The sequence below is a fragment of the Glycine max genome, chromosome 4 (assembly GCF_000004515.6).
Source record: "Glycine max cultivar Williams 82 chromosome 4, Glycine_max_v4.0, whole genome shotgun sequence".
NCBI classification, from domain to species: Eukaryota; Viridiplantae; Streptophyta; class Magnoliopsida; order Fabales; family Fabaceae; genus Glycine; species Glycine max.
The window spans coordinates 4,937,077-5,004,422 of record NC_016091.4 but is presented as its reverse complement, the minus strand read 5'-3'; the positions used below and the strand labels follow the sequence as shown (position 1 = coordinate 5,004,422).

Genomic DNA, 67,346 nt, shown 5'->3' with positions numbered 1-67,346 from the left:
TTTATGAATACTTGTGGCGTTTGGGCGTAGGGAAAAAAGTTTTTTTCCTTTTTTTCTTCATTTCCCGTTTTTTTTTTTTTTTCTTTTTTTTAAAGCAGAAAACCTGACTTTTGGGAAGGGTTAAAGAAGGGAAATTTTGGAATTTTGGGGCCTCCTAAATTTTGGGAAAATTGGGGCAAATTTTCAATTTTTAATTTTCCCCAGCTACTTTTTTTTCCAGGGCCTTTAAATTTGGAGCCCCCCGGATCCCAAACTTTTGGAAACCGGAAAAAACCCTCCCTTTAATAGCCGGGTTTTGATTTTCCAGCATTGAATAAGATCTTGGGCCCATCTGTAAATGGAAAATTACCATTAGTAGGAAATATAAAGCTGAAAACATCTCCCAAATTGAGTTTTCAAACTATTTGGTAAAGCAGTCATACTTCCTTCGCCTAACTGAGATTGACTTATTTGCTCCTTTTTGAACTTTGGTTGTTTTGTTTGCTGATTAAATTTAGTCTCTTTATATTTTGTCTTGTGATTAGATTTTAAAAATGAAAAAATTTAATTTTTTTATCCAAAGACAGAATTTTAAAAATAAAAAAATTTAAATTAAAGCATTTAAAATTCTCAAAATTTAAAATTCTTTAGAATTTTAAATTTCTTCATTTAAACATCCTCTTAATTAAAGCAATTGATGTCTAGATTTTACTTTTGATGTTATCATTTACGAATAGTAATGACTTTTAACAATCATTATATTTATTATATTACTCCACTTTATTTAAAGGATTGATTTTAAATTAAAATATATAATGGAGTAAATCTACTTTAAAAATTATTTTTTAAAAAAATAATAAGGATTAAAAGCTGCCACTTTATTTGCTATTGTTTTTAAAAAAACAGTCTTCAATCATCCGAAGAACAAACTCTCAATAATCTGAAGAACAAACTCAAGTCCAGAATTTATGCAAGATCAAATACTAACATTTTCCAGAATTTTGAAGAACAAGATTTGACGGGAAAAAAAACATGGAGCGTGACGTTCTGGAGGGGCTCTATGGAAGGAGAATACGTAGGGTTTGGTCCTAGTTGGCTTTAGTTTCATCGTCTTCGTCGACGCGCGTTGAGCACTTGTTCTTGGACAACAGATATGGACACGCGCTAGATTTCTGCAACGAAGGTCATGGAGATCATATATTGACACCGTCTTCCTTAATCCTATTTCGTTACTCAAGATGAAACAGAGAGGGAAGGGTGAGATGGCATGTACCACACTTTCTATTGGTTTCATTTATTTAAAAAATAATAAATAAGGTGGGGATTAAAAACTGACACTTTCTGTTAACTTTTTAAAAAATCATATTAATTATATTTTCTTTAATTAGATATAATAATAAATGTAGCAGCTGTTTAAAGCCGCCACTAATAATAAATCAAAACTATCAGAATTTATAAATTAATAATGAATAAATTTTGAAAAAAAAACCCTAATTGTATAGTAAAAAAAGTAAGAGACTTAATTGAATATTTTAAATAAATTAAGGGACTGAATTGGGTATTAAGCCTAATTATTATTATCACCTTGTTTCACATAATTTTTTTAAAATACTTCTATTTTCTTGTTTAGAATTATTTTCCCGGCTGCTAACACTATTATTTCTGTTGTTGGTACTTACATAATTGACTAGGTTGTTTAAACACCCACAAAAACGAGTTGTAATGCGAATATGAAAGTCTTTGAATTAATAAGTCACTACAGATACCCATCGATGTAAGCAAATATGAAATATGTATACTCTGTATTGAAAAATTCAATAGGAAGTTGGAACACGCCACACGAGAACAACCTACTCTAACACTTGGAAACAAGACATATACTCTATACCGCACGGAACAAACTCCTACCTCTCGCAATTTCTGCTTTTTCAGCAGCAAATAGAAATAGAACAACAACACCTCACTTTCTTATATATTAGTGTATTACTATATGTTAAGCGATTATGTACATCATTGACTCCATTATTAAAAGGATCATAAGACGAAAGGACCTTTTGTTTTTTGCTATAATGAAATTGCTGATTATGAAAGTGATCAATCTTCCTTGCTTTCTTACTTTCTAGCAAGAGCTTTTCTGCTTTCTAGTGTGTGTCACTATTTCTTCTGTTACATTTTTCTTTTGTTTAGTTTTTTTTTTTTTTTTTTTTATCTGTCATGTTAGATGCATACCGGGTTCAGGGGATTGGTCTCCAACTATCAATTATATATGTATCAAGTGGTTTTATAGTATTCATTCATTGCATTTGTATTTCTCTCTCACAAGCTATGTTTGTGTCTGTATGTCAAACAAGAAACATTTGACTTTATCTTCTCTTTATAAGAAGATTAATGTTCATTAAAATATTTTAGACTTAAAATATGTTTTATAGGAGTAGTTATACCATGAAAGTCGCATAAAACAAGATATAAGTTTTTTCGGATGAGTATAACATTTTATATTAGTAGTTTAGTGTTGATACGACTATGTATCTGATAGAGTACTACAACTAGACTACTGTAAAACTACAGTAACTATCATTGAAGTTGAAGTTAAGGAGAAGATAAAATCATAAACTTTCATAATTTTCATTGATTGATTTTTTTAAAGAGTTTAATGTTTATACATGCATAATATAATATAAAACAAACTTTTAATAAATAAAATGATAATTAATTAAAGTTTGACGTGAGTTTTATATTATTATTTAATTATAAATAAGTGTTTAAATTATTTTAAAATAATCATTTTAAAAGTTAATAAATTTATCCTGATAGATTATAATTGAATGATTATAAATTATTTTACACTATCATTATATAACATTTTTTTCTCTTTTTTAAAAGAGGAATATATTTCTATAACCCTAATTGATATCAATCAACGAATAACAATTATTCAGGTGTCTTAATGAAAAAACATTATTCATGTATCAAAATCATATTATTTGAAGAGGATAAAATAAAAATTAATATAAGTATCTTAGACCATTCAACATAGTCTCTTAATCATTTATGCTTCACAATTTTTTTGGGCTTTCCAGCGTAACATTATTGATGGGCCCACTTCGGACCTTGTCCTAAGGATCTTAAGGATACTTGGACTGTTGCTACACGCACCTAGCAATATTGCCAGTCCACCTAACACAACAGTGTGATTCCTATTTTGTCCTTCCATAAAACTGATACAAATTGAAAAAATCATATGAAGCTTACAGACTGTCCAATCCGTAAGTGGTCCAAACATTTTTTTAATTTTTTTTCAAAAATATGTTTTACGAATTAATTTAAAATTAATGGCTCATGTAGGAATTGAAGCGGTGACTTTCACGTTATTAATGCGATTCTCTAACCAACTGAGTTAATAAGTCAATTATATTATAAAATAATTAAAGTCGCTATATGTAACACTAAAATTTCTGTATATTTAACGCGAATGTAAATTTAGATGATAGATTTTGTGACAATTAATTTTGATATAATAGTTAATTTGTTTACATATATAAAATATAAATAAAAACCATAGGTTTATTAGCATAAATCTACTAATGTGTTTTATGACCTTATTACTAATAATTTTGATATAATAATGCATTTTTTACATATATAAATTTTAAATAAAAATCATAGATTTCATAAAAATTCATATATGTAAACAAGTTAATTATTAGATCAAAATTAACTTTCATAAAATTTATTATCTAAACTTAATGCTCATTAAATATATATTAGAAATTTTAGTGTTACATATAGCGACATTAATTATTTTATAAGATAATTAGTTTATTAGATCAGTTGGTTAGAGTGTCGTGTTAAAAACATATTTTTGAAAAAAAAATAAAAAAATGTTTGGGCCACTTATGGATTGGGCAATTCGTAACAGTTTTATGAAAGGGCAAAACGAAAATTACATTGTTGTGCTAGGTGTACCAAAAATTATGTTGGGTGCGCATGACAACAGCCAAGACACCTGTGTAACCTATGGATTAAGCTATTGATCGAGGGGCTTATGCTTTGTGCACCCAACATTCTTCTTGTGCACATAACATTTTTTTGAAATTTCGAAAATATCCATGGTTACTTCTTCTTTTTCCTTTTGCCTTCTTTAGTCATTCATTTTGTTGCTTTCTTTGCATTCATTCTCATGAAAGGAAAGGTCCTTCGTTGTTTGTGTCCGCTTTAATTGAGGTGCAAGTGTTATGGTGGTTCGTCGGCAGGTGATTGGTGTGATTGTTAACGATGGAGGTAAGTTACTATAACTTCTCTTTGATCTAGTTTTTTTTTCCTATATAAAACTTACATATTGATAATTCGTAAGTTATATAAAATTTATAGATTAACAATTTGTAAGTTTTATATAACTTACGGATTACCAATCCGTAAGTTATCTTACGAATTGACAATCTGTATGTTACTTAGAGATTGATAATTTGTAAGTTCTATTTTATTAAACTTTTTTTTATAAATTTGTTTTATTATTTTTTTAAAACTAATTAGTATTATTATTTAAAATATTTTTAAATACGTATAGTTTTATAATTGATTCGTATTTTTTAGTTTTTATAGTTTGAAGGTGTTATTCATTTTTAAATAATTTAGACTTTTATTTTATTTGACATTTATTTTAAATCTATTTTTTTAGTCCTTATAATTTGATGCATTACAATTAAGTAAAAAAAATATTAACAACACATTCATAATCTGTTTATCATAATATAATTTGTAATAAAAAGAGATAATATTTATAACTAATTTATAAGTAGTTACTTTTGTATAATTTTTTTTGTAACAAGGAGCAAATGGTAAGTCCATAAAAAAGTTGATAATTTGTTTGATAGCTAATACTCGATAAGGTGTAAATATTATTAAGTTGATTATTTTATGGAAGTCAAAAAATAATTATATTGTGTCATATATTAGTTTATGAATATATATATATATATATATATATATATATATATATATATATATGAATATATATGATTATCAATTTGAATGTATTATGTTATCAAATGTAATAAAAAAATTAAAAATTATGTGATAATATATATGGTATAATTAGAGATCATTTATTTGTTATTGAATTTTTTCCAATATTTTATTAAAATAAACAAAGATTAGTAGATCCATATAATGTTAGTGGATGCATGACATCCTTTTATCAAGATGAGTGAATTATAATGAATTATGCGGATTCACAATTGGTGTATGGATCCAAATTTACATTATCATTTTAAAAAAAAATTCAAAATCACGATGAGAGTTGGGGTTGGGACCCAGAATTATCAACTGTTTCAGAGAAAAATAATTTGCAAAACCTTGCTCTTTTTCATGCCCTAACTCATTTTCTTCTCCGTTATCTTCTCTATGTTCCTCGCATTTATTCACAAGGACCAAGCAACAAGCTAATTGGTCTCCATATGTTAACAATGGAGGGAAAGTTTACCCCCCCTCTCTCTAAAAGAGTATTTTTCATTCATTTTTTTTTGTAGATCATGTGTTGCAATTGCTGGAGCGGATACGAGGATGTCCACTGGTTACAATATCCTCACTCGCGATTACTCCAAAATCTCCCAACTGTATGTTTTCCCCCTAAAATTATTGATTCTCGCCCTAAATTTTCAATTCTTTCGAATTTGAGGAATTGGGAGCCGTTGATTTGATTTACTTGATCTAAGCATTGCACAAAGGGATGCTGTTTGTTTGGCCTGTGTTGCTCAAGGATGTAAACTTAGGATTTTTTATTGTTTGCATGGCCTGACAGGGCAGAGAAGTGTGTTATGGCCTATTCTGATTTTGTAATTTTTTTTTCTTAAAAAAACCAGTTGAGAATTCGGGTTTGGGGACCGAAATCTCAAGTGATTTTGCAATTTTTTTTAATTACAATGTAAATTTACATTTGGATCTCTTAAACTCGAATTTACTAGTAAAATCGAATTTACTAGTAAAATTGTATGCATGTGTAAGTAATAAAAAAACATGTATGTTTATATATATATATATATATATATATATATATATATATATTATGTTTCTGGAAAAATTTCGCCCATATGCTAGGTAAGTACGCATGTTTATTTATTTATTTTATTAAAGTTTCTCATTCTCTAAAGTTGTAAATTATTTATCTAGTCAGTAAGGATTGAATTTAATTCATATTTTATATTGATATGAATTTAAATTTTGCTCTCAATATGATGATTTGTTTATAAATAATTTATAAGTACTTTTGTTAGTACTTTTTCAAATTTAAGGTGTGTCTGAATTCTAATAAACTTTTAAGATATAACTCACGTAAATTTTTGTACACATTTTTTTAAACAATTATATCAAAGTTGCTCTTAGCTCTATAGTGTGAACTTATTCTAAAAAAAGGAAGGTACTATTATCTATTAACAATCATTAATGATTGTATTATTTTCAATCGCAAGCAATATAGTAATGAATATGATTAGATTTAACGATGCTTAATGTTATCCTAGATCTTGATTGTTATTAAATTATTATAAAAAAATAAATTATGTATGAAAAAATTAAGAAATATATTTGAAAGGAATAAAAAAAACTAATATTTATGTATAAGGTTATGATAAAATATGTGACTAGCTAAATGAAATTGAGAACAACTCTTAAAAAAATTATTAATTTTTTTTTCTAAAAAGTGTTCTTGTTCAAAAAATAACTTCCAAAAATAGTCTATTTTAAGAACGATGAGTTGAATTTGTAATATAAGAGTATATTAACATTAGTGTGTTTGTTTAAGATTATTCCTACCGCTAGCGTGTTATAACACATCTTCTAAAACATTTTTATGGTTCCCGAGTGTTTTTGTAGAGGGAATTTTGTGATCTCTTTCATCAAATATTGATCAGTAAGATTATTCCCATTAACAAGCGGTTAACTGATTATTATTTCTTTATTTTAATTCCACATATGATCTTTAGTTTACAAACATATCTGTATGTAAGAAAAATGTTTCACCCAAAATTCTAAAATAAGTATTAAAATCCTTCCTAATGGATTTTGGAAGACATGCAATACCTTATCTCCACAAGGAATTAGGGATGGTACCTACAACATGGGGACGAATTCCCATTGATCTTTTTCATCACACTACATTATTATTTTTTTATAATTAGTATTTTGGCAGGTGCAATTCACATGATTAATGTTTATTTTTATATAGTTAAAATTTATAATAAATAAATATTTTTTAAATATATAAACTATTGAGTAATATAAATATAAAAACTTGATATTTAATGTCAATTGATCCTATCTCTCAAGATATTAAGACAACGTTTGTGAATGCGATGAATTAATATTACTTCAAAACTTAAACTATTAAGAGGAGATTATGACTTTTTTAAATAATCCCGTTATTAAATACCGCTCAACCTAACAAGGTACGTAGTTTCAACTTTCAACGTGTCTCTTGCGAAATACCTAAACAACGTACATGTGATGTTCCCGTTCACATTTACATTTAAAAGGCATGCATCATAATCATATATCCATGAGCTAGTGGTTCAATAAAATTTCCCTTTTAAATGAAGAAAATTAAATATTTTAATTATCTTAGAAGACTGCTTTAAGTCCCATAAGAAAATGACATAGAATATTAAATGAAAAAAGGATAATATTCTCTTAATCATACTTTACCCAAGAAGGAACGGTAGAAAAGAAAAATTGTAATAATGTGATCTATATTGATATGGGATATTGCTGAATTAAATAAAAAGAGATATGATTAAAAATAAAAGACGATGATAGAGACGAAAACCTAAAAGCGTGTAGAGTGTATGATAAACTTAGAAATGGAATAGTTCACCAACTTAAGCCTTACGTCTTAATTAACTAGTGAGACGAAAAGTTTGAGTTTTGGGGCTTCCAAATTGGCCAATTTGTGGGGAAGAAAGTTCCAATCCAAGTTCTGAATTTTGATGTATGGACGTTCATTCAAGTCAAGGTCAGTTTTTGTTCAAATAATTCCCTTTAAAATTGAAAACAAGATGAAGCTATTTTCCTTCAATTTGCGCGTATTTTCCTTCTTTTTCTTCACAGCCGACAGCTACACGCTATCGTTTCTGGAAGTTTGTCATATAGAAATATTTTGGCCCACTTCATTTGATCGTTAGTGCCGTTTGTGTGAGTTGTAGCTGTCACATTCACAAGTTTTAACTTGGTGCAACTCAGATCGGAATCAATTCAGCTTTCACATTGACTCTTTGCTGGTTTGCATTTCATTTTGAAGATAATTTATTTATTTATTTTTTATCAATAAATACTAGTTATTAATTATTATTTTTTATCAATAGGAAATTTGAGTATACCACATCTTTTTTCTTTTACCAACGCGTCAATTTCATAATTCCTACTTCTAAAAATAAGTTAAATAATAAAATTTAGCATAAATATCTTATCCAACACTTAATTCTTTAAAATTACTTTAGCTCAAAATTACTTTTAGACTCCAAATTAATTTGTTAAACATGTATAGCATGTTGGGTTTTGCATAGGAGGAAATTCACGTCTATATTCACATCAAAGGAAAAACTTTAAACATTAATTTGCTTCTGATTTTCCACATTTTTTATCCACATTATGAATTTTAACTAGGGATGCCAACAAAATGGGATAGGATCAGGTGAGCATGAATAGTAGCTACTCATTCCATCGGATAAAAATTTCGTCCCGTTATCTATCCGATAGACGGTTATAAAACTACCAGCAATTTTATTTTTTTTATATCCAATGATATTCACATATATCCACAGATGCTTCTTAAAAATTATAAATAATCACTTAAACCAATTTTTGTGCTCTTTTTCTCCCGTAATATGAGTATATAAGATTTGTCATATTTTTAAGAAAAAAATGTATTCAAATTGTCTAAATATTATTTTTTTCTGAAGTATAAATTCAAATACAACTACACTCTAAAGCATAAATTCTCTAAAAGTATATCTTATATTAATAAAAGGGCATTTAAGTAAATATACATTAGTGTGTGGCATGTAGCAAATTGAAATAGAAATAATTCCTCATCACTGGTTATTGATAAACTAATATTTGCTATAATAGTAGTATTAGTTAGTAAAGTACTCTTATTTTAATTGAGTCACTATATTGTTGATACAAAATATTCAATAACTTAATCTCTATTAAGATACTTGTTGATCATTTGAGATGAAAAATTTCACTAAAAACTTGCTGAAATTGAATTCACTTGTACTATCAATGTAATATTCTTACACTATCAACTAATTAAAAATCATTTTTAATATAAATTTTAAAAAGTTATTATAAACCTTAATAAATATAATATTTATAATTGAATAATAGTGCACACAATGCATATCCTTTTTTCTTATTATTTATTCTATTTATAATCTCTTTAACTGTTATGAAGTATTTTTGAAACGAACATATATAAATAATAAATAAATAAATATAAATATTTTCAAATACGATATATTTAAAATTTGTTGTACAATTCATATAATAGAAATGGCCAAATAGTAAGAGTACGAAAGATGATTAAGATACTAGGATAGCACAAAAAGAAAAGCAATAACAAAAAGTGGAAGATAAGCCATAGACTTGGCACTTAATTGGGTTCGCAAAAACGAAGAAAGCGTTTAAAGGGAAGGTCAACAATGAAGAAGACCAAGACTCTATATTTGTATTTGTGTTTTCTTTTGCATTAAAAAACACCTGTTGAGTTAGAGAAAGCTGACACGGTAACACGACTACTGTTTCAGATTGACCACTCGATGAAATTCTTGTTCATGCACTTCTTCAAGTAAAGCTTTGTCTCTCTCTTTCTTTTTTATTTTTACTTTGAGGACGTTGATATTTATATCAGAAGTATTTCATCCACGTATTAGACACAGAAGAATTATATTATTTTCAAAATATTTAAAATGTACTATTTTTAAGACTTTACAGATTTGTGATCCAATCGATAATAGATATAGCCAACACTGTTTTAAAAGGAAAAAAAAGAAGAAGAAGAACGAGTTATACAATTTATCTATACTGATATAAAATCTCTCGGGCCACTTTCACTACTATTTTAAACTTTAGTCTCTCTTTTTATTCTCTCCATGTTTCACTGTGCATAATACGGCCTCTCTCTAGTATAATAAATTTCTCTATTTTGTATAACATTATCTTTTTTTTTCTTTATTACATCATTCACTTTATTTTTAATTGTATCATATACAAACTAATATATTAAGATACGAAGATTAATTTAAGAAATTGATGATTTTCTTTCAACAAATCTAAAAGTAGAATTTATCACGGGATGGTTAAAAAAATGTGATTATTTGTCAACCATGTACATCAAAAGAGAAAAAAAACTATATACTGGCATCACGAAATTTTTTATAAAATCATCTGATTATAACTTATTATATATATTAAGTTGTGTTTGAATTTTAAAATAATTATTTTAAAATAATTTAAATGATAATTTATTATTGGATGATTGTATAAAATTATTTTACAATATCATTGTTAAACATTAAACTCAAACATCAATTATCTTATTTCACAACCTTTTTTATTTCCTATTTCTATCTTTGTTATATATATATATATATATATATATATATATATATATATATATATATATATATATATATATATATATATATGATTTTTTGTATAAATTTATATTAATAAAAAATTATTAGGTTAAAAAGTTATTTTAAAAAAGAAAATCAACTCTTAGTTTTCCAAATCCATTTCTCCCTTTCACTCCATTCACACCCGCAATTCCCTTTTCTTCTCTTATATTTCTCATTTCCCTCTAGAGGAGATATTCATCAAAAGGCTTGGAAGAAATTACACAAACATTTAAGTGTCCAAGTCATAAGGCATAGCCACTAGTATATATTACTCAACACGTTTAGTGTGGGAGAATAATTATTTTAGAAAGGAAATTGTTGATATACATTTCATTTCTGCATATATATATATATATATATATATATATATATATATATATATATATATATATATATATATATATTAAAGGGAGAAAGGAAGAGAAATAAAAAATAAAAAATAAAACAGGTAATATGTTATATAAAACATTAAAATAAGCTGATCGATGTAATAATTAATAAACATGTTATATCATTTCTATTAAAATACTCTCAATTGAAAAAACTTTTACCGCATTAGTGTATATATTATTTAAGAGTTATAAAAAAAGATGGTGAGGTTGATTGTTGAACGGACAAGAATTAACAAATTCGAAATGACAAAGCTGTAAGAGACTGTTTTCTCGGCCTCATCTTCCTCCTACTTTCCTCGCAACAAATAATAATAAAAGTCTCCACCCTCTTCTCTCTCTCTCTCTCTCTCTCTCTCTCTCTCTCTCTATATATATATATATATATATATATATATATATTTTACCTGCCACCTTCCATATCTCATTCGCTTAAATTAATAATCTTGTTTTGGATGGCCTCAACCAACCATAATTCTAGTTTCTCTCATTCCTTCTGTCCCTTAATCGCGAAGCAAACCTTAATTTCTTCCATGGGAATGGAACCAACGTGCGTCGACACTTCGCTCAACCTTAACGTTATTCCCTCTCCACACATCGCGGTTAGTATTCTGCGCCAACCATTGTATATAATAATTAATTAGTTAACCTTCTTACTTTTCATCTCACTAGCTAAATTGCTAAAAGGCATACATAACCTAATTTGAATGCAAAAAAAATTGTAATCAGGAAGAAGTTTTGGTTGAAGAGTTGCGGCGTTTAAGTAATGAGAACAAGAGATTAACTGAGACGCTGAAACACGTTTGCGAGAACTATGTTGCTTTGCAGAAACATTTAAATGAATTCAGCCAACTGAGGAACGCAAATTTTGATAAAGAAGCAGGAACAGTACCGTCACTGAAGAGAAAGGCCGAGAGTGTGAATCTGTTTGGTATTAACAACTATACTGAGTGCAGCACCATCACTGAGGAAGAAACATTCAAAAGGCCCAAGCATAGCACCGAGCCAAAGGTTTCCAAAGTTCTTACACGAACAGATGCATCTGATACCGGCTTAGTAAGTTTGATCTTCAATATCAAATCATATAGTATTTGATTTTTTAGGATTGATCCATTAGCTGCTGTTATTGTTTGAGTAATTCTATATATGTGAGTATGAGTTAGAGTTATATACTTAATTAGATCCTTGCAAGGAAATTATATATATGCCATCACGGATTTTTATGTGTAAAATTAATTTATTTGGTCCCATTACTCAGTCAATAGCATGTGCTTAATTATATAGCTTTTTAGACTGTTTTGAGTAAGTATTTGCAGATGCTAAGTACTAACTGAGGTTCCTTAATTTTTTGGGGGGTGTTGAAGTATGTGAGGGACGGATATCAGTGGAGAAAATATGGTCAAAAAGTCACCAGAGATAACCCTTCTCCTAGGGCTTACTTCAAGTGTTCATATGCCCCAAGCTGCCCAGTGAAGAAGAAGGTAAATTTAATTAGTAATACTATAGTACCATCATATCTCTTCACTGTGAATAAAATCAAATTGAGTCTTGATAAAGATTTATATATGCATCAAGACACAAGACCAAGTTAATTTTGTAAATAATCACATGACTTAATTAATGGTTAGGTGCAAAGAAGTGTAGAAGATCCAAGTGTGTTGGTAACAACTTACGAAGGAGAGCATAACCATGGGCAATAACATTAAACTGAAGAAATATCAGTGAATTCATCAAGCAAAATTAAAGTGAAACCCCTGCAGTAGTTTCACCCTCGGCCATGAATATTATTCGGAGTAGGGTCCAATTGTAACGCTTGACTTGGTCCAGTCAAAAGTGGTTGACATTAATGCGCAAAACTCATCTTTCCAGCAGTTTTTAGTTCAACAAATGGCTACTTCTTTGACAAGAGATCCTAATTTCACAGCTGCACTTGCTTCTGCCATCTCAGGAAGAATTCTAGACGATACTTCTGTGGGAAAACGCTGAACTATTAAGAGATATGTATTTCACTGATGAACATATATGGATTTTGTCACCTTGCTTGCTTGCTTTAATTTAATAACAGCTAGCGAGTACTATTAATCTATGCAGCATCTACAATATTTCTATTATACAAGTAAATTTTATAAAAACAATACTACACATCAGTTTATTACACTATAGATTAATTCTTACAATATACTTCCTATAAATTGAAGTAACAAATAATTAAGATAAATACATATTATACTTCATTTTACAAACACATTAAGCAGTATATAATAAAAAAAGATTAGTATAAAAATAATATATCCTATGCAAAATATGTATAGTTTCTTTTGGAAAACTAAGATATACGAGCATCACAAAAATATATCAAAAAATAATTTTAAGTTACTTTTTTTAATCTTTATAATCCACATAATATTTTTTCTTGTCTTTCTACAAAGTATGAGTCAAACAAAAAATAAGATATTTATAATTTTTTACATTTTTTACTTTTATAATTTAATTTTCTATTTTCTATTTTAAAATATAATTTTCTGGTGGTTTAAAACTGTCAAAATTAAGTCAATAAAAAAGTTAAAAGTAAATTTTAAAGTGATTAATGAATTTCAATTTTTTTACATGATAATTTTTAACCAGAATTGTATTTTTTAAAATATAAAATATAAAATTAAATTTTAATAGTAAAAAATTATCACAAATTTTTTATTTCATGTTTAATCATCTTCATTTCATATTTGACTCGAGTTATACAGAAGAATTAAAAAGAACATTCTATGAATTTTAAAAAATAATTTTAAATTTAAAAGACTATGACTTAACTTTAAGACTAAAAACATGACCTATCTATAAAAATAATATAAGAACCAGCCCCAAAACTCTTCTAAAACATAATTCTGAAAAGACACCCACTTGAGATGTTGAACCTGACCAAGAGTACGTAGACCAAAAACTCCTTGAAATGTGTTGAGCTTGATAGAACTGTGACTCAGATCGATCAAACATATCAGTCCTATACTCTATATTTAAACTTTGTTATTATAAGTGTTTATGAAGATAGTAATTTATCCCAACAAGACCTATTTAAACTTTGTTCGCTTCGCTTTAATATCCATATAATGTTAATATGTATTTTGATCTTCTCCATCGTTGCTGAAATCCAACGTTTTGGTTGCATGATCTCCATATGCAGTCTAAATCACAAATACCAAAACATTTCTTTACACTCCTTACTATGCAGGCAACCCCCAAAACTGGAGAAAGTGATACTTGCAATTATTATGAAACGAAGCTGTGATTCCCACCCACCTCAAATATTCCATCCAAACTAGAGAATTTTAAAACACAGGAAATGAAGATATGAATTCAATGAACAAGTTACAGAAAAATGATAAGAAATTACTATGTTAATTTCTTTAAAATGTGAGATATAATGACTCTTGCACAGTTGCACAATGTTTTGATTAATTGGTGTAAAAATAGAGGCAAAGAAAACACAGAAAAGGGAGATTATTTCTTTGTGAGACCTAAAAAAAGAATCCACCCCTTCAAGTGAGAAAAATGGGGCCGGGGAGGGAGAGGCCTGAGAGGGAGAGAAGAGTTGGTTATCTATTTATTTTTTTTGTTTTAGTTTTTACAAAAATTAAATAAATCTTTATAATTTAAAAAGATTTAAAAATCGAGTGAAAAGTTTAATATTTTTGGATTAAATCTAACTTTTTAATTGGTATAGAAAATTTATATAATTTTTTTTAGTATTTCTCTTTCATTTTAATTTTTTTTATTTAATTTATTTTTATTATTTTCCATCCAGACAAAATTTTAATTGTCAAATGGTGTCATGACCACGGAGTCTTGGTCAACACATCACTGCTCAAATAGTAAAAATATATCTTTAAAAATAATGATTGATTAATTAGTGGACACTTCTATTCTAAATAATGATACCTAGTGAGAGAAAGAAAATTATATGTATAATAAATAATATATATGATATGTTAAAAAGAGAGAAGTATGAATATGATAGATAATATGATATTATGAAGAGAAAAATAGAGAAAAACAACAAATATAATTAGGAGAATGTTTAAAGTGAGAAAGTGTCAACCAATCATTACACATATGTTTAATGAATTTTTTCTTTACAAGCCAAAAAAATATATTAACAAGAGGAATATACTCCAATATCCATGTACAATATTTAGGACAAAGCTTGATTAAATTTTAACCTAACATTGCTTTAATTAACTATACAAGACCAATACTTTCAACAAATTTATTAAGAAACTACATTAGTAAGGCGGATATAATATTTTAAATCAAAACTTTAATACATAAAATTTATGTAGCCGTCGGTTCTGTGTATGCATATTAATTTCTGAAGTGAAACTTTTATTCAAACCCCACATTCCAATCATGTACACATGAATTCCTAACACAATTCACTTTAATTATGGGACCAGTATGTCTGTTCATGAGTGTGGCCTGTTTACTATTGGCATGCACTAGCTTGTATTCAAAGATTAATGTCTTATATAGGCCTTAATAAACATAAAAGATATATGCCGGCACACGCAAGATTATGTTGTCACAGCACCGCCATAAAAGGTAAATTTAGTTTTTTTAAGTTTCAAAATTGTCATTTAGTTTAATTTCTTAGATTGAGATCACCAGACAATCCAGCCCTTGACAATATAAAATCAGTCATTTTAATTAGATTTTGAATTTTTCAATCGTAAGTTGATTAGTCACCAAAGTTAATTAGGAATTAAATTAATTGTTATACTCAACAAACAAAGTCAATAATTAAATTAATTAAGGTACATCAAAGTGAAAAGCCAAAATGACTGACATATCAAAGTCAAAGATTAATAAATTAGCGCATACCCTTAATATAAACTAAAATGACTAATAATTAGGAGTTTTCACGGGTACCGGTCACTTGTGAATGTAAATCTGAATTGACTCAAATCGATATGAACAATTTGAATTAAGTCATTTATGTATTTGAATTCAAATCGATCCGAACCGATTCAAATCGTTCATGTACGGGTTGGATCATGCATTTAAATTTATAAATTCAATCAAAATCGATTAAATTTTGTAGAGTTGTTTAGTTTGACTTTAAATATATTGAGACTCAAAGCGTTAGAATCGCAAGGGTTGGTGGGACTACAAGGATTATGACTACTAGTGTTGAAACTTCTTAAGACATTACTTTCAGGTACATTGTTATTTGTTTCACATTTTTTATATATTTTTTTCTATCATGTTTATTGTATTAATGGATCATATTTTGTTGATTTGTTTTAGTAAATCTGGTTGTAACAAATCTAATTGCAGCAAAACTTAGTGTAAAAATTAGTTTGTGAGAAATAGTTGTGATTCAAAAGTCAAAACTATTAAAGTAAATATTGTTGAAGAATATTTTGTTTTAATTTGTATTAGTCTATTTTAAAATATTATGTTGATGACATTAAGTGAATCAATTTTACTATTTTCAAACATTTGATAATATTCTATTAATTATATTTGATATTTGGATGAATCATGATATAAAATAGTAGTTCTAAGAAAAAAAGATTAAATTTAAATGGATAATTCATTGGTTCGAACTAAATCAAACTGTTCATATATGAGTTGAATTAAGTTTCAATTTTTTTTATAAAAATCGAACTGAATCAAATCAATTAAATTTGATTGGATTAAATCTTAAATTTAATCAAACTGACCTAAACCGGTCCACGAACACCCATACTAATAATTAGTGTACAAAGAATAAAATTCTTTTTCAAATTCAAGGATTAAAATGACTTGTCATTGTGATTTCAAACCTAATTTGATGGTTTATTCAATAGTTTGCCTTGGGATTGGGTGCTATCTCTAACTACGATCTTCACATAAAATAACAACACTCGAGAAAAACAAATGAGCTTTTATATATTTTATATTTTAAGTACTTGAAATCTCTTTTTATTTTCTTTATAAAGAATTATCTTAATCTTTCAGCTACTTTAAAATAAATGTAAGTTTTTTTTTTTTGTCTTATTACTATTTACTGAAGGAGTGGTCTGGGACCAAGTAAAAAGCGTGTGCAATGCAATATGCAAATGGAACTTTTGCACCAGTTTCTGCAAATTCCCGCAGCTGACCAGTAGTGACATATGCTGGGACCATTAAACACTTAAAGTTCACATCAAAGGCATAAATATTGAATTGACAGCTTAATTTGACGTGCATTACAAGGTTATATATGTTTTTCTTCTGAATTTGTTTTATTAGTATTACGGAGGCACTTTTACCCTTGCCATTTATGGTTGTATGAGCATATTCTATATATGACTTTCTACAGGAAAGTGCTGGCTGTTTGGTTGGTCAATATTGTATACACGTGAGTTTATGCCTATCAGTGAGAATGACTTTGGTCCATCTCCTCCTGATATACCATAAAAGACAGCCGGCCCTAGCTATTAGCTAGTTCCAACTTTTTCGGCATATATATATATTTTAAATCAATTGTGATGGTTGGAACTAGGAAGTAGCTATAGTGGTGTCAACAATATCCCATCAACGTACGTTCGCATGCAAGACTAGCCAAATTTAACTACATGTGTTGTGTAGATGTGGTCACTTTGTAGCTTCTAGATTCATCCATGACCTAACCCTACTTCTTAATTAGTCGGGACTGGATTTATTGTAATCAATTTTTCTCATACTGAGAACATTTCCAACTAGAATAAATTACAGTGACATTCTATAAGATTTCATGAAATCGCACAATTTTTTTTAATGCTTATATAAACTTTTCTTATAGGAAGACATAATAAGACAATATAATGTTTTTTAAACCATTAACAAGAGTTAGTATAATATATAAGAATGTATTATTATAATATTTTTCAAAAAATCAAAGGAGGTAAGCGTAGAGAGAAAAAATAAGAAGAATTTATGTAATTTAATAAAATATTAGAATGTGTCAGCATAATTTACTCTTACAATTATTTGACGATGATTGAACAACTCAAATTTTAAATGTGTATTTCAATTATTTAAGTTTACTGAAATATAATGTATCGTTCGATCTCCATCTAATGGTTCTAAGTTATAGAATACATTAATATTCTTTCTTTTATTATAAATAAACACTTGTTTGTAAGAACTTTTGTTGAAAAGTGTTTGATCTAATCTATTCATCTTTTAATTAACCTTAACTATCTAATAAAGGAAGCTTTTCTGAGACATGTGTCATCATTTCGATGAAAAATTTCCCGCTCAAACATCTTAGAGATTCTTCTTTTTTTCTTGATCCATTTTTCAATTTTTTTTTTCAATTTGGTGTTCCTTCCTTTTCTTTTTTCATTTAAATTTTAATTTTACTTATCTTTCCATGTGCAAATGGAATTTAAGCTGATAGAAAATGTAGAAGAAACAGGCACACTGTTACTTTTGTTTGCTTATGGCAAGAATATGATAATGCGTGTATGTTTTGTGTAGAAAGAAACTGTTTTCACGCGGCATTTATCGGCTCACAACTCTGCTCACTGTAGTGATAAGGGATCGATAAGTGTGGTCGTTGAATATCATACTTAATTATCTCGTTTAATTTATAGGTTTCCCTGTGCTTAACGAACAAACAATGTTTGGTTAAAACTGTGTTCCCATCGACATGAAACACATCAAATGCACTATATTACATGTAAGGTGATAAAATTGGAGGAAATATATAAAAATAAAATTATGCACAGAAAAATATTGCCGTAGACATTCTTTTAATTAAACATACTATTGTTAGAAGTATTTACGTCTTTTTATTTATAATTTTTTTTACCTTTCACTTTCTGCACAACAAAATAAAAAAATAGAAAACGTTTACCTTAAAACAAATCTTAACTACTCTCTCTACAATATAAAGTATACTTAATGAGGATAAGTATATACATAAAGATATAACTTCATTTTTTCATGTTGCCAACTATAGAAAGAATGAGTTCATTGAATTTTTTTCTCTTCAAAAGTTCTCCCTTTTTATATGTTTTATTTTTATTTATATGGACATAATTTAGTGTTTACAATTTTTAGATAAATTTTAAATTTAAGTATATATTTGGCATAATAAGCGGCAATGTTTGAACTTAATCTAAACTCTTAACTATCAAGTCAATCCTAATGAGTTAATTTCATATTTAAGTATAAAAAATAAAAACAAAATTTCAATTTAATTTTATATATAAGTAAAAAATAAAATACAAAATATTTTATAAATAAGCCTACAACTATCAAAATATAAAAATATAAATTTATTTTTTTTATAAAAAAAAATATTAATTTTTATACATGGAGAACATACCAATAAAAAGAAATTTTATTAATTTCTACAATGATTAATAAATTCATACACCATTAGAAATAATAAACTGGAAAATAAGAAATAGAATATTGGTTGAAATTTATAGAAATAACGAATGCTATAGAGATAAAATTAACACATATGTGAAGATTGAATAAAGAAAGATGGAGACTGAAGAAAGATACCAATAGGCCAGATGCTGAAACGAGAACAATCCACCCTATGCAGTAGTTAGTGCTTGTTTCATTTGCTTGTACAAATTCCTTTTGCGGCGTGAAATACATGTTATACATTGGGTTGTGAACTGAGTCTATGAGCTGAGAATTTATTGTACTTATGTTTTGGTAGCTTGATTTATGTAGATCGTTGAATCCAATGTATATGGTTAAGATTCTTGATTGGTCGAGGGAAGTGAAGACAAATTAGAAATAATCAATTTTCTTCCGTCACTCGGGATGACATCATGCATGCTGCGATACGTTGTAGAATTAGAAATGAAAATGATTGTCCACAATAATAATTACTATGTTCTATTTCTAATTGTACACGTGGAGTTGAATTGGACGGTTTATTTTATACCCAGAAAAAGAACTAAGAAGTTAGATCAATTCTGCTCCCTTTACACGTGGTTTTTCAAGGAGAAAGAAAAATTGAAGATACTTAATTGTACTAGACAAAAATTCGAGCATCGTCCACACCAAATATGCACAAGTTGAAATTCTTCCATCCACCTTTTCTTTAGTGACTCCCTTAAATTATATTCCATTCTAATAACATATATAAGGTACCCCACCGTACCCTTTCAATTAAGAATAAGTTAATTGATAGATTTGTTATACTTGGCATAATATATTGAAGCTTGTTCAACTTGGACGAAGTAGCTATATAGCTCCCATAATGGATCAAGAGGTAAAGCTAAACTAATTAACTGGGCTTCTCCTTTTCTTTGCTTTTAACTCGTGTTTTTGTATGTAAATTTTGATTTGTTTAGGTAGAAACGCTTGAAGCGAAGCTGCAACGTGTGAAGGAGGATAATCGCACTCTAAGAGTGATGCTGGAAACTCTGAGCAGCAAATGCGAGAAGCTTCAATCTCATCTTCAAGAAATCAATAATGAGGAACAACAAGTGGGCACGAAGTCAGACCAAAGTGGATCAGTATTATTAGCTAGACCCGAGTTTTCCATGGCACAAAAGCCATCACAAATCTTTTTTAAAACCCACCCCAAGGACAATAGTTTGGTATGCCTATTAATTATAATTACTTGTGTATCATATCACTTGGTTAATGCTCAAATATATACTGTTATGAAATTCATACATTTTACACGAATTTTAATTCCTTTGGGAATATAGATGGTAAAAGATGGTTATCAGTGGAAGAAGTATGGACAGAAGAAGGTTACCAAAGACAATCCTTCGCCTAGAGCTTATTTCAAGTGCTCCCTGGCTCCTAGCTGCCCCGTCAAGAAAAGGGTATGTATATTTAATTGATTATCATTTGTCATGTTTTTGATTCAGCAAAATTGTCATAGAATAAGTTTTTTCATGACTATGATTTCAAGAAAGCATGCATTGCTATTGCTCCATGGTTTTTAATGTTTGTGATTTCGATGAGCCACAATAGTGGTCAAACTTAAAACATTTATGCAATTACATGTGTTAGGTGCAAAGAAGCATACAGGATAAGTCTATCCTTGTTGCAACTTATGAAGGAAAGCACAACCATGGTGTTTTTCACGATTTACTCAAGCCATCATCTTCTATACCCGAAACCTCAATAATGATTAATAATTTACCTATGACAAACATGCCTAACGACAAAGATACGGTGAACATTGACCTGGCTCTATGTAATTGGGATCAAACAGATATAAGACTTTGTGATGAGATGTTAAGCAACAGAACGACCGTGGCAGCAAAAGCAAAATTGAAGGATATGCAAGTCCTCTAGTGAAAGATCCTGACTTCATCATGCCATTAGCTGAAGCAGTTGTCCACTCCCTCAAGAGCCAGACTTATAAGCAAGTGGGTCTTAACCTGAATTTGGGTCTTCCAGAACCTCATTTGTGAAGCAAGGTGAATGCACCTCAAAAATCCCAGTTTTTAAAGGAATCGAAGTACTAAAGTAACCAGAGTCTGGCTAAATACATATGAATATAGTTTTACAAGTTAGGGAAAATCGACCAGATAACCCCTCTCACTTTGTACTCCATGCAGAACACAAATCTATCAATTTATTCTTGATGTCTTGAAAGGTCGATGGCTCAAATGAGACACGCTTTTTGATCAATTCATGTTAGGGTAAATTAGATTGACATCCTTTGAAGTTTGTGAAACCTGAAGAATCATATGGAGAAATTATTATATAGTTTAGGATCAAGGTCTATGATCTTTACAAAAGGTAGCTAAAATTTTTCTGCTTGTGAGAAAGAATTAAAAATCCAGGTATATGTTACATAAATACAACTTGCAAAAAACATGCTTATCCTGAAGTCTGTCACAGTTTTGTCTTTATTAAAAGACACTTTAATGGATTAAGGGAGATGAATATATATAAATTATCTTTAATTTTGACTTTAAGTGATATAAAACTTTATGATTAATCGTACTTGTATATATTTGTTAAGTCAGAGATGATCAGTTGAAACAAGTTGTGCACACGGTATTACAATTCAGATTAGGCACCTCAGTCCTTCCAACACAGCATTTTTTTTTTCTCACAAAGAAATTGTACTTCTTTGAGCAAACTCAAGTACTCAACAGTCAACACCCAAAAATATTTTAGTTTGTCTAACTTTTTCACATGAAAGCAATCGCTCATGTATAAATAAATAAAAGAAAATCGTTCATATATGTTCTGAAATTCTGAAAGATCATGTGATCATTGTCTGCAATTATTTAAGTCGTCCACGTAGACCAACAGCACAAGCAAATTGCCTTGCTATTACTATTAGTTTTGTTTGGATTTTACAAGTACAGTAGCTGTAACATTTATAGCACGAATAGTACACCAGTAAATAAATCAAAATATAGCACTAATATCATCGTGACTCGAATATACGCATCAAATATTTGCAGCGAACAATAAATAATAGTCACGGGGATATTAATTACTCACGGCTGGGAGGATTGCGTATAATTTTTTAAACATAATAAAACTAGTGTTTAACCTTATTTTTTATTTAAGCTTGGCCTTTTAACTTGTTCTATTTTATTTATTTTTGTTCATTTTAATTTAGTCACTTTTATTAGTTGGAATAACAATTTTTTAATTCCTTTATCATCAATTGTGATGGCTTCTTTATATCGTATTATAACCAATAACTTGATAAAAAAAACTAATTTGAAGAAAAACAAATGAAAAAAATTGTACTATAATATAAATTTAAGAGACCAAAATAAAAGAAACTGTCACTATAGAAAGAAAAAAAAAACTCACCTAAAATGAAGAGGAAATCTTCCCATGAAAGTAACAAAAAATAAATAGTAAAAAAACAACTACTCCGTTAGAAAGATAAACTTTGGTTAGAGTGAAACTTCAACATATTGGTAATGCTTTGGTCAATTGGTCCAAATCCCGGGTCAGTAATCGGACCTGACCCATTTGTAGTTCGTAGGCATTGGGCTTTGACCCAATGTTCTGGTTTGCTCCAATAATTCACTGTATAATTATTCTTATGTAACGTTCTTTATAAATTATAAATTATAAATAAAACCACTACATTCCAACCGCTAAGAACCAGCGATAACACCACGAATCAAGCAAAGTGCCTCATAATAATTGGTTTGACATATTTTCATTCGGCTATTTTATATTTCATTCACTTATTTTCTTAATACAATTATGCTTTGTCATTTTGGATGTTTGTAATGGCTATGACATCCCATGAAAACACGTATTATAAGGAGGTTTATGATAATATTATTATATTTATAAATATTGTATTTCATGTTGTTCAAAAGATTTTATCAACTAACACAAATAGAAATGTATGTTTCACAAGATAAGGATCCTCGCTTTGATTTATTTATCAATACTATACTATGCACTACATTACTAGCTAATCAAAACCACCAATACAATTTTTTATTATTACCTAAACCAACATCCTCCCCCGTTAATATACAGCCAAAATAAACAGCATATCAGGAACATCCTGGATGGTAGCTAGGTAGAATATGCACTAAAATATGTTGAATGAACAATAAACAATAAAGTAGTAAAATAGATTTAAGGCAATATAAACTAAATCTAAATACTTACTAAAAAAACATGGAAATCTGTTTTTCAGAAGCTTCTGTTAGATTTTTAATTTTATTTAACTCATGACTTATTTTCCTTTTTTTCGTTTGCTTTGTTAACATTTTTGCATGAAACACTCTCCTTAAAGGCGTGCTTGAGATATTTCTATTATACGTGACTAATTTAAAAGTTTGTTTGATCAGAATATATTATTTAATAAAGAGGTTTATTTCATTAATTTATATTATTTATTTAAAATATTATTTTAAGTGTGTTTGACAAGATTTTTAAACTAATTTTAACTTATTTGACAAACTTAAAAATTCATCAGGTCAAATAAATTTTGTTTGGTTAAATTTTTTTAATAAAATAAAAGAGAAAAATACAATATAGAATAAGATGAATAATACCAATAAATTCTAGTATAGTTAAAAAATAATTAAATTTCTTAATTATGCTAGTAATGATTCAATTTGTTGTACTGAATATATGTAAAAAACTTTAATGGAAGAGATAAAAAAAAAATCTATTTTGATAATTTTTTATATTGAAAATTAATGTTATTATTTTCTATTATGACAAACCTTAACATGATGGAAGAAATAAAATGGTTAAATTATTTATTTGGTTGTTATAGTTTCATTATTTTTATCTTTTTAGTTTATATATTTTTAAAAAAAAACACTTTCAAAATTATAACAACTAGATAAAAATTATGAAACTAAATGTGTAATTTTTTTTTTTAAAAAAACCAATGAATACTACTATTATATAATTATCGTCTTTATCTTCGTTGTTAATAGTTAATACGTGAGTGGAATTGAAGGGACAGAGAAGAGAAGGAGAAGAACAGGAACTCAAGTTTTCCCTCCAAAAACCAAAAATAGGCTCCTAAGGGACACCTTAGAAGTTGAATCGATCGTTATCATCAACGAATTTAATGTCAATGAAACAGAAACACGCCTTCTTTAAATCCCCAAATCTTAATTTCTGTCCCTTCGCTCACTCTCACTCCGTCCATCGCCGTTTACGCGTCGCGGATATTCTTCTCGCCGACGAAGATCACGACGGCGACGCCGTTGATTTCATGGACGGCGTCCGAGAAACACCGTCCACCAAATGCTTTTCGCCTCGGAGGCTCGTTGCTTCGTTGCTCGCGCCGCTGCGGCCGACCAAGGGGCTCCGACTCCAGCAACGGCGCCAGAACGAGACCGGTGATTTGGAGGCGCCGTCGTCGTCGTCGCTGACGAACGAACTTAAAGGAAGCGACGATTCGAGTAAGAACATGTGGTTATTTACAATTTAATTTTGTTTATTAACTAATTTAATATTCTTAACCTCAAAATATACCTAACTGTTACTGCGTGTGCTTAACTCGTTTCTGTTGTCTCTATAGTAAGGTCTGATTTCCTGATTAGTTCTTAATTGTACTAGTGTTTGACCGTGCTGTTTGGATTTGCTCTTGATTATTGGAATTGATTGTATCTGGAGTGCTATGTGATTCGTGTATTGTCTCGAATGTCTCACTTGTTCTCTTCCAAATAATGTTATATCTTATTCAGACATCACTTATGTATTATATCAGCTTCAGCAATTACTAAGCTTGTATGCGTATGACAATAGAATTCTTCCCATAGTTATGATTTTCCTTTTACTACTGAATTTCTTTTCTATCTTTTTGTTTTTGGAATATCAATTCTACAGATACACGAGAAACTAATGTTTGTTTCTCTGTTAGGGTCTTAGGGATGAAAAAGACAAAATATTTTTACACTTTTACTCTTTCGTTGGCTTTGCTCCTTTCTTTCTCTCCACAGTTCCACAGCTTTTTATAACTCTCCCCTGGTTTTTGTAATTAACTATATGATGTTGTTGATGTTCTGCAGCAGGACAGTTACATCAGAGTGATACATCTTTTAAGCTAGGGGTTGGTTGTGGTTTGCTATATCTGATTGCAGCAAGTAAAAATGAGCTTGGCAAGATGGTTGAGCTGCGGAAAGAAATGGAAATGCTCCTTCAAAATGCGAAAGGAGAACTGCAAAGTAAAGATGCACTTCTTAAGCCATTGAAACAAAGTGATGCTCTTGCCCTTTCCATAACTGATATTCAAGAAGTTTCCAGCTCTAGTAGTCATCTTTCTATTCATTCAAATACACAATATGTTCAACCAGAGTCAAAAGGCGATATGGTTCCTAATTGTTTTCTGGAATATAACATAAGCGAACAAGATGAATGTGCAGAAGAGATAAATGAGCTCCAGGCAGAATTTGAAATTGAGTTACAACGGTTGCAGATGTATTTGGATGGAGAAGCTGGATTTGATGATGCACAACATGAGGGAGTAAAGGTAGATTGTTTCATAGTTTGATTCCTCCTAATTACCTTTTCCTGATGCTGATAGCAATGAACAACTTTGTTTTATTGATTAATGCTTAATCAACCGAGGGTATAAATTTACATCAGTTAGATCTCAATTTAGTCATTTTCTTCTGCTATTACATTTTTAGTACAACTTGGTATGACTATGGGTTGCTATTCTTTCAATACTTTTGTGCAGATACTGATAGATCCATAAACCTTTCAAAAATCATTTTGAGAATAGTCTCTTCAATCTGTTGAAAGTCAACATCTAGATGAAGCTTCACTGAAAAGTCCTTATACTACCAAATACTGCTTCTAGAATTATGAACTTTATACTATTTTTGCGGCTATATGCTGCATTTCTTTTTTGCATGCTATTGATTTTAAGCTGACCCTTTTATGCAGGTTGTAAGTAAAATTATTTGATTACACTTGTGTTAATTTTTACTTCACTTATCAGTTATTAGTTATATTCCAGAATTGCTGAAAACAGGAATTTGCAGGTAGCTCTTGATGATTCTAGTTCAAAAAGCCATAGTTCAAGTTTTGGTGAAATAATAATGGAACCTCAAAGAGCAAATTATGATGTATCATTTGGAGTTCCTCCAATTGAATTGGAGAGAAAGTTGCATGAACTGCTTGAAGCAAGACTGGAAGAACGGATAACAGAGCTGGAGTCTGCATTAGAATGTACCACGCAAAAGCTTATTAAGAAAGAGATAGAGGTTACTTGGTGGAAAGACACTGCACAACTTATCTCACAACATCTTCCAGAAACTTCTCGGTTCACTTTCCCACTTGATCCTGAGATCTCTTTGAAGTTGAGTCAACTTGTAGGATAGTTTTTATGAAAGAGTGATGTTGATTAAGCCATCAAAATATTGTTATCAGGAGTACAGTTTCATGACCTGTTGCTTCATTTTCTTTTTTCTTCAAAATTTTGGTTTAGTCCTCTGGAGTAAATAGTGGTTTGGAGGATGATTTTCAATGAGAGAACAGAAATTGAAGGGGGTCAAAATTGTTTTCCATTGTAGAGCACTACATAAGATGTGTGAACGTTGGAGCCTTTTGAGATTTCTTCTTATGTTAAGATTGAAGTTGGGTGACTGTAAGCTACTGCAGTGAAATTTGTTGGATGTAACAAAACTCAAGCTTTTGACTCCCCACAGCTATTGGTAGACAATCGCATCTATAGTAGTTTGTAAGATCCTTATCTTGTTCAAAGACAGTATAATTTTCTTTCTCTACCGAGACTTGATTTCATTATGTGCACCATAAGCAAATATTTTGGAACTCAGTTGTGAAATTTGTCATTCAATTATAAAAGTTTGTTTTATATTAAAATATTCTAAGATACTTGAGGCAGTACAATAATAAGTTTATATCTCTTTTAATGTGTGCTTCTGAACCAAAAATAAGTAGTACGATTTATGTCTTGATTACATGTGGCAGAATTTCAGTTTCCATTAGCAAAACTTTATTTTATCCAAGCATCTCTTTTATATTCTTTACTTAACCTCAGTGACACCTGTAGTAAAAAAAAAAAAAAAAAAAACAACAACAACACAGTAACACCTTTATATTCTTTGTCCTTTTGTATCTTTTATAATAAAAACAATAGAGTTGGCCCTTGGGGGAATGGTACTTGTTTCAATATCTCTGAACCCACAGAGAGATATATATTCCTTTATAATGTAGTTTGAATATATTCTTTTAAATTGTTTTAAAAGTCGTTCTTGATTGCTACTGATTACTCCTACATTGGAAGAACAACAATAATAAATATCGAAGCTACTTTCGGAGGATTGTTGAAGATTGCTATGCTTTGAGCACGGGATTTCAGTCAGTTACACGCAGTTTTACAAGAAGATTGGGTAATAGAATTGCCCGTAAATTAGCTTCTTGCTTTTCATTTTCGTGATAAGTAATGGAATTAGGAAATTCTCTATCAAGATTCAAGTGGAACATTTTCTCACTGGTGATGTTTTTATTTCTGATTCTCTTTTTGGAATAAAATCCAGCTTTCACCCTTAAAAAAAGTTATCTTTGAATCCGGGAGTTGAATTTATTCATTAAAAAAATTATTTGAGATCATGATGGAATCGCGAGGGATGTAGTTAAAATGGCCATTGTGTTTATGTTACTCTTATCAGAAAGCAAAGTATAAATAAATATCATACTTAAATAAATATCATAGTAATTAATAAAAACATTCCACTCATTGACAATCTCCGACGACTTTTCCCAGAAAATAAAATAAAAATCAATAGTATATTATTATCCTGTGGCTATTAATGAAACGTTCATATTCACGTGAAAACTGAAAAGGAAAATGGAACGAATGGAGGATAGGAGGGTTTCTTGTTGTGTGGGGACGCAGATGCATTGTTGTGTCTGAAACGAATCTCTTTCCCGCTCTTCTTTCTGTTTCTTCCACTTGGGGTGTTTGGTACGGAAAGATTTTACTTTTCAAAGTAATCTTTAAGATGAAAAATTATGATTCTCTTGATTTGCAATTAATAAAAAAAATTATCAGGAAATTATGATTTCTAATAATTAATTTCAACTTATTTTTTTATTAAAAAAACATTTCTAAGGAGAGAAGAAACAATTCAATTTTTTCAAGTGGGAAATTTTTTTTAATTACTTATTTTAGGAGGTAATTGATAAACGGAAAGTTTTTAAGGAATTTTAAAGTGAAAAATTATGATTTGACATGCAATTAATAAAAAAAATTGTCAAGAAATTATAATTTTCAGGAATCAATTTTAACTCATTTTTTTCCAAAAACATTCCCAAGAAGGAGATTAGAAATCTACCTTTTTAGAGTGGAAGGAAAATTTTAACTATATATTTTACATATATTTTTAATTTTCATGAAACATATTAAAAGTAACCAAACATTTTACTCATTCTGAGGAATAGACTTGATCAGTAATCATATTTTCCGAGATTATGAAATAATTTTTCCTCTACCAAATACCGCCTTATATAAATTTTTAATTTCGAGGAAACATATTAAAATTAATCAAACATATTTTATACATTTCCTAGAATCAACATCTCCAAAAATCATATTTTTTGGATATAAAAAAATTTATCTCTTATCAAACGCCACTTTACAATTTTCTTTTATTTTACCTTTTGGAAAACAATTGAGTTTAATTTAAGTTTTAGAAAAATGTTAATTAGTGTGATTTTTATTTTATTAAGATGCATAAAAGTACATTTTCCTGTAATTTTTTAATGCCCTCCTATATGATTACCAATCAATTATTTTCTCTTTTAATTTCTTAGTCAGCATGACCCAAAGTTTTAATCCCATTCCAATAGTCACAACCAAATCTATTCTTATCCGTGCCTAATAGATAAAGGCATAAAGCAATTTTGGCTTTTTCATTCCATGTTGATGCATACCATTAATACTACAATATCTTTCCTTTTATGAGTGCCAAACTAATAAAGACATAATGTTATTACTTGCAGTTGCAGAACAAATAGTGTCAAACATTTGGGTAGCGTTGACCGATGAATTGACCTTTGCGGTTTCATGCATATAATAAGAAGACATTGTTTTCTTTGGTCTTAATTTTCTATCAATCGTTACTGTATTGTCCTGTTAACTGTGGTGTTGAGTAGTCCTGAAACAATAACATGATGCTTCGATTCCTAGTGCTGTTTCTTACGTTGGCAAGTTGTAGGGAGAGTTACAAAATGGCGAAAGCAGAGTATAACTATACGGTAGATTCAGCGAGAGCGTCTTTGGTTAGACAAGAAGACACCATCATATTTGGTTTGATCGAGAGAGCAAGGTTCCCCTTAAATTCTCCAACCTACAATCAAAGTTACACTTCCATTCCCCAATTTCGTGGCACATTGCTCGATTTTCTCGTTCGCCACACCGAGGCCATTCAAGCTAAGGTACCTTTTACTTTGCCTTCTCAATTTTCCTTATGTATTGTGTTTGCCTTGCCACTTTAATTTACCAAGTGACTGTGAAATCATGTCAATTGGTATTCTTCTTTACTCAGCTTTTAAGTATCATCATCATTATTATTACTACTATAGGCTTGAAATTGGACTAGAATTATCGAAATTTTAAATTGTAGTTGTGGTTTTATGGTAGTATATTCTAGACAAATGAGGCGGTGTGGTCACGATGTGAGAACGGAGATCTCAAAAACCTTGGTGAGACTGATATGGTCACATTGTGGTAGTGATGTGATCAGAGATCTCAAAAACCCTAGTGAAGCTGATATAGCCTCAAATGTGGTCATGATGTAATTATGGAGATCACATTAAGGTTAACTAGGCTGACGTGATCACATTCAGACCAGTTAACCTTAAACTTACAGCTGCAATTGTGGTTGTGGATGGGTTTTAAAACCTTGTAAAATAATTATTTATATAGCTTATTGTTTTTTATATTAAGGCTTACCAATTTTTTTGTTTTGAATTGATGATATGGTTTGTGACAGGCAGGAAGGTACATTAACCCTGAAGAAAATCCTTTCTTCCCAGAAAATTTACCACCTTCGGTTGTGCCACGTTACCCCTTCTCACAGGTAATTCGGCAAAAACTGTTGCATGATTTGCCCATCTACCTAGTTGGTTGGAAGAGTATCTCTTAACGTTGTTTTTAGTTTTTGCATCCTGCAGCCGCTATGATCAACATAAACAATGCCATATGGAAACTGTACTTTGATGAGCTGCTTCCAATGTTTGTTGCTTCTGGTGATGATGGCAACTATGCGCAAACTGCTGCTACCGATCTTTCATTGTTGCAGGTAAGATTTCCTGTGGAAGTTCTTTTATGAGTATGTTAACGAGTGAAGTTATGCAGAACCATATTTTTTAACCAACTTTCATTTTGGTGAATGTGTTTTGGTCCAACTCAATGAAAGAAATTACTACATCAATGGCCTAAACTAGAGTTTGGCCGTGACTTGTGACAGTGTAACTTTATTCCATAAAATATCTGCAGGCCATCTCTAGAAGGATTCATTACGGAAAGTTTGTTGGTGAGGCCAAATTCAGAGAATCTCCTCAAGGCTATGAGCCTTTAATTCGTGCTAAGGTATATATGCAATGTTTTATCTTAACAATAGTAGTGGCTAGCTAGTGAATGGAGAGAGCTTGCTAGTTAGGTATATTTCTTCAACTTTTGGGAACAAGGAGCCAGGCTTGTGGATACTGACCTTAATTTCCTGTGAAAAATTAGACAATTGGTCATTACCAAGGTTTTAAATTGTGATCCTTATTTACAGATCCATCCCAATTTTTTATATAGCAGAAAATTGTGCACAAACGTGGCTCATGCAACCGTAATTGAGGTATCAGAAACCTCTAAAAACTTTAATGTTGTCGTAATTGCATGCAGACCTTTTCAAAAAAAAAAAAAAACCTTGGTCATTACATTATTTCTACGCTATGATCATTTTCAACTTTCAAGCACTATAACTTTTGTTGGTTTTTGACTTTATGCTGTTGTACATGTAAAAGTTGAAACGGTAAATTAATGTTTGGTTTTTGCAGGACAAAGGAGCATTGATGAAATTGTTAACATATGAGAGCGTTGAAGAGATGGTGGTGAAGAGGGTTAAAAAGAAGGCCATGGTGTTTGGGCAGGAAGTGAGCCTTGATCGTGATGTCAAGGGAATAACATACAAGGTTGATCCATCAGTAGTTTCTCTCTTGTACCAGAAATGGTTAATACCCCTCACAAAAAATGTTGAAGTCGAGTACTTACTAAACCGCTTAGACTGAAGCCATTTCAATGCAATCAATCTTAAGAAATGAATATGGTGTCATTGTTTAATTTAAAAGATCAGTTTCTTATGTGGTTGTTTATTGCTGGTTTCTTATGGATGTGAGTTCAGATAATAATATTATATAACTTTTTAGAAAGCTTTACATATGGTTGGATAAAACGGTTCCCATAATATTATGCAAAAAAGTATTGAGAATTTGACTCTTGCAAACCATTTCTTTTTTGATAGCTGTCTTGCAAACCATTTCTTTTTTGATAGCTGTCCATGATTACGAAACATGGTGAATCATGAATTTACAAATTTGAATGCGCTATTATAAATTAGTCTTTCAAAGATGATTATTTCACATTTTTCACGATAGTTTTTAATCATCTTTGAATCTTGGTTTCTACATCGGTTGTTTTAGAAATCGCTGTAAAATTTTTATTTTTTGTTTTAACATATTAAAAAAAGAATAAATTCTAAGACGATTTTCTAGAAATCGATGTACATTAAATTTTTATTTTTTTAATGTTTATGGAGAGAGAGAGCCCACAAAGGTAGGGAGGGAAGAGAAACACAATCAAGCCTTTTGAGTTTTGAGTGGAAGTAATGACTTTGGGAAAAAAAATTATTTTGGTGAATACCAATATAAAAATGTCACACAAATGATCACTTTTGTAACATAAAGAACCAACAATTGTACTAACGAGAAAATAAATTTTTTTCTACTGAATTCAACTATCATTAAAACATAGATGATACACTATTAATATAAAAGACAATACAAAAGTAGAGTTTTACAATTTGAGACTAAGCAAATATTCTTTTGTCATGAGAAACTACAAAATATTTAATGTTAAATACTAGATAGGTAAATGATGAAACATAGGATCATCCACTTCAAAAGAGCTCAAAGTGGGGATCAGCAAAACCTCAAAGTAGCTTCAAGCTCCTTTTCATCAGCACAATTGTATCCCAATGAATAAGCTCGTGTTGTTAAAATGAAAAAGATGAGTAAAAAAAAAAAAGATGCATGTGCAAGTTGATTCCCCCAAAAGAAAGGAAACAAAAGCCAAAGAGATAAGTTTATCAAAACGGCCAGATCCCATAAATGGCTCTACCTCATCAGTCACACCACCTTGTTGTTGCTCCTAAAATTTCAAAAGAATAAGAAACCATTAGGAAGATAAGTTATATAAAAGGAGTCATTAACTTAATTTTGATAAATAAGTTTAACTTTAAGATTATAAGTTTATAATAGATATTGGCCCTTTAATAAAATTGTACATACATGTATATGTATTACAGTAAACAATATAAAAAAATTATGTTAAAGGACTTTCATTCTTAATAGTATCAAGCTCTATTTTCGAAGGCGACAATAATTTATCAAAATAGTGCCTCGATATTGTATAGACCAAAAGCTCGTTTGTGGGATCCATAACTACTTCTCTACATGTATTGTCACAAACTAGAAAATAAATGCAAATTATAGGCTCTGGCCCAGATCAAATGATTTAAAATTTAATGTTGAAAAAATGTTAAAAAATTAAAGTACAAAGGATCATTGTCATAGATAGTGTTCTCACCATGAACTTATCCAATCTTCTCACAAATAAATACATCTCCAATATGATAGTAAGAGCATGTTTCCCCAAAACAAGCATTAACAGAAACATAGAATTGACATTTTCCTGACTATATTGCTGGTGGAAGACATGAATTCTTCTGTATCTCACTCACACCCAACTGATGTAACATTGTTGAATTTCCTTCATGAATATTTAACTTTAAGAAAAATCAAAAGCAATGCACTTTAAATTTGAGCTAGAGAAACTTTTTGAACCCATATCTTTTTCACATATATTGATAATACCAAAGGTCTTGTAGAATCATAAATGCAAACAAGCTCAGTGTTTGGATCAATAGCCTGCCAAAACAAAAATAAAACATAAAAGAGTATATAATAATTATACAAGGATATGTGGGTGTTAAAGGGATCAACAACTCAATAATAAACTGATGTTGTCACGTGGATTACAATTAAATTAATATCTTACTTGAATTTCTAGATTTTGAACAACACATTATATTGAGAGTGTGAAAATAAGGTTCATTGAAAAGCCTAATTGTTCCTTTGAGCTACTTTGGCTTCCTATTTATTTCCATTTTTTAGGAGGATTTCCTCTCTTGTCCCATATGTACATTTTGTCAGACTTACACCACTCACACACATTTAAGTTAGGGATTTGAGATTCTATTCTTATTTTGACTCACAATTCCCAACTTAACTCCAACTCCATAGTCTTGTTAGGGTCCCAAATGACAATGACAAGACCTATTCAATGGGGTGGCTCCAACTTGATGACTTATCTAACTTATGTTGTGAACTTAAACAATTCATCTATCATAAAAATGGTTAACAGCGGGGTAAGATTTACTTCCATAATGCCATTGATGGTGGAACCACATATTGGCCCAAATACTCCACTATAATTGTCTCATCTTTCCTATATTTTATGGTTAGTCACTCACTACACACCCTTTCACATCTATGTATTTAGAAAAGTATCTCTCTTGCTAATGAAATTCTATGTACATATTAGTTATAGAACAAAGATTAGATGCAATTATGTAAGTGCTTTAGGTATATTGATCTTTAATTAGAATTGGAGTTTTACTTCCATAATTTACATAATAAAATTTTACATTAAAGAGCACCATAAGTCACTGAAGTAAAATTCTATGTTGATAAGTGAGCAATATCAGAAGTATTTAAGGATATGCATAGTTGCATATAAGTTTTGTCCTTAGTTATACATTGGAGCTTCACCATACCTCTTAATCGTCTTTTGCCTCTTAACTTTATTGGCCACTTCGGAATTGAAATATGACACATGTATGTGGCTGCTAATTTAGCTGACCTACTTTGTGTATAACATGTTATTAGGATATCCATTTAAGTTTGTTAATTGGAGTCTGAGTCATAACCACTCTTATTTGCGGATGTATGAGACTAATGACTTATAGAGTTTTGTGGACCAATTGGAGAGTCCCAGCAGCCAGAGAAAAGTTAAAGTTTTTCATGTTTAAAATGGGTACGAGTCCAATTGTCCTGGCCCGAGGACACATGCGTCTTTCCGTTTTCCTTTCAGCGAACGAGAAACGGAGAAAGTATTGACTTCACTTGGGACAAGTGAGAAGTCAAGAGTTGGTGCTTTACCACATATACCCCTCCCTATCACCCCAGATTGCCACAAGCGTTTCATAACTTTCATTTCCAGGAAATCGAAACTGCTCGCGTTGTTCACAGTCACTCACACTCACTCACATTGGTGCAGAGAGAGAGAGACCTAAACTAAAACCCTAAATTCCATTGCTGCAGCAAAGGCATTGATCGTTCGGCATGGGTCACGTAGGTTCCAGCAAGGACGGCACCAAGGTGGGGCTGTCCGCTGCTGCGATGGACATCGACGACGACGACGACGACGACGACGACGACCTCGGCGACGTCGACCTAGACCCTACGAACTCCGAAATCCTTGAAGAACTCGGCGAAGACATGGTGAAATACTGGTGCAAGAAAGCGTCGATGCTGTTCTTCGACGAGTACGGTCTGATCAGCCACCAGATCAACTCCTTTAACCACTTCGTCGCCATCGGCCTCCAAAACACCTTCGACTCCTTCGGAGACCTAGTCGTAACTCCCGGTTTTGACCCCTCCAAGAAGGGAGAAAACGAACACTTCCGTTACGCCTCCGTTAAGTTCGGCAAGGTGAAGCTCGACAAGCCCATGTTCTGGGGCGGTGAAGGGAATGCGCAGGAGTTCAAGATGCTTCCGAGACACGCGAGAATCCAGAGGATGACCTACGCTTCCAAAGTCAAAATCCAAGTTAAAGTTCAGGTTGGGCAAAATGGAGTGATGCCGTGTAATGTAGGTTTGTTGCTTTGTTGGAGCAATTTAATTTGTGATGTTGTGTGTGGATTTTGTAGGTGTATGTTCCGAAGAAGGTTCGGAGTGATAAGTTCAAGACTGGGAAAGAGGAGTTCCTTGATAGAGAGATTATGAAGGAAGACGAGAGGGAAATCATCATTGGGAGATTGCCAGTCATGGTCAAGTCTGATTTGTGCTGGATGAAAGACGCGGAAAAAGATGATGATGAATTTGACCATGGAGGTTATTTTATCGTTAAGGGTGCAGAGAAGGTTCGTCTCTTCAGCTTGTTGTATTTCAATTTGTAGTATTCTTGGGTTTTGATTTTTGTAGGTCTTCAGAAAATAGTATATATACTGATACTGTTAAGTCTGTAAAGGTTTTTCAGTGTTAATCCGTCAGAAATAACCATGTATGATAAATTTGTTGAGTTTTACAATAACTACTTTTAAGGTTATATTTAACATAGTTTCTGATTTATTGTGTGCTAATGATATGAATTTGTTTTGTGCGAAAAATTGTTGCAGACTTTTATTGCACAGGAGCAACTGTATTTAAAGAGGCTATGGGTTATGAACAGTCCAGGGTGGATGATTGCCTACAAGTCACAGATGAAGAGAAACAGGATGGTTATTAAACTGGTAGGCAATTCCAGGAGTGAAGAAGTGGAGAATGGGGACATGTGTCTTACTGTATATTTTTTGTCTGTTGAGGTTCCTGTGTGGGTACTGTTTTTTGCTCTCGGTGTCTCATCTGACAAAGAGATTGTAGATCTCATTGGTTGTGGCAATGATGATGTCAGAATTCAGAATATCCTCTTTGCATCTGTTCGTGATGCTGATGAGAAATGTGGAGCATTTCGAAGAGTTAGGAATGCTGTTCAATATTTAGAAAAATGTGTAAAAAGTGTTCAATTTCCACCTTCGGAATCTATGCAGGAGTGCCTTGAAATGTATGTCTTTCCTGGAATTAGTGGTTTAAATAGAAAGGCGCGCTTCCTTGCATATATGGTGAAAGGTCTCTTGCTGGCTTATACTGGCCGCAGAAAATGCGACAACAGGGATGATTTTCGAAATAAGAGGCTTGAATTGGCCAGTGAGCTTCTTGACCGTGAGTTGAAAGTGCATGTTGCACATGCTCGGAAGCGAATGGCAAAGGCTTTGCAGAGAGACCTTTATGGAGATAGGGACGTACGCCCAATTGAACATTATCTTGACGCGTCCATAATTACAAATGGCTTGCAAAGGGCATTTTCAACAGGAGCGTGGTCACATCCGTATAAGAGGATGGAAAGGATCTCAGGTGTGGTTGCAAATGTTGGGCGCACTAATCCCTTGCAAACCATGGCTGAGTTAAGAAGAGCAAGGCAGCAGGTCCAGTACACAGGAAAAGTTGGGGATGCTAGATATCCGTGAGTCACTATAAGCTTTGTCTATTTTAGTTCTTTTCTTTATTATTGTTGTTTTCTTTCTGCAGTTGTGCAGTGCAAAGTGTGTTAGACAACTAAAATATTCTTTACAGCTATTTTTTCCTTTACTTTTTGCTTTCATTTATTATAACAGAAGTTTGTGGTTGCAGGCATCCTTCTCACTGGGGCAAGGTTTGTTTCCTCACTACCCCAGATGGTGAAAATTGTGGACTAGTAAAAAATTTGTCTGTCACAGGATTAGTAAGTACTGATGTAACTGACGTAACTGAATCTATACTGCTAAAATTGGTGGATTGTGGAATGCAAGAACTTGTTGATGATACTTCCACTCATCTTGGCAGCATGGACAAAGTCCTCCTAAATGGTGATTGGGTTGGAGTGTGTCCCGATTCCAGTTCGTTTGTGGCAGAGCTACGAAGTAGAAGACGCAGAAATGAGCTGCCTCATCAGGTTTACTTTTAATATCCCATTTTAAGTGGTTTTGTAGGCTCTACTAGTCATTTTTTTAATATTTTAAAACATTCTTTTAGTTTGACCCATGTAGTGGATCTCACCTTGTGAGAAATGGCTTTTGTTATTGTTGTATGTTTTTAATTTGAGCATTAAACTGTAAAATCTAGTTAGTAGCATTTGGAAACTTAAGTCAATATTAGCTAATAATTTTATTGCTTAGTTTATGTCTTTGTGAGGGCTGTGATTGCCAATGACTGACATTGTATATGGTTTACCTGCTCCACATGATTGGATTAACTGTTTGGACTTCCTTTTTTTCATTTTTTTTTCTGTGAATGATGCTATTGTTTCCTGGCACCCTGCCTCTGAATCAATTTGTCGTTTTTGTGTCCCTTTGCAGGGCAGATGATATATGAATTATGAACAAATTTTATAGTTACTGTTTAAGTTTGGAAACTTAAGACTAATTCAGCTAATAAATTTATAGCTTAATTTATGTCTGTGAGGACTGGTGATAGCTAATTTCCATTGCAGGTGGAAATCAAGAGAGACCAATCTCAGCATGAAGTGCGCATATACTCTGATGCAGGAAGGATTCTACGTCCTCTTTTGGTTGTTGGTAATCTACTGAAGATTAAAGGATTTAAATCAGACCGTTACTCTTTCCAGTCTCTATTGGACAAAGGTGTTATTGAGCTGATTGGACCTGAAGAAGAGGAAGACTGTTGTACTGCCTGGGGTGTTGAGTATTTATTTGGAAAAGAAGGAAAACGATCTGTAAAGTACACTCACTGTGAACTTGATATGTCATTCTTATTGGGTTTAAGCTGTTCACTTGTACCATTTGCTAATCATGACCATGCAAGGAGGGTGCTCTACCAGTCTCAGAAGCACTCCTCACAGGCAATTGGCTTTTCTACAACAAACCCGAACATTAGAGTTGATACTTTGTCTCACCAGTTACACTATCCCCAAAAGCCCCTTTTTCGAACAATGACTTCAGATTGTCTTGGAAAACCAGACCATTCACTGGGTCAAAGTAAAATACCTCCAAAGGCAGAATTCTATAATGGGCAGAATGCAATTGTGGCTGTCAATGTACATCTGGGATACAATCAAGAGGATTCCCTGGTGATGAACCGTGCTTCACTGCAGCGTGGTATGTTCAGGTCTGAGCACATAAGGAGTTACAAATCTGAAATTGACAATAAGGAATCTTCAGATAAGAAGCGAAAACCTGAAGACATTGTAAATTTTGCAAAGCTACAAAGTAAAATTGGCCGAGTTGATAGCCTTGATGATGATGGCTTTCCATATGTTGGCGCTAATCTCCAAAGCGGTGATATTATTATTGGGAAGTGTGCTGAATCCGGTGCAGACAATAGTGTAAAGTTAAAGCACACTGAAAGGGGTTATGTGCAAAAGGTTGTGCTGTCTTCAAATGACGAGGGTAAAAATTTTGCTGTGGTTTCATTAAGACAGGTAACTGGTGAATCCCAAAACTACTTTAATGAAGATGCTTGTGCATGAACTTTTAGGAATTACTGCAACGTACATAACTTACTGTATGCATGTAGATGGGCATTAAAACGTACTAATTTGTGCATCATCCGAACATGGATGTTTTGTTACACAACTGAAAGCTACCGTAAATTTGATCACCGGATAAATCTGTTATTTAATAATGTTGCAGGTTCGTAGTCCAGTTCTTGGAGACAAGTTCTCCAGTATGCATGGTCAAAAGGGAGTTTTGGGATTTCTGGAGTCTCAGGAAAATTTTCCTTTCACAAGACAAGGCATTGTTCCTGATATTGTCATAAATCCGCATGCATTTCCCTCACGACAAACTCCTGGGCAACTCCTAGAGGCTGCTTTAGGAAAGGGGATTGCTTGTGGTGGTATACTGAAACAAGCTACGCCTTTCTCCACTCCTTCTGTTGATGCCATTACTGAACAGCTTCACAGGTACAGTTTGATCACACCATTCAGTTTACTTAAAATGCAGTTTGGATTACCGTGTTTTGTATTATGTGAACCATTCTTTAGAAGAGGAACTTGCATTTCAGCTTCTGCCCTTGCTTGCTGTATGACTGATGTTTTTTATTTGCCTATGTCTTCAAAGTTGTAGATGGTTTCTTGTCTTTTCTCTAGTCTCGCTTTAAAATTAAGAATTATTTTGCCTAATTTCACTTTTAAGTTGTCATGTAACTTGTTCTTGTTTTACTGAGCCCTCACCCACGTTCCTTTTGAGAATATGACAGAGCTGGGTTTTCAAGATGGGGAAATGAGAGGGTATACAATGGAAGGACTGGTGAGATGGTTCGATCACTCATTTTTATGGGACCAACATTTTACCAACGTCTGCACCATATGTCTGAAGACAAAGTGAAATTCCGGAACACTGGTCCAGTTCACCCGTTGACCCGACAGCCTGTAGCTGACAGAAAACGATTTGGAGGTATCAAGTTCGGTGAGATGGAGCGTGATTGCCTAATAGCTCATGGTGCATCAGCCAACCTGTATGAACGCCTGTTTACACTCAGTGACTCCTCTCAGATTCACATCTGCAGCAAATGCAAAAAAGTTGCAAATGTGATCTTGCGGCCAGTGTCTGGTGGACGGAAAATACGAGGACCTTATTGCCGTCACTGTGAATCTGCGGATGACATTGTGGTGGCCCATGTCCCGTATGGGGCAAAGTTATTATGCCAGGAGCTCTTTAGCATGGGCATAAATCTTAAATTTGAAACCCAACTTTGTTAGACAACACTATTAGTGTCTCTTTTGTACATTTCCTTTAACTTAATGAATTCAGTGTAGATATCACTCTCGTTCGTGGATGTTTCTTTGAATGCCAGCGAGTTAGGAGTACTGCATGATATCCTGAGCTTAACTTGAATGTCATTGCATCTCTTTTATCTTGTTATTGATGCATGTTTCTCTGTTATTTGCGGGCAATATAGTGTATCCTTGTGAAAAATTGAAGACGACATTTAAAAATGATTATTAAAATCAAAACACCCCGTGGTATAGTTCTTAAAAAGTTTGCGTCTTAATGATTAATTTAACCATAAATAGCAAGTTAGGCCTTTTAACTTGGGAGTTACATTGGAGATTTGTTAACTCATTGACAAGTGTACTCAATTTGTCAAGTAGTAAAGTATTGTCCCCATGTGTCTAAAGTGAAGTAGAAGATAAGATAAATATTTAAAGTAAAAGATGATGAAGATAAAAAAGTAGAAGATAAAATAGATAAAAAAATTTAATGTAAAAAATAAAAGATGAATTTAAAATATAAATATGTTGGGATTTAGTATGTTAAAACTATTTTGATGCAATGTTAATGTTATCTCAGTTTCCATTTTATAGTTCTTATCAAATAATAATTTTGCAATGCATTATTCTCTAAACATTGTATCTCATTGTCGTGAGACTTTATACTTTAAGGACTAATGTGGATAGAAGAAGTGAATGGATGGATAAAGAAATAGAAGAGAATAATGAACATAGAAAGAGGATTTTTCCTGATAGAGAACTCTGAATTTTGGTAATGTCTTTTCTTTCTGATAAAAATTACAATGATATTAATTTCTTTATTATTTCATTAAAAACAATGTTAAAGTGAAGAAATTTTAATTATTTTTAATTAAAATTGACTATCAATTAAATTTAAATTTCGGAGTTATCAAGGTTTTTGCATGTGCAAATGTCCCTTCACCTTTTACTCTTCATCACATTATGTTAATTGGCAAATGTGTCACCAGATATTAGAGAAAATAAACGGTTTTTAAAATCATGTTTCTTTCCGTGAAGAAAAACACAATCACACTCGTGTGGTGATTGGTCTTATTTATTAAGTTTATTTTTCTCTCTCGAAGAGGACAAACATAATATAAAAATAACCTTTTAAAAAGTTATTTTTAAGAACTTTTGACTTTTGCCTTTATTTATATTTATTTTAAATATCAATAATTAAATTTACACTATTCAATAAATTGTCTTAAAAGTAATTTTAAGGTAAAAAAAATTCACATAATTACAAAACATTTTTAATTAAAAATTTAATTTTTTATCATAAACTTTGACTTTAAAATAACTTTTAATTTACGAAAAACAGTTAAACACTAGCTAAAACTTACACTTTTCTCGTAGACGTGCATCGTTGGCCACAAACGCAAACAGCTATGCAATATCAAGATTATTCACCCTTCTAACATACTGTTTTGTTATAAAGTTAAATTTTTATTCTTAGATGGATGGCATATTTTATACTCTTTCTTCACATATGACTTTGCTATTATTTAAGACTTGATTTTATATTTTTTTATTAAAAAATACCAATTATTAATTGCTTTTAATTTTCTCTTTATCTTATTAGTTAAAAAAGACCATATTTCTCAAATCTATTAATTTTTTTTTCGTTTTAAGTATCAGTTAGTTATATTTTAATTTTTTTTCGTTTTTAAATTTACTTATTTAAATTAAAATTTATATTTCTCTTATAATTAAAATATTTTCCTTTTAATTTAAAATTTAGTTACATTAGAACAAATACCCGTTCAGTATATGGAATGCTTTCTACTTTATTAAAATAATAGAATGTATTTATTTCAAGGTTCATAAAAATCATCAACGGGAAAGTAAACATGAAAATATAATTTGGTACACGTTTTTAAAAATATTCTTAGAAATTGTTGATTTTGTTTTTAAAAAAAGTGAAATCAGTATGTTTTACTTTATTTTTAGTCCAATAAAAAGGTGAATATACTGCTTTCACATGAGAATAAGAAAATAAAATTACTTTTTTTAACCCAATTATTAGTTTTTTTATTTATTTTTACTTCCACTCTTTTTTATCATTATTTAAATTTTAAAAAATGTTTTCAAGAATGCTAAACTTTAACCAAACATATTTTAAAATTTGCCCGTTCCTAATCATACTATTGTGATATACATTGAAACAAAGCTACTAGTGTTCATGTCATGGTCATTGCTTCCTTGTTATTTTGGTTTCCTTTCATCTTTGTAGTTTGTGGGACTAATCCATCAAATTCTCTTCAAACAATTAGCAATGAACAGAAAGCCAACATTATGATTGTATGACAATGACACTGTGGAAACCTCAACAGAAGAACCTATCTTTCCCATGGCTTCCTTTGTCTACTTCCAATTCACTTTTGCTGCTATTACATGTTGCATGGTAGATAAAATAAAACCTTGCTGGTGATTCAACCGCACATTACTTTTTTTTTAACTCAAAACAACTATACGGCAATTTTGCAAAATAACATAAAATTTTCCTTTTCATTGCAACAACACATAACACATTGGCTTTATTCATCTTTTTTATATCATAAAATAAAACAATAATTAGATTGAACTTCTTGTATGACCTTTCTCAAACTCTTCAAATGGAACAGCATAGGGTGAGTTCCAATCAGCATTAAAAATTTCCCTGAGTTGAGAGATGATGGCAGTGTTGTATGTCCCAAAGCTGACACCTGCTGTTGTGAAGAAGTAGTCCCATACAAGATTGCTAGTCCCAATGTGTGCCCTTACATCACTAACTGCATATTTTCCATGATTGACTCTTGTAAAATCAGGGTATATGTTTCCTGTTCTAGCTCCACCCTTGATGGCAGGCCCTGTCATGTTGAAACCTGGAACCACATAATATTTTATCTCAACTTTCCCAGAGCATGTGTTGTATTTTGAGGAAGAGCAGAGATTGTTGGTGTAGAGGAGAGACTTCAGGTACTCATCTGTGTTGTTGATAGAGTGTGCCCAATATGCCACCAATATCTGCACTGTTACATTCTTGGAAAACACCACCTGTTTGGTGGAACTTTGTTAGAAAATGTAAGAATTAGGAAAGTCTAGCAACTTGAGATGTGTAAGGTGGCAGTGGCAACTAGTGAGAATATGTAAGAATTCCCTGAATAAATGATTCGACTGCTATAATATTTAGGATGCCTAGCCAAAAAGATGAAAAATCCAGGGAGGAGGAAAAAACAAAGAGAGTAAACAAGTGAAGAAAACACAGAAAGCCAGAGCACTTTTAAGTTACCTGTGATATTGCAGAGGATAGGGATGACCAGTAAATTGTTTGGTCCATAAATTGTGACTGACCTAGCCAGTCCATGGTACTGATTCTAACTGTTTCCTTCTTTCCAACAGACTTAATTGTATCAATCCATGCTTGCTCATCAGCCTGATATTTGCCAAATAATAGCTGCAACCACCAAAATACTAAGATGATCCAATGAAGATTGGCAATTTAACAGGTCCAACAGAGGGCAATCTTACAACAGGAATTTTATTTTTTTGAAAAAAAAAATATAAGCAAAAATATTTAGCTAATGCAATAGGGGCATGAATGAATTTCCAAGTCAGTATTTACAATTTAAAGTGTCACATGCATGCAGACAACAAACCAGCAGTATAAACCACTCGCCTCTATATCAGGTGGATGGCCAACCATCAATTTTTTGGGTATAAGCACTAATAACTACTTCAAAAATCAACATGGCAAGGTAATTTGTTTTGAACTTCTCTAGAAAAAGCAACTCACGTCTCTAGAAATCTGCAGATTTAGATCTTAACCAAAGCAACTTTAGGTTTGAATAATATTTATCTGGCTAATCCACTGGACACCCTATGACTAGTCTATTTCACATGCATTACATACGATCTATGAGGAAGCTGTCTCTGCAATTTTGAATTGGAAACATAAGTAAGGGCTAGAGGTTTCTATACTAATCTGAGATGATGCTAGCTAGGCTATTATCTGCAGATTTAAACCCAAATTTGGCCCTTGCTAGCTAAAGTATTCCCTATAACACCAATCCCGAATCCCATGAGATATCTAAGGACTAAGATTGATTTTTCACTCATTGTAAACAAGCATTCGATATTAGCACAATTAGAAAATTATTTAAATTGAAAGTTTGTGCTGGCATAAAACTGTAAGTCAACCCAACGCTGATGTCTGGATTCAAGGATGCGTTAAAGTAAACGTTACCTCTGGGGGTGCAAAGGATAGATAGCTGCCTTGGAGGTGCTTTGTTAAATAGTTACTCCCAGGCGTTTGAAATGGAAGCTTAAACATATAAGGTTCAGACAGAATAGGATATCCTGCAATATGAGGAGTCTCCAGATATTGAGGGAGAGGTGACCTGTGTAAATAATTAGATACAGTAATGAATTAATGGTGAAAGAATTTTCTTTCCTCGTGCTTAGTTTACTTTCATCTGTTCTCAGTTGCTGGCGATGTAAACTTAAAAAGTTCGATGTGCTTCTGAAGTTTGCTACATCATTCACTAAGTTGATCCTGCCTCTCATGTAATTGTGTTGTGTTATGATCATGCTTAAAACTACATTTTATTTTATTATTTTAAGTTAAAATCCTAACCAACCGCTAGCCTCCACCACATAAAAACCTACAGTTAACATTATTCTAGCATTTACTCACACACTCATCATGAAGCATTATGTCTTCTCAGAACAGCGAAATTCCAGTGAAGAACTTTATTAGGAATTTCAAGTTAGAAAATCACACGGGTAACAATTTAGTGAAGCGAAACTTGTAAGTAAACATATTTTTATCATCAGGCCGATACTTACATGCACCTCTCTCCATGATTAATGAAATGCGACCAGCAAGGAACCTTTCTCTCAACTTGCCAGTCTTGATCAAACACTGTTTTTGTGTAAGCTGAAGAATTAAGCGATGCTAGTGTCCATAAATTGTCAAAGTAAACCTCAACCTTTTTAGCTATTTCATGACAATCAGCAAAATAAATTCCCAGTTCCTTGACCTACAGCAAGCAAGTAATAAGCAATGAAACAAGTATCATGGATTTGACAGATAACAGATGTCTATAATGAAGAAAAGAGAAATTATATCAACACAAAAATATATTTGAAAAAGATAACGGGCCTATTGACATAACACAAATTCAACATAGCACATGTAATAAAATTACCTGTGTAAGAGATTTCCAGTCATTGTTTGCAGATCCAATATACACATTCCTACTATCAGATATCCAAACTTTGGCATGGACAATGCCCGAGCCCCACCAATTCTCAAGTAACAATCTCACATTCTCAACATTAGGCCTTCCAAAAGCAAGTTTGGATGGTTCTGAGGCAAAAGTTGGATACACTCCAGAGTGGGACAATAACCTACCTCAATATCCATTTGAAACATACAACATAAGATTGAGATTACCTTGTCTATATAGAGTTTAATTAATAAGCACAATCATGCATCCATCATCAACAAATCTCATTTCAAAGTTAAATCGATTTATGATATGTGGTCAAACTGGTAGTATTCACTATTCAATTCAAGTCTAATAACCACTAATCATGCACGTGGTAAGCCATGAAGCGCACCTGATGCTAACATTACGGTCAGCAGCAGCATCCAATGCTTCATAAAGGGCAACACCTTGATCGGCACCAAATTCATGCATCTGATGCTGAGTATAACCATAGTCCCCTGAGCGAGGATCATCAGGAGAAGGTAGCAGCTGCCAGTACTGAGCAATAATGTGAAGCCTCGTGGTGGAGTTTGCAGCCAGCCACCGAAGCACATCCCCTACAACCCAGTTATGAGTCACAAAGTGGTAATAATAGCATGTCCATATCAAATTATTAGACAGTCCCAGATCACCATGTATTCATAGTCCCCACCAATTTCTACTTGACAGATTTAATAGAACTCGAGTAAGTGTCGTCATATGGAGATTAATTGAGATCAAAATAGTCTGAGACAAGGACCATATAAAAAATTCTCTGTCAGAGGGTGATTGGTAGCACATATATTTCTACTACAACTAGTACTACTAGTACTAATAATAATTACTGCTACTATTACATTTACGTACCAGTAGAGAGGGTGCCGGGAACATGGGATAAGTGGGGCATATTGGTGGGAATGGATTGCACTAACCATGCTTTACAGTGGGAAGAGGATGATGTTGATGCACACACTCTGCACAACAACACCAATATATTAAAACACACATAGACACAGTGGATACCAATCCTCGTAGTGTGTCTCATGGTTTTCTATAGTGGCTGAGATAACATGCGGCAAACAAAAAGGAAAAGTTGTAGTATTAGAATTTGGTTTGTTAAATTAACTTGTTTAGTGCAATACAGCTACTACCCCGGTTGACTTCCAATAGAGTCAGCTTGAAACTAAGAATAGCTGGATCTTCTTGGAATATACGACAAGTTAAATGCTAATTAATCATTGCCGGATTCATATTACATTTGCCAGCTGATAAGGATCCGTTATACTTGGATCCAATGCAGGCCTAGGCCACACACCCTCGCAAAGCTAAATTAATAACGATATTACTCTTTTTCATTAAGTTTTCTTCCAAATTGCTTTTCATTGTTGGATGTTGTTACCAGCCACATTCGGGTTATATATGTTTACACTTTATAGTTTTTATCCTTAATTTTAGGCTTAATTACTAATTTAGTTTCAAAATTATTTAAAATAGTTCAATTTGATTCCTACATTTTTTAAACGCTCCAATCAGATTCTTTAATTTTTAAAAATGTTTTTTAATCACGTCCTTTCCGTTAAATTCTGATGGTTTTCACTTATGAATAGTGAAGAATACCACAAAAATATATTTAAAAAATACATTTACGTTTTTGTCCTTTACTAATTATTGGCCTATGAAAATAAATTTAATATGTAAATATTTAAACAAGTTTATAGTAATAATAAGAATAAAAAAGTTTACCTTGAAAAACAAGAACCACGTATCAAAGCTTAATTTTTTAAAAAAAATAATAACAGTGTAAAAGTATTTTAAATTCTTCACTAATTTTAGATTTTGTATATCATTGACTTTTATGATATTTATTTTAAAAGTCATACATAAAGTGTTATTTTATTAATTGTGTAAAAACATCTACAGTAACAGTATATCAAAATTAAACTCAAACTAAAATAAAATAAAATATTAGCATATTTATAAAAAGAGCAAAAATATATTTTAAACGTTCAAGCTAGAAGCAATGCTACATATCCCTAGTCCAGTGAGCATTGTGTACGATGGAAGGTCTTACACTTGAGAGGAAGATAAACTACAATACTAGATTACATTTTAATGCAATGCTAACAACATCCTACCACTTTACACTTAGACAGCAATTTGAATCTTTCTCACCTGTTCCAAATAATTTACTAACTCCCTAAGAGATAGAATGCCTCTTGTGTCTCAAAGATAGGCCATATGATTTGGTATCTCCCTGGCCTAAAGAAGTTGGGCTACTGGAACTCCCAGAAGTCTCTGAACTCCTATTCTCTCCATGCCCTTTTCTCACACTCCATAACTTGTCAAAGATTCTCCTTGACCGCGATGGCAGCAACTGAATGTCACTTTTGTTGTTTTTGCTATTCTTCTTGCCCAACTTCCCATTTTTATGTAACTCTCCATCCTTGATCCTCAAATGACTCATCTGATTCTTGAGGGCGGCTTGGCAGCTATCTCCTGCTGTTGTCTCACATCCCTCATCTCGGTTCATCGGAGAGCATAAAGGGTCACGTGCACTATTGTTTCCGGGTGTTCGAAAGCTGATAGAAGACCTGACCTGATCAAAGAAGAGAACCTGCACTATAACTCGAAGAGGAAGGCGTTCGTTCTGTGCTGCATGCACAGAAGCACCTGCTGTCAATTTCCGGACATCCATCAGTCCACATAGCTTCTTCCTTTCAGCTTTTGTCAAATTCGGGTGCTCCTAACAAAAGAACAAAGTTAATTAGTAAAATAAATGTCATCAACTAGGCAAGGCGGCACGTGCATCATGAGCAATCAGCTTCCCTCTTTTCCTGCTGAAGAAGCTGATCAGAAGCATATTTTTTAGTTTGCACATATATATTGTCTGTTTTCTCATCATATCAGTAAATGGCTCAGAGTGAATTTGAACTCCCGAACCTCACATTTTGGGGAAAGGTATTTCCTCATTATATATAAAAAATATATATACACGCCATTAAGCAGTAACAGAATGTGCAGTAACAGAATATATATACACGCCAGTAGAAAACTGCTAAAGAACTCTGAACATTGTAAAAATATTCATATGAGAAAGTTAAATTTATAGGTAAATTAATAAATCAAAATGACAGGACATCACAAAGGCACCGACTGTCAAGTTACCAAAAATGTGCAGTCAGTTAAAATAGGAACCAATCAAATAAAACAAAACATTTTCTTCAGAGCAATAAAGATAGCAACAAAAAAGAAATTGAGTGTCAGTCAATTGATGTTGATTATGGTCAGAGAGTATGCTTTATATTTACTTCTAACCCACAAGCTTGAGACACACAACAATCAGAAGTTTGAACTAAGCAGGAATAGCCACAAAAACCATGAAGGATAAACAAAATCCTACCTTCAAGTAGATGTCTATAGCTCTGTACAGACCATCATGATTTGGTCTAGCAAAATCAGGAATGGATTGTGACAAATCAACAAAACTAGAGAGACCAAGATTAGGATCATGTGCAATTTCTCCAAGATAACCATCCACCAACTTGCCGACATTCAATAAAGACCTACGTGCTAAAATATATTTATCTTCTCCTCCGTGTTTCTCCTCAACAACCTCCATACCACAGCTTCCCTTTTCGTGATTCATATATTGATTCAAAATACCTTGTACCAAATGAACATCATATGTGGTAATCTGGAGAGACCTTGCTGGAATCAGTAAATCTTTGACACAAGCTTCGTCCAATTTGAGGCTAATGCTCTTCATCAATTCCTCTCTTGATGACTCGTTTATTCCGACTAATATGGCCACTCTCAATAGCTTCAGCAAGAAACTACACGGACAACCAATGCCATGATCATATGACAATAAACAGACAATTGTTTGTACCACGGCTTTGGTCCTTAAGGTGTTGGCATCAGAAACCAATGTATCAACCGAATCAGGTATCCATCTTAATGCATAGGTTTTTAGTGCCTCCCCAATAACAACACCATCCATTCTCCCCTTTGATTTCACAGCAACCATTACTCGTTTGTAAAGATCAATGTCCAGCTCACATATGTCTTCAACCCACCAATCCTCAGGAACAGACTCGATTTTCTCTAGAAATGTCATCTTGTCCTCGACAATTTTATCAGGTTCAGTTAATTTCCTATTATAAGTGTAAGACCAAGTGATGTATGCTGGATCTACACTAGTTTTAGAAGCTATAGAATCTATGCATCTTCCAACGATCTTCAGATCCTCGGACCATGGCAGAAGAGATTTAGAAGTCTGGAGAACAATTATAGAATCCTTCCAGCGACAGAAGATACTTGAGTTAAGAAACACCTCAATCTTTAAAACCAGGTTTCCTCTGTCAACATCCTCAGTCATCTCAAGGTACTCAGCGGCACAACGAGCAGCTACAACATTGTAAGCATTAAGAGTAACAGTCATTCCATAACAGAATTTTGCACATATTTCAAAGGCCTTTGGCCCTCCAGGGAAATCATCCAAGTAAATATCATGAGAATTCTCTTCATTAGCTTTTGATACCAATTTTTGTAGTTGGTTGCTCTTTGACAGTAGAGGGAACTGCAACTCTTAAAAGCTCAACATTAGTAAACAACAAAAGGAGGAAACTAAAAGCAAGTTGTGTCACCTAAAACCACAAATTAGAGGGGGGAAAGTGCACACTAGATGCACAAAATAGAATGCAAACTTGATCCATCATGTTAAAAACACTAAAACTGTTTGATTGTATAAGCTAGTATTATTGAATGATGAATATTCCCAAAATTACTACCACCTAAATTGAATACAATAATATGAATTTGTGCCCTCTACAGGACAAAAGTTAAAATGTCAAAAAAGTATGTACCTTGTGAAGGTAAAACTTAACATCACCAACATTAACGGTGACATCTGTAGCCAATTCAGATGAGATATACCTGCATGAGAATTCAACTTGGTATGGTAAGCTTATAAAGGGCAGATTTTTGTAGGGAAAACTAAGTGAATATACATGAAACCTCCCCCCACCCCGGTGTGAATATGTGTGTGTGTTAACCACATGCAATGTTTGTAAGCTTCGTGTCAAGTGTCAACTTATGATGGAACAAGTGACTAAAATTATGCCAGGAAATCAGGTTTTTTGGCCAAAATATAAAAATTAGGATGCATGCTATCCATCCCATTCTTACACTCTGTTCTCATCTTAGCAGCAATCAAATAGCTCCCAAGGCCAAAACCTGATAGCATGCCTGAAGCGAAAAAGAATCCTTTTTTTTACATATTATACTGGCAGAGCCTAGGTTTGCATATTGGGATAACTTATTTTGAAGAAATAATAGTTTTTCTTTCCACCTATTTCCCTGAAAACAATCTCTGGGGAGAAAAACAATTGTTCGTGTCACATCCTCATAGAAAGAAACCTCAACTTGCAGAGAAGAACAATAAATGCAAAACAATTTAATCCCAGATAATAATTAATTGGATGCACTTCCAAATTAACATTGATTAACCAAAAATGTCTCCTAGTTGCACACATACATATACCACATGCATGAAAGATGACATTTCATTGTCAAGCATGCTTTAGAACAGGCAGAAAAGGCACCAAACCAGGTTAAGCCACCTCTTTAAAACATTCCACCCTCAAGTGAAACTCTTTAACCTTTATGATCAATTGGGGAATGAGTCCTTTTGCATGAATTCCACCCTTGTAAATTTTCTCAGGGTCCACTAGGACCTTCTTTAGGATTTTTTGCAACTACCTTTTATTTATTTTTTTCACACGAGAATGCCCACATTCACGTACACTAGGCAACAAAACAAAATAATAAGTGCCCCACCCCTAGTAACATGACATACAAAAGCTCGTGAGGTAAAGAAAACAGATACGGTGAGTATATTAATATTCTTTTATTAGAAATAAAAAAGGCTTGTCTCCACCCATAATTGAAGATGATGGGTACTCCACATCACTTTACCATAGTTGGACCACAAGCTCGTGAAACATATCACAGTTCGAAGGATGGACCACGATCTCTTTCTCCCACCCTTTTTAGTTACCAGCAACAAAATTAGAATGTTAACATTATTTCTAATAAGAGAAAATCAGTCTACACACTCACCATGTAATAAGCAGTCATCCAATCACAAACTCTTAAATTTGTTGACTTTTACAACAATTAACTTAAAAATTATATATATCATATCAACCATGATTTCTGATTTGATTGATAGAGTGATTTTTTTTTTTACATCAATATAGAAATTATATATAAACTCTTGTAACAATGGGGTGTGTGTGAACAAATCTTGGTTTTAATTAGAAGTCAACAAGTTTCTTGAGTTATAGGAGCTGACTAAACTTAAATGCACGTATGATGAAACGACAGTGATATTGAAATTGAATGGTGAAGAGGGGTGCAAAATGCATGCAGGATCTAATCAACAATGAAAGGAAAGCAAAGAAAGAGAAGGTGTGAGGCTGTGAAATGATAACTAATGGCACTAACCTGATAGAGTTTCCATCAGCTTGAAGAGCATCAGGCTTGGAACCCAGCTTCATAAACTTCATTGCTATGTCTCAAAGCAAAACCAAACCAAAAGTGATTCAGACAAATACACAGTGCACAGAAGGACTTAAAAAAATTGAAATCTTGAAGTTTGCATTGCAGGTAAGGTAAAAAAGAAAGAAAGAAAAGAGAGGCAGACAGGGTGGCACTGGCTCAGCCTCAGGTGTGATTGGACCCTTTTGTCCCTACTCCTTATTCTTTTTATCCGCTTTATCCTTGTACAATCCTTCCTTTGTCTCTTTACATTGGACGATGATGATGCTGAATTGCTGATGCTATCTGTGTCTTCACACGTGCTATTTTCCATTCTCTGATGACGTAATAACGTGCTATCATGTTACACTTGTAATAATCAATAACAATTGAAAGTGACATGATAGTGATTCAAATTAATAAAAAGAAAAAAAACAGTTTATTTCACAAGAAAAATTGCATTGAACTACTCTTAATTAATAGTAGTATTTTATATACTAAAAAGTATAACTTCAAGTATCCAATTATTCTGTGTTATATCTCTTAAGGCCGAAAATTTTTCTTATAAAATGGGTTATCAATATCACGACTTACATCATATAATAGTTCTTTTTTTCTAAAGCTTATAAACTTTCTTAAGTGGGGTGTATTCAATCCTGAATTTTAAAAGATTTTTTATTAAAAAAATTACAATTTTCAATCAAACTTTTAAATAATAAAAATAAGTCTTATTGGTACAAATATTTCAAAATAAATATCATGTGAAGATTTAAGACTTATCTGTTTAAGCTTTAGAGAATAATGGTTCTAGTTTCTCTTTTTTTTTTTAGAAGAAACCATTTTCACCTCATAAAATATATTGAAATAGTTCTTTAGTTTATTTTTTCTGAAGACTTGCCCAACTATTATATTTTTGAAATATATCTTTTAACTTCAAAATATTTTCCTTTCAAAATCAAATAAACATAACCTTAAACAAAAATATTAAATTTTATTTAGCAGTTTAGAAAGACATGGTTGAGTTCGTTTGTAGTTTCTAGCTCTAACCTTTTTAGAGCAAATTAAAAAATCTCTAAGAAATGATGACTGTCTCGAGTTCGTTTACTTAAGCATGATAATCAATAAAAGTTATGTGAAAATTTTTCAAATTAAATTCATTCTCTCTTGATTTTGCAGGTCAAGTAAGTTACAGAAAGAATAATAAAAATAATTAATAATTTAAAGTTTTTAAAAATATAAAAAATGCTAAATAATGATGAAATTGCATTTCACAAAGAGAAAAAGAACACTTAAATGGTTTGTAATCCCTAAAGTTAGTTATAATCCTTAATTTTCTGTCTAGTCTGAGTCTTTTTTTCCCTTCAAAAGTGAATGAATTTTATCTGTTAAATGTTGAGTTGGTTAATGACAAATATTCTTAATATTATTACTATATTATAGTTATTGTCGCATCATTACCTAAATGTTTTTTTTTCTTTGTAATCATATCAAATTTTATCTTAGTTTTTAAAAATATATGTTTGATTTAGTCCATGTAAAATGGCACTATTATCACATGTATTGTAATTACTTTTATATCATCTCTAATTTTCATGCCACCCCCTTCCTTTTCTTTTCCCTCCCCAACCATTGTCTTTCTCATGCTCCTCCTCCTTCACCTTTTTTGTTACGTTACATGTCTCCCCATTATCATCTTTTTGTCTTATTCCATAACTCTTCCAATATCTACTTTACCGTGTTTTTTTTTAAAGTATTGTGGCTATTAATAATAAACAACTTATTTCATTATAACATGAAAATTTATTAGCTTTATCCTTTTTCTACAACTCTTAGGCTTTTAAAACTTTTTAAAATAATAATAAAAATAAATTATCCATGTAATACTTATAATTTATAAAGGCAGTGGGATAAGAGAAATTGGGGGTGGGAACACAGAGAATGAATAGACATATAGGAAATAAACAAAATGTGATGCAATATTAAGAGAATAGGACATAGTAAACAATGGATAGGGCATCAGGGATGATGTTGGTGAGGTTGAAAGAATGAAATCAACACCCAGGTTACAACTTGCAACGTGACGAGAGTGGAGCGCAGAAAGAATTTGTGCTACATGGAGTGAGGATGGGAAGAGAGAAAATATTTTGTTTTTTTTTTATAAGTAATAAATTATTATAATATTTCTATTTAAAATTAACTAAAGCAAAAGAGACTAACATGTAACTTTGTCATAAATTTTTAGTATTGATTGTTAATGTATTCATACTAAAAAATAAAAAAAGCGTAAATACATTAACAAATTCATATATATATATATATATATAATATGATAATGGTAACAATATAAGATTTGAATCAATAAAACTTATATAAACTACTACTAATTTTTTTGTTACTAAGCCAATGACTTGCATAAGCGATAACAATGCCTTGCATCAATTAACAAACTCAATATTTACAAAAGTCTCTTAATATTAAAGGTTAAAATAATTCATTTTAAAAAAGGAACAAAAATGTAATGAAATTCAAATAACGAATCATATGAAAGTAGTTTTAAAAAAAAAAATACAAAAATTATGCACCACAATGTCACATTAAGGACATGCTTGAAACTACATCAATTTCCACATTAACGCATAAGTTATGGTATGTAGCTTATGATTTGACATGCGTTTTTTACTTTAGAAAGATGATTTCAAACACCCACTAACTCATATAAGGCTTGTGTTAATAAATTTTGTTCCATTAAACATTCTCCTTAAAATAATAAGAAATCGAAAGAAAAAAAAGTATTTTTAGAGATTGGATTTCACTTTTAAGATATGCAAAGGGGAATAAAAAACAAATTATAAACTGACCAAAATTCTTTAATATTAAAAGAAAGTTTTTTTATAACTGATATGAGAAAATTATACAAGTAAATTCGAATATTTAACCTTGTCAAAAAATAATACATTTTATTTTTATAAAAAATATACTAAAATTTTTATAAGGATGGAAAATGTATATTTTTAATTTGATGGGGGCGAAAAAACATATTTAAATAAACAAATATAATAGAAGGCCTTATTTTTAAAAATAAGAAATGGAATTTATAATATAAATATTTAACAACTCACAAATTCAACTTTAGATGTAAAACTTCATTTTCAAAAGTGGCAATCCACCCTCAGCACTCGAGCATTTTAACAACTTGACGACCAGTATATTATAATATCAACTCATCCTTCTGTTCTGCATGGGAGAAATCAAACTAATCCCCTCCACCCTTTTTTTATTCCGTTTGATAAAAAAAAAATTCATTATAATTAGGCAGCATCTGATTCGAATGATCTCGTCATTGTTCACATACTAAAATTTGATATCGAAATTATAACACAACCAAGTAGCATTAAAATTATTTACTACATTGCTCACCATTATATCCCGGAGGAAAAATAAAATCCATTTAATTCAAGTCTTTTTAAGAGACATTAAAATCAAGTCGGTGTATGTTTAGATACGCATTTATGAAATTTGATTATGAATAAATGTGATTTCAATGTTTGAAATTGTGTTTGGAGAAAATAAATTCATGTCTCTGCAGGAGTTACTGAAGGTATCTTCCGACTTCCGTGTCTACTCGCTAATTGATATGAAAAATATTCAAATACGTTGTGTGCTATGGCATGATTAGTTTAGAAATTAATTTTAAATCTAAAATTAATTTTAGATAATTTTTCACATATTTAATTTTATGAAAGAAAATAATCTAAAATTTTATGAAGTAATTTAGAGTAATTTTTATAATTAGTTTTGGATATTTTTTTCATAATGAGTTTTACTATTAACTTGTTTATTAATAAAAATATACAAATACAAACCACATTATTTCAAAAACAATTTTAACCAAAATTAATATCATTTAAAATTAATTTTTATCAATATTCAACTAGACACATTCTATATAACTTTTAAATTTATTACGATAAAAGTCAATAATCTTATTATATAAATTTATCTCAATTTTATCAGATCATAAACTATTATATATGATAAGTTTGTTAACTTTCACGTTAATAAATTTAAAAGTTATACTAACATTAACTTATAATCGAATAACAATATAAAACTATTTTATATTATCGATGTATACTCATTAAATTCTTATATTTGGGTTAAAATTTTAAAAAATACTTTTATAAATTCCAATACACAAAAATATTTTTTTGACATCTCTTTACTAATTTTTTTTATGCTTATCTCTTCACTTTAATCTAAAATGTTTAATCAAATCAAAACTCAAATTTAACGAATGAAAACATGAAACCAAACACACACCCGCATAATTAAATTTTAGTAATTTATACAATGGAAAATTCACATCTCAATAGTAATTATAAAAATTAAGGTAACATGGATGATCTGAAACAATCACTAATATTAATAAGAAGTTATTAATTTTCTTGCAATTTGTCAGATCTGATTTCTTACGTATGAATGAAGAAGCTCGGTTAATTAGTTAAGTAAACTACACTCAAATCCTTGAGTTTTTTTTTCAAATTATATTTGATTTTTTTTCATTTTTTTTTACATTATGTTTACTCTCTTTTTCTGTTAACATCGTTAACTAACTAACGTCAATTGAAATATGTGAGCTAAAGAAATTGTCCTAACATATGTGTTACACTTATACCTCTTGTGTTTTTCTCAAATTGCACCCGATTACCCCTCCTTTTTTTACATTACTTTTATCTCATATCTCATTCTGTTAACGTCAACTGAAATATGTAAATAGATGAAATTGTTCTAACATCTTTATTAAATACTTTGTAACAAAATAATAATTGACTCTTTGAATGAACTTTTGGACCTTTTCTTAAAGTAATAACAGTTTTTCCTTTAACATTTGATTCTTGCTTCATTATTGGTAACATTTGAAGAAGATGCAACTCTTAATTAAGACATCATATCAAACACCTAGCCATAAAAAATAAATATTTCAAAAAAAGGAGTTAAAAACACAAATGCAGGAACAAAATACTAAAATTTAAAGCAAAAGATCATATTCAATCAATAAGCATAGTTGAGAATACATTCAACAAAAACACAACAACCAAATGACTCAAAATGCACAAAAAATGAACTAAAAAAGAAGAAGAATAAAGGGTGTTAATACATGCGTACCGACAAGGTGGGTTCATGTCCAATTAGAGAAAATAGAAAAAGAAGGAAGAGTGTTAAAATATTTTCAGGTTGAAAATAGTGTCATGTTTTTTATGGAATTGATAGAAAGAAGATGAGGATATTTTAGACATAAATTTTCATTAAAAGTCATGTGACCAATATGTGTCTACTTTCTATTAAATTATTAAACCGTGTTTAGGAGGGAGGGGGTCTGAGTATAATGTGAGTTAAACAATTAAGGGATTTTTTGTAGGGTGCAAAAAAGGAAGGATGTTAGATGCAATTTGAAAAAAACACAGGGGATACGAGTGTAATTTACTTTGATTAATTCCTTCATAATTCCCATTATGTCCTCGAGTCCAAAGAGAAAAAAAGAAAAAAGATAAATACCAATTTTCGCCCTTGAATTTGTTAGGTGTTGATAGTTAATTCCCTGAAAAATAAAAAATAAAAATTTCGTTTCCAAATTTACAAAAAATATGACAAATTAGTCATAACGTTGGTTTTTTCCATTAACTCAAACAGTTGTATTTATGTGACACTTTCAGTGATGACGTGACAATTGATGAATGTTTCGTGAAAAATAACTTTTTATTTTATCTCCAAATTTAACCATTTGATGTCATTTTAGTTCCTAAACTCAATTACTTAGTGACATTTTGGTCTTTGAACTTTACTGGGCATTGTCATCTTAATTTTTAAAAGCATTTTTAAATTTTTAATAAAGTGTTACACTACATATGATTCACTAGCATAATGATAATAGATGACATTTATTTATAGTGGTAACAATTATTTATTAATGAAAAATAATCATCAAGTATACAAATAAGAAATACTATATGTTTATATTTGAAATCATTATTAATTAATTTATTATATTTTATTAAGTTAAAATTTCAACCAATAATATTATAACAAATAACAATATAACTAAACTGAAAATAAATAAACATATGAGAATTAAATAGTTGTATTTACGTGACATTTTTAATGATGATGTGACAATTGATAAATGTTCCATGAAAATTAACTTTTTATTTGATCCCCAAATTTAATCATTTATTGTCATTTTAGTTCCTAAACTCAATTAGTCAGTGACATTTTGGTCTTTGAACTTTACTAGGCATTGTCATTTTAGTTTTTAAAAACATTTTTGAATTTTTAATAAAGTGTCAAACTACATATGATTCGCTAGCATAATGTTAATAGATGGCATTTATTTATAGTGATAACAATTATTTATTGATGAAAAATGAATGAAAAATAATCATCAAATATACAAATAAGAAATACTATATGTTTATATTTGAAATTATTATTAATTAATTAATTATATTTTATTAAGTTAGAATTTCAACAGATAATATTATAACAAATAACAACATAACTAAACTGAAAATAAATAAACATATGAGAATTAAATTATTTTTTTATAACAATCAAATTAAAAATGTGTATTATGTAAATATATAAATATAAATAACTTATTTTTAAAAGTTAGTATATTTATTTAGTTAATGATGAAATTAAAAAACAAAGATATATAAAATGAATAATTTTATTTGAGCAAAATTTAAGATGAAATTAAAATTTTTATTTTTCACCTTTTTATTTTATTTTATATACTTCAACATTACTATAAATGAATTATATTTTATGTTTAATGTCATAGATGGCATATTTGTAACTTATAACATGTGATTAAATTTAGAGACTAAAATAACGCGTCTATTGGACCAAATTGAAAAGTCAAAGTGGTAATTAAACATGCATATGACTTGAGACAATCACATGAACACATGATAACAGTCATCACCAACAGGTATAGACAATTATTTAAATTAATGAAAAAAAATTAATAATCAAACTAATTTATTGTTTTTTTTTTATAAATTCAAGAAAAAGGACGAAAATAAGTATTTAAAAAAAAGCGTTGGGTCAATTCAACTGGAAGCACAAAGGGGGCAACCTTATATATAAAGTAGAAGGCAGTAACTGCACCAGATTGTAATAACCGGAGAAAATCAAGCACCGAGTCCTCTTCTATCCGTGTGTGGTCGCGACTACGCTTCTTCGTAACTCGAAGCGCGTGAAAAAAATAGCTTCTTCTGGATCTGGATCACGAAAGCCATGGCGTTTTGGAGATCTCTCGTAGCGTTCTCTGCGGTTCTTCTGCTTCTCATCCATGGCTCTCACTGCTTCTACCTCCCCGGCGTCGCTCCACAGGATTTCCAGAAGGTAACCCTTCAATTTGACCCTAACCCGTCAATTGGTTATTTTCTCGTTCCTCGATCCGTGTTTGAATCTGAAGAAGTGAGATCTGAGTTGGATTGGATCGATACTAGGTTTTTCTTTTTCATTATGAAGTTGTTTCTATTTTGTTGAAGACTCGATAGAGGAGCTGGAAATGGTGGGTTATATGGAGTGTTGAGTTTTAGTTTTATTAGATCTCTTTGATGAAGAAACGTTCACTTCGTAAGGCCGAAAGAGTTGGTGCTTTTTTCGTACGTTTGTTTGTTTCTGTTTGTGTATCTATTGCTTCCTGAGAGATTTCGAAGTCAAATTTTTTATTTATATTACCTGTCTTGCGTTTTATCGGTCACAGTTTGGTTAACATTGCACTGTTTATTTTTATTGATGAATTAATCCTATGATGGATGCTTTAATTTAAAGGATGTTAGAGAATTGGACTTCTTTGTAGAGGCGTGTAGCTGTAGTACCTTTATTGCACTTATTTGTATTGACAAATTGATGTAATCGGTTAAAGCTTTACAGAAAAAAATACTAACTTTTGTCTCTTGAGTTTTGTCTTCTATCTTTCTAGTATATGTAATCTGTTTTCATTTCACCTTTGTTTACTACCACGTTATTTTTATAACTTTAATCTTCCCCTCCTTTCTGTTGTTTCTAATAATAAAGGATATGTCATCAGATTATTTTGCACAGTTGAATTTCTTGCATAGTATCACTTTGAAATTTTGTTAGCAACTACAATGGCGCTTATAAAGGATGGAAAAATCTATTTGACTACTGTTGTGTATCCCCTTCTAAAGAATTGCCTGTACCCCTACCTGTCTTTTTGTCAATTGTACCCTTGTAAGCTGGACAAAGTGAGGAATATTCTGAATTAATGATCTACTTCGCAAGTCCTTAACTGACTTTTTACTTATTTCTTTGCTGCAGGGAGATTCATTGCAAGTGAAAGTAAATAAATTAACATCAACGAAGACCCAGCTTCCTTATTCATATTATTCACTTCCCTATTGTGCCCCATCAAAAATACAGGATAGTGCAGAAAATCTTGGGGAAGTACTTCGTGGTGACCGTATTGAAAATTCTCTCTATGTGGTCAGTCTTACTTGTTGTCTCTTATCAGTTTAATTTTTGTGACAATGACAAGAAAGGAATTCTAGATGATATATTTTCAGTTTAGGAACAATTAACTGCTAAATTTGCTAACCATGTTCAAATATTAGTTAATGAGTGATCATTTATTGACTTAATTAACTATGTGAGTGGTTAACTGGTTATTCATTTTCAAGCTCTTTTTTTTTCCCATTCTTTTTAAACTTTCGAGTTCCCTTAATTTTGTCATGGTTATGAACTGATTTCTGACTCAGTGGTATTTTGCAGTTTAAAATGCGTGAGCCACAAATGTGCAATATTCTGTGTAATCTTAAACTTGATGCTAAAACTGCTAAGGAGTTCAAAGAGAAGATCAGTGATGAGTATCGGGTGAACATGTATGTTATGACTATAATTGATCTATCATTTTCAACAAGTATTCTAGTACAATCATGGTAGGTATGTATCTTATAGTAGCTATGCCTTTCATGCACAGGATCCTAGATAACCTTCCTCTAGTTTTTCCCTTGAAACGGACTGATCAGGATTCAACTGCCTATCAGCTTGGTTTTCTTGTTGGACTCAAAGGGCAGTATAGTGGGGTATGGTCTTTATTTTATAGCACTATGGCCATTGTTATGAATGCCGGTTAGTATTTTTACTTATTTTGTCTGAATTCGCAGAGCAAGGAGGAGAAATACTTTATTCACAACCATTTGGCATTTACTGTTAAGTACCATAAAGACATGCTAACTGAATCTGCTAGAATTGTGGGCTTTGAGGTTACACCATTCAGGTCATTATTTTTTTGTTGTCATATTAATTTATTCCATTTAATTTTCTACAAATTATAGGAATCTCATGTATTGGGTTTCCCTTTTAATTGTTTCATCCTTTTGTGATGTTTAGTAGTGATTTTTCAAATCTGGATGTTGATCTGCAGTGTTAAACATGAATATGAAGGTAAATTTGATGTAAAAACGACTCGTTTGACAACCTGTGACCCTCATGCTAAACACACAGTTGTCAACTCCAACAGTCCCCAAGAGGTTGAAGAGGGCAAGGAAATTATCTTCACATATGATGTTGAATTCCAGGTGAGTTTATGGAGATGATAAATTGGTGATGTACTTCATACTTTAGAATTGGTTATTGGCATAAGCCAAGAAGTTAAGGCATATGGTTTGAGCGGAAAAGCTGGTTTATGGCTAGGGAGATGAGATAAAATATTAAAAACTCTCTTGCACTAATGAGCATGTTTATAATTTTTTTCTCTCAGAGAATTAATGTTATCCGCCTTTTTTTGTTGTTATGATAAAATGTGATTGTGGGCTGTATTTCTTATTATCTGCTATTGCCTTTGGCTGGTACCTTCAGGAGAGTGATGTGAAGTGGGCTTCAAGATGGGATGCCTATTTGCTAATGAATGATGATCAAATCCACTGGTTCTCAATTGTTAACTCATTAATGATTGTTCTCTTCCTTTCTGGCATGGTGGCAATGATTATGCTGAGGACACTGTACCGTGACATTGCAAAGTACAATGAGCTTGAGACCCAAGAAGAAGCCCAAGAGGAGACTGGTTGGAAGCTTGTCCATGGTGATGTATTTAGGCCCCCCAACAACTCAGATTTGCTGTGTGTTTATGTTGGAACCGGTGTTCAGTTTTTCGGCATGATACTAGTAACCATGATATTTGCTGTCCTTGGGTTCCTTTCTCCTTCAAACCGAGGTGGGCTGATGACAGCCATGCTCTTGCTTTGGGTTTTCATGGGAATATTTGCTGGGTACTCGTCAACTCGCTTGTACAAAATGTTCAAAGGGTCGGAGTGGAAAAAAGTTGCCCTCAGGACTGCAACCATGTTCCCTGCAGTTGTCTCTACCATTTTCTTTGTTTTAAATGCTCTCATATGGGGCCAAAAATCATCAGGAGCTGTGCCATTTGGCACAATGTTTGCTCTGATCTTTTTATGGTTTGGGATCTCAGTTCCACTTGTTTTTGTGGGTAGCTATGTCGGATTCAAGAAGCCTGCGATTGAGAATCCTGTGAAAACGAACAAGATCCCAAGGCAGATTCCTGAGCAGGCGTGGTACATGAACCCAGTTTTCTCTGTCCTGATTGGTGGAATACTCCCATTTGGAGCTGTTTTCATTGAGCTTTTCTTCATTCTCACCTCAATCTGGTTGAATCAGTTTTACTACATCTTCGGATTCCTCTTTTTGGTCTTCATCATTCTCATTGTCACTTGTGCTGAAATAACCATTGTGCTCTGCTACTTCCAGTTGTGCAGTGAGGATTATTTGTGGTGGTGGCGGTCATACCTTACCTCTGGTTCCTCCGCACTTTACCTCTTTCTTTATGCAACTTTCTACTTCTTCACCAAGCTTGAAATCACAAAGTTGGTATCTGCAATATTCTACTTTGGGTACATGCTTATAGCGTCTTACGCATTTTTTGTGGTAACCGGCACCATCGGATTTTATGCATGCTTTTGGTTCACTAGGCTCATCTACTCCTCAGTCAAAATTGATTAGATATAGCAGTTAGCGGTTTGGGTCAATCTACTATACTCTTAAAGGGTGAAGACAGTTTGTGTAAGGATTTTGATATTCAGGTACTAGCATGTTCAAATGTAACCTATTCTATACAATTTTGAACTGCGACGACAGTTATTCTTTTGTTTCAGTATCATTTTATTTTAATTGTCTGTCAAAGTAGGATTCTCGTTTGAATACAGAGATTTTAGGTTGGTTCTACTCCTGTGGCAGATGTTATATTATTAGAGCAGTTATCTCGATAGAAATCAAATATCATCAACGTTCAAGCACTTGAGCTTGAATGTCTGACCATGTTTGGAATGAAAGTAAATATGTGATGAAATTATGAGAACCCGTACCAGTATCCCTCCCTATCTAAATCGTATATCCTATTCTTCTTGGGAGTGCATTCTATGATTTACTCTTCCACATCCGACAACTTAGTACTACCAAGAAATCAGATCTGGATCAAGATTGTTACATTGGCTGGAGACAGCTTTCGTTCTCCGAAATTCAACTGAAGTTCAAAAAAAATGCAATTGTTATTTTTTATGTCTGTGCTAGACAATAGTCATCGATCATGATCAACACAAATTGAAATGGAGCATGTTACAGGGCATGAAACAACAAGATAGTGCCAGTTTTATCTTGAAAATAACTTTTTTTTTCTTGTATATTTTTGTCTTTCTTGATTAATTTGAAAATATTGCAACACTTTTCACGAAAAATATAATGGAATGTGTATATTGACGTACACTGAAATGTGTTAAGTGACTTGTATAAATAAGTATTTCTTTTAAAATACAAATAAATAAATAAAAACATTTGAGACATAAAAATAATATATTTTAAGTAGAGTATAAGAATTTCTTAATTGATGAATAAATATTTAAGTGGTTAATTATTTTTTGAACTCAACTTATATCCGAAGCTATCTTTATTTTGTTAGGATAGAACAAACGTACAGAAAAAGGAATTCATGATATGGCAGTCAGTAAGATTTGGCACTTGCTACTTTCTAGGGCGATAAAGTATTTTTGATATCTATGTACATATATTTAATTCAAACTCATTACTTGTTTCTGTTTCTGTTTTTTTAATGTGTTTTTTATATTAACATGACAATAATGATACTTAAAAAATAAAATTTAATTATAAAAATTATTAAACCAAAAAATATAAATAGCAAATACAACACACAACTCAATACAAAAATAAAATCAAAAGATCTCTCAAATATGTAAAAGTGCAGAATAAGTGAAATAGATGTATAGAATTTAGATTCATATTTTTTTTGAGTATGTTGAATGCGAAATCAATATGAGGAGCATTGAAAAATGTAAACTCCCTAAAATAGATACATACTTAAGCCTGTTTATTTTATTCTGATTTCATTTTTCATTGCATGTTTAACACCGATTCCTACCTTAGAAATAGGGTTTTGACTTTAGACTAGAAATATTACTTTACCCTGAGCCAACTTGATGGCTGGAGAGAAAAAAAACACCTATCTTCTCATTGATCAAAGGGTGATTCAAACACATATTTCCTAATTCGAACTTATTTAATGTTAAAAATCTTTACAAATAATATATACAGTAAAAAATTTCATTTTTAACAGCGCGTGGTGTTTTATACTTTCCATTTTCGATGTTAAATTTACACTTCCCAAACACACATTTTCTAACCCAAACTTATTTAATGTTAAAAATCTTTACAGATAGTATCTACGGTAAAAAAAAAAAAAAAAAAGAGTGGGGGGGACCGTTTCATTTTAAACAGTGTATGTGGTGTTTACCGTTTCTATTTTGGATTTTAAATTACACTTCCCAAACACATTTCCTAATCCAAACTCATTTAATGTTAAAAATCTATACATATACTATCTTCGGTAGAAAAAAAAAAAAGGACCATTTCAACAGAATGTGGTGTTTACACTTTTCCATTTTCGATGTTAAATTACCGTTTCTAGAGTTTACAACTGCATTTGTCTCTTGCAGTGTCAGTTTTAGGGTTGAGTGCATTCCAAATTCCATTATTATCGTCCATCAGTACCATGTTTTTTTTTTTTTTTACCGTTGTTATAGCCGTTACAATGACACAGGGTCCACCAATATCCAGAACATTCAGTAGCCCCACACATGCTGTGCTGTCTTCTAAGTCTCAACGGCTAGTTTCTCCCCTGTTCTTCATCACACCATAAATGCAACACTCCAAACACCCCCACTAATGCAAACCCACCACTTTGTGCTTGTGTGTGCAAGAAAGGTAAAAGCTTTCACACACCCTTTTCACTTCTCAAAAAACAAAAGGCCATGGCTGGTTCCTCTGCTTCTCTTTTGTTCCTTTTCCTTCTCTTTGGATTCTCAGCAGCTAAGGAGCTATTGGTTGGAGGCAAAATAGATGCTTGGAAGATTCCATCTTCTGAATCAGATACCCTCAATCAATGGGCTGAAAGGTCTCGTTTCAGAGTGGGCGATCATCTAGGTAATTTCACAATATTCAATTTCAAAACTTACCCTTTTTTTTAATTAGCCTAAAATGTATTTTAGACCCTTAATTTTTTGTCATCTTAATCCTTATATTTATTTATGATATCTTGGTAATTGGTAAATTTTGTTCCTCTTTGTAATATCTATGTTTGAAATTTACTCATTATTATACAAAACTACAAATACCAAAATCATTGTCTTAAAAATTGTGAATCTAATATATTTTACCCATAGTCATTCATCAGTAACACCTATCTTTATTTGGCAGTGTGGAAATATGAGAGTGGGAAGGACTCAGTGTTGGAAGTAACAAGGGAAGATTATGCTAATTGCAGCACATCCAACCCCATCAAAGAGTACAATGATGGAAACACTAAGGTGAAGCTTGAACATCCTGGTCCATTTTACTTCATCAGTGGATCAAAGGGGCACTGTGAGAAGGGGCAAAAGTTGATTGTGGTGGTAATGTCTCCAAGGCACACATTCACTGCCATTATTTCTCCAGCACCAACACCTTCTCCAGCAGAGTTCGAGGGTCCCGCTGTTGCTCCTACTAGCAGTGCCACAACGTTTCAAGTTGGCCTTCTCACTGCTCTTGGAGTTTTGGCTATTTATGTGGGTTTTCTCATGTAAATGAGACTCACCCCCATCTATGTATGTGTGTTTTCTCATGTGAATGAGATTTACCCCCATCTCATGGTGAAGAAGTTATTGTGATTTGTGGATCTATTCTTTTGTGTAGTGAATATATAATATTTTTCAAATAATCATATATCAAAATATGAGAGATAGCTTTATTAATTGAATAGAACAGTTGCGTTAAAATTCATCTTCAATATATACATGAAGTAAGTCAGTCTGCTATTCCTTCCCATTTCCCATCTCTATTATATGGATGTTCCTTGTAGTTCTTATTAAGTGTACAAAGTGAGGGTAAAATGAAATTATTCAACTTATTTTTTACGCATATCACTTTTTTTTTTCCAATGCAAATCGTTCTGTCATTAGAAAGTGAGTAGAGCATCTTTAGTTTTTGGATATAAGTTATTTTATGACAGGCTAAACATGTGAAATCTCTTCTATTTTTTTTTCTAATGGTAGAATTAAACGAAAAGATTGAGAATTTGCCGTGGAAGAAAATTGATTAATTTATATAAAATTCATTGGTGGTGATGACAAGAACAAAAAAAAGAGAGAGGATTTTGAACATTTCTGTTCGAATGACACATTTGATAATTTTGTTACAAATTGTAATGAACTTATCAATTTAATTAATTTGGATTCCTTTCACAAGAAATAAATAAATTACAATTAGAATTGGGATCGAAGAATTATTGAGATTGATAAATTAAGAATGAGAATGAGAAATTATGTATAAAATAAGATGACAAATTTTTACAATATTTTATATCATGAAATAAAAATTATAGAAAACTTATTAGACTGACTTCGACTTGCAGGAGTGGCAAATGGATTGATTCTGTATGTGTGAAATGGTCAATTTTTGTAGGAAACGTTCACTGTTGAAGCTGCTTTCATATAATGACTTTCACTTCAAGAAAATTTGGCAAGCAACGACAAAGGTATCAGTTTCTGACATTTCAATTATTATTTGTTATTTTTTTTCCAAAACAAAAAAGCATGTCTCTTTTTCTCAGAGCTTGTCAGTGGCACCTGTGTTGGTCGAC

The 67,346-nt window shown here is 31.5% G+C and overlaps 8 protein-coding genes and 1 pseudogene across 12 annotated transcripts; 7 read left to right on the top strand and 2 right to left on the bottom strand.

Moving 5' to 3' along the window:
* The first annotated feature begins 11,431 nt into the window (after positions 1-11,431).
* On the top strand, positions 11,432-13,157 carry LOC100798500 (probable WRKY transcription factor 40). The gene is made up of 4 exons (XM_026128174.2): positions 11,432-11,643; positions 11,771-12,097; positions 12,406-12,522; positions 12,670-13,157. The coding sequence occupies exons 1-4, from the start codon at positions 11,497-11,499 to the stop codon at positions 12,739-12,741; spliced, it is 663 nt and encodes a 220-aa protein (XP_025983959.1). The 5' UTR covers positions 11,432-11,496; the 3' UTR covers positions 12,742-13,157.
* A 7,213-nt stretch (positions 13,158-20,370) lies between these two features.
* On the top strand, positions 20,371-22,035 carry LOC100816991 (probable WRKY transcription factor 40; annotated as a pseudogene).
* A 2,376-nt stretch (positions 22,036-24,411) lies between these two features.
* On the top strand, positions 24,412-27,223 carry LOC100795319 (protein POLAR LOCALIZATION DURING ASYMMETRIC DIVISION AND REDISTRIBUTION). Of its 2 annotated transcripts, none has more exons than XM_014774488.3 (3): positions 24,412-24,894; positions 25,507-25,964; positions 26,482-27,223. In XM_014774488.3, exons 1-3 carry the CDS (start codon positions 24,558-24,560, stop codon positions 26,818-26,820), a joined length of 1,134 nt encoding a protein of 377 aa, XP_014629974.1. In that variant the 5' UTR covers positions 24,412-24,557; the 3' UTR covers positions 26,821-27,223. The 2 variants fall into 2 exon arrangements, with proteins under 2 accessions (XP_014629974.1, XP_003522383.1); XM_003522335.5 differs by having other exon boundaries at positions 24,413-24,894; positions 25,504-25,964.
* A 2,177-nt stretch (positions 27,224-29,400) lies between these two features.
* On the top strand, positions 29,401-31,944 carry LOC100791095 (chorismate mutase 2). 2 transcript variants are annotated; one of them, XM_006578053.3, is made up of 6 exons: positions 29,401-29,899; positions 30,457-30,543; positions 30,622-30,765; positions 30,963-31,055; positions 31,246-31,311; positions 31,514-31,944. In XM_006578053.3, exons 1-6 carry the CDS (start codon positions 29,633-29,635, stop codon positions 31,742-31,744), a joined length of 888 nt encoding a protein of 295 aa, XP_006578116.1. In that variant the 5' UTR covers positions 29,401-29,632; the 3' UTR covers positions 31,745-31,944. The 2 variants fall into 2 exon arrangements, with proteins under 2 accessions (XP_006578116.1, XP_003522378.1); XM_003522330.4 differs by lacking the exon at positions 31,246-31,311 and having other exon boundaries at positions 29,406-29,899.
* Positions 31,945-34,858: 2,914 nt separating this feature from the next.
* On the top strand, positions 34,859-40,373 carry LOC100815934 (DNA-directed RNA polymerases IV and V subunit 2). The gene is made up of 7 exons (XM_003523622.4): positions 34,859-35,635; positions 35,725-35,937; positions 36,193-37,076; positions 37,244-37,544; positions 38,082-39,029; positions 39,241-39,512; positions 39,809-40,373. The coding sequence occupies exons 1-7, from the start codon at positions 35,138-35,140 to the stop codon at positions 40,308-40,310; spliced, it is 3,618 nt and encodes a 1,205-aa protein (XP_003523670.1). The 5' UTR covers positions 34,859-35,137; the 3' UTR covers positions 40,311-40,373.
* A 2,328-nt stretch (positions 40,374-42,701) lies between these two features.
* Positions 42,702-46,645, bottom strand: LOC100815396 (phospholipase D Z). The gene is made up of 7 exons (XM_006578052.3): positions 46,442-46,645; positions 45,948-46,152; positions 45,533-45,734; positions 45,171-45,364; positions 44,569-44,722; positions 43,615-43,779; positions 42,702-43,379 (listed from the first exon to the last, which is right to left on the bottom strand). Exons 1-7 carry the CDS (start codon positions 46,617-46,619, stop codon positions 42,918-42,920), a joined length of 1,560 nt encoding a protein of 519 aa, XP_006578115.1. The 5' UTR covers positions 46,620-46,645; the 3' UTR covers positions 42,702-42,917.
* A 902-nt stretch (positions 46,646-47,547) lies between these two features.
* Positions 47,548-52,261, bottom strand: LOC100784205 (BTB/POZ domain-containing protein NPY1). Of its 3 annotated transcripts, XM_041014829.1 has the most exons (5): positions 52,082-52,229; positions 51,551-51,620; positions 50,440-50,509; positions 48,975-50,153; positions 47,548-48,317 (listed from the first exon to the last, which is right to left on the bottom strand). In XM_041014829.1, the coding sequence occupies exons 1-5, from the start codon at positions 52,110-52,112 to the stop codon at positions 47,772-47,774; spliced, it is 1,896 nt and encodes a 631-aa protein (XP_040870763.1). In that variant the 5' UTR covers positions 52,113-52,229; the 3' UTR covers positions 47,548-47,771. The 3 variants fall into 3 exon arrangements, with proteins under 3 accessions (XP_040870763.1, XP_003522372.1, XP_040870764.1); XM_003522324.5 differs by lacking the exon at positions 51,551-51,620 and having other exon boundaries at positions 52,082-52,261; XM_041014830.1 differs by lacking the exons at positions 51,551-51,620; positions 52,082-52,229 and adding an exon at positions 51,111-51,506.
* Positions 52,262-59,212: 6,951 nt separating this feature from the next.
* LOC100780976 (transmembrane 9 superfamily member 8) lies at positions 59,213-63,385 on the top strand. Its single transcript, XM_003522318.5, has 7 exons — positions 59,213-59,521; positions 60,467-60,631; positions 60,917-61,026; positions 61,125-61,230; positions 61,312-61,424; positions 61,572-61,725; positions 62,006-63,385. Exons 1-7 carry the CDS (start codon positions 59,414-59,416, stop codon positions 63,161-63,163), a joined length of 1,914 nt encoding a protein of 637 aa, XP_003522366.1. The 5' UTR covers positions 59,213-59,413; the 3' UTR covers positions 63,164-63,385.
* A 2,009-nt stretch (positions 63,386-65,394) lies between these two features.
* LOC100305551 (early nodulin-like protein) lies at positions 65,395-66,459 on the top strand. Its single transcript, NM_001250030.2, has 2 exons — positions 65,395-65,653; positions 65,927-66,459. Exons 1-2 carry the CDS (start codon positions 65,482-65,484, stop codon positions 66,289-66,291), a joined length of 537 nt encoding a protein of 178 aa, NP_001236959.1. The 5' UTR covers positions 65,395-65,481; the 3' UTR covers positions 66,292-66,459.
* The last annotated feature ends 887 nt before the right edge of the window (positions 66,460-67,346 follow it).

Bases quoted from the DNA above. Each gene is read 5' to 3' on its own strand.
- LOC100798500 (XM_026128174.2), top strand. From the start codon at position 11,497: ATGGCCTCAACCAACCATAATTCTAGTTTCTCTCATTCCTTCTGTCCC. The intron at 11,644-11,770 runs GTTAGTATTCTG...AATTGTAATCAG, and splicing joins TTCCCTCTCCACACATCGCG to GAAGAAGTTTTGGTTGAAGA. The intron at 12,523-12,669 runs GTAAATTTAATT...ATTAATGGTTAG, and splicing joins GCTGCCCAGTGAAGAAGAAG to GTGCAAAGAAGTGTAGAAGA.
- LOC100795319 (XM_003522335.5), top strand. From the start codon at position 24,558: ATGTCAATGAAACAGAAACACGCCTTCTTTAAATCCCCAAATCTTAAT. The intron at 24,895-25,503 runs GTAAGAACATGT...GATGTTCTGCAG, and splicing joins TAAAGGAAGCGACGATTCGA to CAGGACAGTTACATCAGAGT. The intron at 25,965-26,481 runs GTAGATTGTTTC...AGGAATTTGCAG, and splicing joins CACAACATGAGGGAGTAAAG to GTAGCTCTTGATGATTCTAG.
- LOC100791095 (XM_006578053.3), top strand. From the start codon at position 29,633: ATGATGCTTCGATTCCTAGTGCTGTTTCTTACGTTGGCAAGTTGTAGG. The intron at 30,544-30,621 runs GTAATTCGGCAA...CGTTGTTTTTAG, and splicing joins CACGTTACCCCTTCTCACAG to TTTTTGCATCCTGCAGCCGC. The intron at 30,766-30,962 runs GTAAGATTTCCT...AAATATCTGCAG, and splicing joins CCGATCTTTCATTGTTGCAG to GCCATCTCTAGAAGGATTCA.
- LOC100815934 (XM_003523622.4), top strand. From the start codon at position 35,138: ATGGGTCACGTAGGTTCCAGCAAGGACGGCACCAAGGTGGGGCTGTCC. The intron at 37,077-37,243 runs GTGAGTCACTAT...TTGTGGTTGCAG, and splicing joins GTTGGGGATGCTAGATATCC to GCATCCTTCTCACTGGGGCA. The intron at 39,513-39,808 runs GTACAGTTTGAT...AGAATATGACAG, and splicing joins ATTACTGAACAGCTTCACAG to AGCTGGGTTTTCAAGATGGG.
- LOC100815396 (XM_006578052.3), bottom strand. From the start codon at position 46,619: ATGAGACACACTACGAGGATTGGTATCCACTGTGTCTATGTGTGTTTT. The intron at 45,735-45,947 runs GTGCGCTTCATG...ATATTGAGGTAG, and splicing joins GACCGTAATGTTAGCATCAG to GTTATTGTCCCACTCTGGAG. The intron at 43,380-43,614 runs GTAACTTAAAAG...TCCACCAAACAG, and splicing joins TATCCTCTGCAATATCACAG to GTGGTGTTTTCCAAGAATGT.
- LOC100784205 (XM_041014829.1), bottom strand. From the start codon at position 52,112: ATGCTCTTCAAGCTGATGGAAACTCTATCAG. The intron at 51,621-52,081 runs GTTAGTGCCATT...GTAACTAAAAAG, and splicing joins GCTGATGGAAACTCTATCAG to GGTGGGAGAAAGAGATCGTG. The intron at 50,154-50,439 runs GTACATACTTTT...TAAGAGTTGCAG, and splicing joins TTAAGTTTTACCTTCACAAG to TTCCCTCTACTGTCAAAGAG.
- LOC100780976 (XM_003522318.5), top strand. From the start codon at position 59,414: ATGGCGTTTTGGAGATCTCTCGTAGCGTTCTCTGCGGTTCTTCTGCTT. The intron at 61,425-61,571 runs GTCATTATTTTT...GTTGATCTGCAG, and splicing joins TTTGAGGTTACACCATTCAG to TGTTAAACATGAATATGAAG. The intron at 61,726-62,005 runs GTGAGTTTATGG...TGGTACCTTCAG, and splicing joins CATATGATGTTGAATTCCAG to GAGAGTGATGTGAAGTGGGC.
- LOC100305551 (NM_001250030.2), top strand. From the start codon at position 65,482: ATGGCTGGTTCCTCTGCTTCTCTTTTGTTCCTTTTCCTTCTCTTTGGA. The intron at 65,654-65,926 runs GTAATTTCACAA...TTTATTTGGCAG, and splicing joins CAGAGTGGGCGATCATCTAG to TGTGGAAATATGAGAGTGGG.